The sequence below is a fragment of the Coregonus lavaretus genome (assembly GCF_964263955.1).
Source record: "Coregonus lavaretus genome assembly, chromosome: 15".
NCBI lineage: Eukaryota > Metazoa > Chordata > Actinopteri > Salmoniformes > Salmonidae > Coregonus > Coregonus lavaretus.
The window spans coordinates 14,158,835-14,222,859 of record NC_140002.1 but is presented as its reverse complement, the minus strand read 5'-3'; the positions used below and the strand labels follow the sequence as shown (position 1 = coordinate 14,222,859).

The 64,025-nt window shown below is 41.7% G+C and overlaps 1 protein-coding gene across 2 annotated transcripts; it reads right to left on the bottom strand.

The window, feature by feature from the left end:
* Nucleotides 1-24,415: 24,415 nt before the first annotated feature.
* On the bottom strand, nucleotides 24,416-50,522 carry LOC311142163 (exocyst complex component 3-like protein 2). 2 transcript variants are annotated; one of them, XM_084177755.1, is made up of 13 exons: nucleotides 50,445-50,522; nucleotides 49,142-49,639; nucleotides 43,844-44,064; nucleotides 42,418-43,147; nucleotides 32,489-32,603; nucleotides 31,550-31,660; nucleotides 31,274-31,374; nucleotides 31,060-31,170; nucleotides 28,324-28,459; nucleotides 27,946-28,068; nucleotides 27,645-27,800; nucleotides 27,149-27,270; nucleotides 24,416-25,012 (listed from the first exon to the last, which is right to left on the bottom strand). In XM_084177755.1, the coding sequence occupies exons 2-13, from the start codon at nucleotides 49,612-49,614 to the stop codon at nucleotides 24,700-24,702; spliced, it is 2,712 nt and encodes a 903-aa protein (XP_084033881.1). In that variant the 5' UTR covers nucleotides 49,615-49,639; nucleotides 50,445-50,522; the 3' UTR covers nucleotides 24,416-24,699. The 2 variants fall into 2 exon arrangements, with proteins under 2 accessions (XP_084033881.1, XP_084033880.1); XM_084177754.1 differs by having other exon boundaries at nucleotides 50,433-50,498.
* Nucleotides 50,523-64,025: the final 13,503 nt, after the last annotated feature.

Here is a 64,025-nt window from a genome sequence, read left to right as displayed (position 1 = left end):
CTATTTGTAATACATTTGCACAAAATTCTAATTTCGTTTTGTCATTATGGGGTATTGTTTTTAGATTGATGAGGATTTTTATTTATTTAATCCATTTGAGAATAAGGCTGTAATGTAACAAAATGTGGAAAAAGTCAAGAGGTCTGAATGCTTTCCAAATGCACTGCATAGGGACAATTACTTGGGTCAATTTGGTGTTGTGTTACGAGGCATTGTAAAACTGCCGATCTCTCTCACTTTGTCCGGATTATGAATTGCCCTCAAATCAGAATATATCTTGTGTGGGCAAAAATGTTAACTCGAGTCTTTATTAAGAAGGTAAAGATATTCATTATTTATTTATTTACATTTTCCTTCTTCTGTATGTTCTCATATTGATTTTGATCCATTTTCACAATGAATATTTATTTTTGTGCATGTCATGACACATATTTTAAAAACACAGGCATGGAACCAAAACGTTTTTTTACCTGATTTAATCTTACAGCAAACAACTGCATAAGACTTCAATGTCAGATTAGATTTTATCAAGGTTATTTTAGGATGCCTCCTGAACAAATGTGTACATCCGCTTCTCTGCTTCTGGTCAAGGGTAATCATTTATAGTGGACATCGATACTGACACCAACAGGGTGAGTGGTCCACCAAAGCCATATGGCCCCTGGTCAAACATAGTGCACTATACAGTGAGGGAAAAAAGTATTTGATCCCCTGCTGATTTTGTACGTTTGCCCACTGACAAAGAAATGATCAGTCTATAATTTTAATGGTAGGTTTATTTGAACAGTGAGAGACAGAATAACAACCAAAAAATCCAGAAAAACGCATGTCAAAAATGTTATAAATTGATTTGCATTTTAATGAGGGAAATAAGTATTTGACCCCTCTGCAAAACATGACTTAGTACTTGGTGGCAAAACCCTTGTTGGCAATCACAGAGGTCAGACATTTCTTGTAGTTGGCCACCAGGTTTGTACACATCTCAGGAGGGATTTTGTCCCACTCCTCTTTGCAGATCTTCTCCAAGTCATTAAGGTTTCGAGGCTGATGTTTGGCAACTCGAACCTTCAGCTCCCTCCACAGATTTTCTATGGGATTAAGGTCTGGAGACTGGCTAGGCCACTCCAGGACCTTAATGTGCTTCTTCTTGAGCCACTCCTTTGTTGCCTTGGCCGTGTGTTTTGGGTCATTGTCATGCTGGAATACCCATCCACAACCCATTTTCAATATCCTGGCTGAGGGAAGGAGGTTCTCACCCAAGATTTGACGGTACATGGCCCGGTCCATCGTCCCTTTGATGCGGTGAAGTTGTCCTGTCCCCTTAGCAGAAAAACACCCCCAAAGCATAATGTTTCCACCTCCATGTTTGACGGTGGGGATGGTGTTCTTGGGGTCATAGGCAGCATTCCTCCTACTCCAAACACGGCGAGTTGAGTTGATGCCAAAGAGCTCCATTTTGGTCTCATCTGACCACAACACTTTTACCCAGTTTTCCTCTGAATCATTCAGATGTTCATTGGCAAACTTCATACGGGCATGTATATGTGCTTTCTTGAGCAGGGGGACCTTGCGGGCGCTGCAGGATTTCAGTCCTTCACGGCGTAGTGTGTTACCAATTGTTTTCTTGGTGACTATGGTCCCAGCTGCCTTGAGATCATTAACAAGATCCTCCCGTGTAGTTCTGGGCTGATTCCTCACCGTTCTCATGATCATTGCAACTCCACGAGGTGAGATCTTGCATGGAGCCCCAGGCCGAGGGAGATTGACAGTTCTTTTGTGTTTCTTCCATTTGCGAATAACCGCACCAACTGCTTGCCGATGGTCTAGTAGCCCATTCCAGCCTTGTGTAGGTCTACAATCCTGTCCCTGACATCCTTGGACAGCTCTTTGGTCTTGGCCATGGTGGAGAGTTTGGAATCTGATTGATTGCTTCTGTGGACAGGTGTCTTTTATACAGGTAACACACTGAGATTAGGAGCACTCCCTTTAAGAGTGTGCTCCTAATCTCAGCTCGGCACCTGGGAGCCAGAAATCTTTCTGATTGAGAGGGGGTCAAATACGTATTTCCCTCATTAAAATGCAAATCAATTTATAACATTTTTGACATGCGTTTTTCTGGATTTTTTTGTTGTTATTCTGTCTCTCACTGTTCAAATAAACCTACCATTAAAATTATAGACTGATCATGTCTTTGTCAGTGGGCAAACTTACAAAATCAGCAGGGGATCAAATACTTTTTTCCCTCACTGTATAAGGAATACCCAGCTAGCGCATAACGTTCAGAGAACCATACCTTTCTTAGAGCTTGGTGAGAGCGTGGTTGTCCTATGGATCTTTTGCATACAACCTTCCCAAAACTTTCTGGGAATAGTGCAGGATAGTTGTTTGACTTTGGAACATTCTCAAGGCATTTAAGCAACTTGACAAAATATTTATTGGTATTTCCTTACTTTAACAGAAATGTTCCTAAAAGTTCAAACATGGTTATATTTAATTAAATGTTTGGTAATGTTCTAGGAACGTTCTCCATTGGGAATGTTCTCAAATAGTTCAGAGAACGTTAAGAAACAACATTCTTCTGTGTGAATTTCAATACTTCAGCATAACGTTTCCTACAGGTTTCCTCATGGTTCTATTTAAAGTAATGTTCTCAAATTGTTCTGAGAACGTTAAGAAACAATGTTGACCGGCTCTGTGCGCATGTTGATTTTGTCTATCCCCACCAGATGCATTCATGGCATGCAGGTTAAAATACCAAAACCAACTGTGAACCAATTATATTAATTTGGGGACAGGTCGAAACACACATGAAACATTCATGGACATTTAGCTAGCTTGCTGTTGCTAGCTAATTTGTCCTGGGAGATAAACATTGGGTTGTTATTTTACCTGAAATGCATATGGTCCTTTTTTTTTGCTGGATCTTTGTAGAATTTTGACCCATTTTGAGTCACACAAAATCGTGTGCTCTGTACTCCGACAATTAATCGAAAGATAAAAGGGGAAACCTAGTTCGTTTTTAGTTCGTTTTCTTTGATTAATCTCTCCTAGTGCGTTCTTCTTCATCTGTGGATTTTATAGCCTCTGGACCCATTCTAGACAAAACTGAAATGTGTGTTGCTTTTAATAACCATTTTGCTTCAGCTGGCCACCTATTTGATAGGATAATCTTGGAAAATTAATCTCATCCCACTAGAGGGCCCTTTAGTCACCTCAGAACATATTATACAGAATGATGCACTAACATACTTTATTTTCATATCAACACTTTAATGTCTATGATGTACTAAGTGCTTTGCTAAATATTGATGTTAAAAAATCCATAGGGGCTGATTCACATGATCTCTTCTTACTGCAGCTCTCTGCCCCACTTATTGCAGAACCACTGACCTATATTTTTTATTTTACAATTGTTTCTGGTGTTATCCCTAAGATCTGGAAAGCGGCACATATCTCGCCTCTACATAAAGGAGGAGATCCTTCTGACTTAAATAACTCCTGTCCAATTTCCAAAGTTTTAGAATCCCTGACTAACCTTCAGCTAAGAACTTTTTGAACTTCTCACTCTATTCTTAATGTGCACCAATCCGGTTTTAGACCTGGACATAGCACAGCTTCAGCTGCTACGCTTGTTTTAGATGATGTGATAAATTGCTTGGATCATAAAAATCTAGTTTCCTGGATATTACAAAAGGTGTACCGCAGGGGTCGGTACTGGGACCTGTTCTCTTTACTATTTATATAAATAATATTGGTCAGTTAACTTGTAATATCTGTATGCAGACGACACTGTTATGTATGCCATTGCCACAACTGTTGACCACATTTTACATTTACATTTTAGTCATTTAGCAGACGCTCTTAACCAGAGCGACTTACAGGAGCAATTAGGGTTAAGTGCCTTGCTCAAGGGCACATTAACGTCATTTAGCAGACGCTCTTAGCCAGAGCGACTCACAAATTGGTGCGTTCACCCTATAGCCAGTGGGATAACCACTTTACAATTTGGGGGGGGGGGGGGGTTAGAAGGAATACTTTAGCCTATCCCAGGTATTCCTTAAAGAGGTGGGGTTTCAAATGTCTCCGGAAGGTGGTGAGTGACTCCGCTGTCCTGGCGTCGTGAGGGAGCTTGTTCCACCATTGGGGTGCCAGAGCAGCGAACAGTTTTGACTGGGCTGAGGGGGAGCTGTGCTTCCGCAGAGGAAGGGGAGCCAGCAGGCCAGAGGTGGATGAACGCAATGTCCTCGTTTGGGTGTAGGGACTGATCAGAGCCTGAAGGTACAGGGGTGCCGTTCCCCTCACTGCTCCAAAGGCAAGCACCATGGTCTTGTAGCGGATGCGAGCTTCAATTGGAAGCCAGTGGAGTGTGCGGAGGAGGGGGGTGACGTGAGAGAACTTGGGAAGGTTGAACACCAGACGGGCTGCGGCATTCTGGATGAGTTGTAGGGGTTTAATGGCACAGGCAGGGAGCCCAGCCAACAGCGAGTTGCAGTAGTCCAGACGGGAGATGACAAGTGCCTGGACCAGGACCTGCGCCGCTTCCTGTGTAAGGCAGGGTCGCACTCTCCGAATGTTGTAGAGCATGAACCTGCAGGAGCGGGTCACCGCCTTGATGTTGGCGGAGAACGACAGGGTGTTGTCCAGGGTCACGCCTAGGCTCTTCGCACTCTGGGAGGAGGACACAGCGGAGTTGTCTACCGTGATGGCGAGATCATGGAACGGGCAGTCCTTCCCGGGGAGGAAGAGCAGCTCCGTCTTGCCAGGGTTCAGCTTGAGGTGGTGATCCGTCATCCATACTGATATGTCTGCCAGACATGCAGAGATGCGATTCGCCACCTGGTGATCAGAAGGGGGAAAGGAGAAGATTAGTTGTGTATCGTCAGCGTAGCAATGATAGGAAAGGCCATGTGAGGATATGACAGAGCCAAGTGACTTGGTGTATAGGGAGAAAAGGAGAGGGCCCAAAACCGATCCCTGGGGGACACCAGTGGTGAGAGCACGTGGTGCGGAGACAGCTTCCCGCCACGCCACTTGGTAGGAGCGACCGGTCAGGTAGGACGCAATCCAGGAGTGAGCCGCGCCGGAGATGCCCATTTCGGAGAGGGTGGAGAGGAGGATCTGATGGTTCACAGTATCAAAGGCAGCAGACAGATCTAGAAGGACAAGAGCAGAGGAGAGAGAGTTAGCTTTAGCAGTGCGGAGAGTCTCTGTGACACAGAGAAGAGCAGTCTCAGTTGAATGACCAGTCCTGAAACCTGATTGGTTTGGATCAAGAAGGTCATTCTGAGAGAGATAGCAAGAGAGTTGGCTAAAGACGGCACGCTCAATAGTTTTGGAAAGAAAAGAAAGAAGGGATACTGGTCTGTAGTTGTTGACATCAGTGGGGTCGAGTGTTGGTTTTTTGAGAAGGGGAGTAACTCTCGCTCTCTTGAAGACGGAAGGGACATGGCCAGCGGTCAAGGATGAGTTGATCAGCGAGGTGAGGTAGGGGAGAAGGTCACCGGAGATGGTCTGGAGAAGGGAGGAGGGGATGGGGTCAAGCGGGCAGGTTGTTGGGCGGCCTGCAGTCACAAGTCGCAGGATCTTATCTGGAGAGAGAGGGGAGAAAGAAGTCAAAGCATAGGGTAGGGCAGTGTGAGCAGGACCAGCAGTGTCATTAGGCTTAACAAACAAGGATCGGATGTCGTCAACCTTCTTTTCAAAGTGGTTGACGAAGTCATCCACAGAGAGAGAGGAGGGGGGGAGGGGGGGGGGGAGGATTCAGGAGGGAGGAAAATGTGGCAAAGAGCTTCCTAGGGTTAGAGGCAGATGCTTGGAATTTAGAGTGGTAGAAGGTGGCCTTAGCAGCAGAAACAGATGAAGAAAATGTAGAGAGGAGGGAGTGAAAAGATGCCAGGTCGGCAGGGAATTTAGTTTTCTTCCATTTCCGCTCCGCTGCCCGGAGCTCTGTTCTGTGAGCTCGCAATGAGTCATCAAGCCACGGAGCTGGAGGGGAGGACCGAGCCGGCCGTGAGGATAGGGGACACAGAGAGTCAAAGGATGCAGAAAGGGAGGAGAGGAGGGTTGAGGAGGCAGAATCAGGAGATTGGAGGGAGAAGGATTGAGCAGAGGGAAGAGATGATAGGATGGAAGAGGAGAGAGTAGTGGGAGAGAGAGAGCGAAGGTTGCGGCGGCGCATTACCATCTGTGTAGGGGCAGAGTGAGTAGTGTGGGAGGAGAGTGAGAGAGAAAAGGAAACAAAGTAGTGGTCGGAGACTTGGAGGGGAGTTGCAGTGAGATTAGTAGAGGAGCAGCATCTAGTGAAGATGAGGTCAAGCGTATTGCCTGCCTTGTGAGTAGGGGGGGACGGTGAGAGGGTGAGGTCAAAAGAGGAGAGGAGTGGAAAGAAGGAGGCAGAGAGAAATGAGTCAAATGTGGACATAGGGAGGTTGAAATCCCCCAAAACTGTGAGGGGTGAGCCATCCTCAGGGAAGGAACTTATCAAGGCGTCAAGCTCATTGATGAACTCTCCAAGGGAACCTGCAATCTGACCTTGTTACCTTACAGAAAGCCCTGGTTGGTTTAAAACGTGTACTTAATGCAGGGAAGACTAAATACATGTTGTTCTCTACAAATATCTGGGAAATTGGATTGACAAAGACTTAATGTTTAAAAAACATTCAGATGAGCTAGTTAAAAAGCTACGATTTAAAGTGGGCTTCTTTTTTAGAAATAGATCTTGCCTCTCCCTAAATAACAGGAAGCAGATTGTACAGTCAACTTTCCTGCCAGTTCTTGACAATGAGACACCATTTATCGGAATGCAGCAGCGACTACTCTTAAACCTTTGGATGCCATATACCATAGCGCCCTTCGCTTTATCACTGGTGACAGTTTTAATACACATCACTGCATCCTGTATCAATAGGTTGGCTGGTCCTCACTAAAGTCCTGTAAGTCATTTCATTACTCCCTCTTTGTTTACAAAGCTCTACTGCACAAGCTTCCAACATACCTCACTTCGTTGTTGAAGTATAAAGATATGAGTTACAAAACACGTTCGCAGGGGTTTCTCGGGTCTCCACCGAATTGGGTAGATCCGCTTTTAGTTTTGATGCGCCCTAATGCTGGAACAATCTGCAGATTTAGTTGAAATTGGATGTTCTGGTCCCGCTCAGGCAATTTAGGGTATTGATTGAAGACCTGGTAGCTGAGAGATGTAGATGTTATCTATGATTGTATTTTTGATGTTTGTTTATATTTTGTGTATTTGCTGTTGCTTTATTCCATAAAATGTGTAAATTGTAAAATGCAGGGGTACCTTGTAAATGAGACCTTGGTCTCAATTGGACTCGTTGTTGAAATAAAGGTAAAATAAAATAAATATGGCAGTTGGCAACCAACTTTTTGGTGCATTACACCACCAACTGGACTGGAGTGTGGACCTTGTTCATCTTTCAATCACCCACGTAGGTTAGTGTGCTCCTAAAAATGAATAAGTAAATGGTAGAGGCGGGACTTGCAGCGCATCAAGAGTCTAAAATAGAACTAAGTTCTATTTTAGCACCTGGCAAGCAGTTTGGATTAAATTATTGAATAACATGTACAGTGAGGGAAAAAAAGTATTTGATCCCCTGCTGATTTTGTACGTTTGCCCACTGACAAAGACATGATCAGTCTATAATTTTAATGGTAGGTTTATTTGAACAGTGAGAGACAGAATAACAACAAAACAATCCAGAAAAACGCATGTCAAAAATGTTATAAATTGATTTGCATTTTAATGAGGGAAATAAGTATTTGACCCCCTCTAAATCAGAAAGATTTCTGGCTCTCAGGTGTCTTTTATACAGGTAACGAGCTGAGATTAGGAGCACACTCTTAAAGGGAGTGCTCCTAATCTCAGCTTGTTACCTGTATAAAAAACACCTGTCCACAGAAGCAATCAATCAATCAGATTCCAAACTCTCCACCATGGCCAAGAACAAAGAGCTCTCCAAGGATGTCAGGGACAGGATTGTAGACCTACACAAGGCTGGAATGGGCTACAAGACCACCGCGAAGCAGCTTGGTGAGAAGGTGACAACAGTTGGTGCGATTATTCGCAAATGGAAGAAACACAAAATAACTGTCAATCTCCCTCGGCCTGGGGCTCCATGCAAGATCTCACCTCGTGGAGTTGCAATGATCATGAGAACGGTGAGGAATCAGCCCAGAACTACACGGGAGGATCTTGTCAATGATCTCAAGGCAGCTGGGACCATAGTCACCAAGAAAACAATTGGTAACATACTACGCCGTGAAGGACTGAAATCCTGCAGCGCCCGCAAGGTCCCCCTGATCAAGAAAGCACATATACAGGCCCGTCTGAAGTTTGCCAATTAACATCTGAATGATTCAGAGGAGAACTGGGTGAAAGTGTTGTGGTCAGATGAGACCAAAATGGAGCTCTTTGGCATCAACTCAACTCGCCGTGTTTGGAGGAGGAGGAATGCTGCCTATGACCCCAAGAACACCATCCCCACCGTCAAACATGGAGCTGGAAACATTATGCTTTGGGGGTGTTTTTCTGCTAAGGGGACAGGACAACTTCACCGCATCAAAGGGACGATGGACGGGGCCATGTACCGTCAAATCTTGGGTAAGAACCTCCTTCCCTCAGCCAGGGCATTGAAAATGGGTCGTGGATGGGTATTCCAACATGACAATGACCCAAAACACACAGCCAAGGCAACAAAGGAGTGGCTCAAGAAGAAGCACATTAAGGTCCTGGAGTGGCCCAGCCAGTCTCCAGACCTTAATCCAACAGAAAATCTGTGGAGGGAGCTGAAGGTTCGGGTTGCCAAACGTCAGCCTCGAAACCTTAATGACTTGGAGAAGATCTGCAAAGAGGAGTGGGACAAAATCCCTCCTGAGATGTGTGCAAACCTGATGGCCAACTACAAGAAACGTCTAACCTCTGTGATTGCCAACAAGGGTTTTGCCACCAAGTACTAAGTCATATTTTGCAGAGGGGTCAAATACTTATTTCCCTCATTAAAATGCAAATCAATTTATAACATTTTTGACATGCGTTTTTCTGGATTTTTTTGTTGTTATTCTGTCTCTCACTGTTCAAATAAACCTAACATTAAAATTACAGACTGATCATTAATATGCCATTTAGCAGACGCTTTTATCCAAAGCGACTTACAGTCATGCGTGCATAGATTTTTGTGTATGGGTGGTCCCGGGGATCGAACCCACTACCTTGGCGTTACAAGCGCCGTGCTCTACCTGCTGAGCTACAGAGGACCACATCATGTCATTGTCAGTGGGAAAATGTACAAAATCAGCAGGGGATCAAATACTTTTTTCCCTCACTGTATGTGTACATTTTATTTTGCAACACTAGCACACAACGCAGGCGGTTTGGTCAGCATGTAAGAATGTTATTGAAAAAGATATACATTCCGTTCTCAGTGTCAACAAAACGCTCTCTATCCTCTATCTTGTTAAGTGTGTTCAGGTGCGTTGGCCACACCTTATTGGCCACACCTGATCTTAATGAGTGCTTGTTTCCTTTGAAATGTGGTCTGTTTTAATAGACAAAAATGAGCAGCTTTGTATGAGTTTAAAAAACATGGCATTCTACTTCCATCCTGGTGGCGCAGTGGACTAATATGGATAAAAAACAGAAAATCATAGGTTCAAATCGCACTGATACCGTCCAACAATTTAAAATAAAGTGTTTGCATGATTAATGCCTAAGCAAATTAATGTCCATGTGTCCTATCTGTGCTTGGAGTTCAAAACAGTTAACCTAAGCTAGCAGTGTTACTAAAAGTCTTATTGAAACATTCAGTTATTTAAAAAAACTCAAAATAACCTATAATTTCCATTCTCAGAACGTTAATAAAACCTCCCAGGAAAACTTTCAGGGAACCATAGTAAAATGTTCTCAGAACCGCCCTGCAAGCAAAAAATGTACGTTCCCACAACAGGTGAAATATTCACTTCCGTTCTCAGAATGTTTAAAAAACGTTCAATTTCACAGATCAGGAAACGTATTGCTTCATTCCCAGAATCAATGGGAAACCAGAAACGTACGTTCCCACAACTACCAAGGAACCAAATGTGCTAGCTGGGTAGGGTGCCATTTGGGACGCACAATGAGTCTTATTCTTAGTTCACAGGGTGCGGAACCATACGTCTCCTACGGGGCTTAATAAAGACTCACCTGATGGATTCACTGTGATAACAAATCAGGATATCCCATCAGGTTTGACGAAGTGCTGCATTGTTTTGATTAAAGTGGGTAGACATCCTGACAGTCGTGGAGCAGGCGTATACAGTATATGTGGGAGAGGACATGGGGTTCTATTGAGTCTTCCTCTCTGTCTGCATGTGCCGTGGTGTGTTATGGCGGGCTGCGTTGTGATGGGAGTTTATAGGGATGATGTTATGCAATCTGTAGGCAGTCGAAGCCACGCCCCTGCCCTACTGGGACGTCACCCACTAAGAGAGAAAAAGAGAGGGGACACAACCCTGAAGTGCACCCAGACCAGAAGCTTGTATTTATAATCAATGTGAATAGAGGGCTGCTGTGCTCCAGACTGGGCCAATCTGGAATGAACCAGACCTGGGAACAGCCCCTTCTCTCCCACCCTCCTCAATACAACCAGGGCACTCCAGAGTAAACAAACAAAAACAAAAAAACTAGCGGAACCAAACCATGAAAAATGTCATCGATTGAGCGGAAAAAGAGAGGGGGAGGCGGTTGAGGCTGCTTTGTTCCGAAAACAAACAGTGGATTGTTGGTGATTAACGTCCAATGTGTTTTCCAGTGCTGGCCTGTATTAATTAGGAGGAAGCTGGGTAGTGCTTCCCAGGGACTTCATTGTAATGTTCTGTTGCTGTTTCGCCATTAAAGGGCCTGATCAGGGGCAACCTCCGTGTACATTAGCTCGTTTGGCTCCTGCCCCTACCTGCCTGCCTCTGCCAGAAAGGTTGGTCCTTGCCTGGAATACGCACAGGTGGCATCTGTGTCCGTAGTCTTCTAAGTATTTTAAAGGATGTCTGATGATGCCATTATATATCCATATGAATTAGAGTCAGCCAGCCAAGCTCAACATTTAAAGCAATGCCAAACTTCAATTGATTTACTTCCTGTCCTTCAATGGGTTCACAAGACTTGCCTAAATGGACAAAACAATGTGCTTTTCTAAGCCAAATAGCCTAGTCTCACAGGGTTCTGTACACTTTGGATGTTTCAACAGGGTTAGCATAGAAGTTAATATGGCTACAGCTAAAAGGTTAGCCCCAATCAATGGGGACTGGCTAAGTTGAAGCTTTGATCAAAGCTTAAAATCTTTTAATTGTGAGCGAAAGTCTTGCCAAATATTTATCTTAGGTCAATATAGGAGGACATTTCCTGTTCTAAACGTATCCTTGCACTGACGCTGCAATCGCAAGCTCAGTATTAGTAACTTGTTTGGTTATCTTCCGCATCCTGACTATTTAAAATGTTTAGGTTACTTTTCGCACTTCGTTTGTGCGTTTACAAGAGGAAAATGTCACCTATAGTTTTTACTTAGCATAGTGACAGGAGGCAAGACGCAAGAACCATTGGCAGAAAGATACAGTGACAGTTAGGCTAAAATTCAATAGTAGTGTATTTTATGTTTTTCTACCAAGTATTTCTATCACTTTGTTTAGGCCTGTATTGCAGGTGTATTCCACGTGATGGCTGACTTACCTCAGAAACAACTTCCTATCGCATCCCTGGCCTGGGGAGACTATGTGGCAAACCTGACACACAAACAGAGAGACTGTGAATGGGGGAGAGAGAGAAGGAAAGAGAAAAGGGAGGATTAGGAAATGATTGAAGAAAACCCCAGTCAGAGGGAGAGTGAGGAGAGACATGGCAGACATGACAGAAAAAGTGAGTTGACAGGGGAGAGAAGAATGCTCTGGATGTGTTGGATAGCCACCCAGCTAGCAAATTTGGATCCTTGGAAGTTGTGGGAACGTACATTTTTTGTTTCCCATTGGTTCTGGGAATGAAGCTATACGTTTCCTGAAAGGTTTTTAAACGTTCTGAGAACGTAAGTGAACATTTCGCCTGTTCTGGGAACGTAGATTTTTAGGTTGCAGGGCGGTTCTGAGAACATTTTACTATAGTTCCCTGAAAGTTTTCCTGAACATCAACAACTGCCTCACATGAAACATCGTTACTTATTGCACCACAAAAGTCAGAGCAAGGGAAACAACTACTTCAAGGTCTCAGAGCGAGTGACATCACCGATTGAAATGCTCTTAGTCTTATACTCACCCCCCCCCTTTGACCACCTCCTGCTCCACAGCAACCCCAGCAGCAATTGAGTGATCCGGGGGATCAATGTAACAGTCTTGCTTCCGTTCCCCTACTTCAAGGTCTCTGAGCGAGTGAAGTCACCGATTGAAACGCTACTAGCGCGCACCGCTAACTAGCTAGCCATTTCTAATCATAGGGAATAATCATAGGGAATAAAGTCTGTAGACTAGCCTTTCCTCTTTGTTGCAGATAACAGAGCAGCCTGGCAACAGGGACAGATGACCATGCTGACAGATTACCATCCGGTAACTTTCCCAAAATTCTAACCTTTTCCAGAATTACTGGTTGGAGGATTCCTGCTTATTCTCTCCTGAGTCCAGGAATCTTCCAGACAGGATTTTGGTAGAGTTACCGGAATTGTGCAGCCTACCCTGGGAGCTCAGTGGCCTTGTGGTTAGCGTGTCTGTGCTAAGGTTGGGAGTTCAATCCCCGGCCGAGTCATACCAAAGACTGTAAAAATGGGACTCTACTTGGCATTCTAAGGAGATGGATTGGGGGTAAGGACTTGTGATAGACTAGTGTTCCTGTCCAGGGGGTGTACCTGTTTATCAAGCTGCTACAGAAACAGGCTTGTTTTTACTTACCCTGGTAGCTCTGCTGCAACCCTACAGGACCAGGCAGTCTAATGCACATGAGTCATGAACACTCACAGTAGGGAAGTGGGATACTGCGCTATTGGTCAGCATTGAAAAACCAGGATGTTTAAGTGGTGAATGTGAATCATCTTATCTGCATATTACATTTGCTGCCATGTGTTCTAAGTTCCCCATGGAAAATGGTAGGAAAGTTACACATAGACATGTAGTGAGTAGTGACAAGCTTTTAGAGATACAGGCCAATATAGGGAGTGTGTGAAGCAAGCACACAGCACAGAACCCATACAGAGGTCGCATGACTTTGTTTTGAACAGCCCATGAGCGTTTATCAAACATAAAGATCCGCCGTGGCTGAACCGACGCGCCGACCAGTGAAAAGGAAGTTCCCTCCTAGTGAGTGGTGTAAACTTGGCTCCAATAAAAGCATCCGTTTGCCACCTTGGTGGCGGACAACAGGAAGGCTTTGTTTACCGCAAAACATCCCCTCAGTTGACTCTGGAGGTACAACCATTCCGTTTCTCTCTGCAGCTATGCCCATACTGGAGCCACAGTGGAGCCCAAATGGACACAGCAGCCATAACACGCATACAGAGAGACAAACAACAGAGGTGTATATATACTGTAGGTGCTAAAATATATACCCTGCGTCAGACACTATATCAGTTTGTCAGACTGCCCTTTGGTTTGTATTGTTCACCACTGCTGTTTTGAAGATGTTCAGCATTCCTCCCTTGGGCAGGGGACCACCTTTCCGTCATCAAACAGATGCTTCTAAGCACAGGACATTTAGTGTTTTAAAGGGGCAATCTGCAGTTGCTACATACATATTTGGACTTATAAATTACTAATATGTATCCATTGATTCTTGAAGAATATAACTTATAAATGTATCATGAGCTTAGTTAAACTGTCGTACCCCATCAGAACCGAAAATATAAGCCTATTTTACTCCAATGTTTGTAAACAAGATAAACATAAACAAACTCTGTATAGCCTCAAAACATGGTTAAAGCTATAATGTTGGTATCATGGATGGTCAGTCCTTGCATCTTAAGCTCTGTCTATGAATTTGAGAGTGGCTACATTTCTCCAGCCCCATCCCTCAGCTTTTCACCGGGAAAATGGCTTTGATATTGTTTCAACTGGGATTGCCCCTTTAAAGATGAGTTTTGTCCCATGTGTGGCTAAATATACAGTAGGTACTTCTATATATGGTCAAGAGTGTGCAAAGCTGTCATCAAGGCAAAGTGTGGCTATTTGAAGAATCTCAAATATAAAATATATTTTGATTTGTTTAACACTTTTTTGGTTACTACACTACCAGTCAAAAGTTTTAGAACACCTACTCATTCAAGGGTTTTTCTTTATTTTTACTATTTTCTACGTTGTAGAATAATAGTGAAGACATCACAACTATGAAAGAACACATATGAAATCATGTAGTAACCAAAAAAGTGTAAAACAAATTTATATTTTAAATAGCCACCCTTTGCCTTGATGACAGCTTTGCACACTCTTGGCATTCTCTCAACCAGCCTCATGAGGTAGTCACCTGGAATGCATTTCAATTAACAGGTGTGCCTTCTTAAAAGTGGAATTTATTTCCTTCTTAATGCGTTTGAGCCAATCAGTTGGGTTGTGACAAGGTATACAGAAGATAGCCCTATTTGGTAAAAGACCAAGTCCATATTATGGCAAGAACAGCTCAAATAAGCAAAGAGAAACGACAGTCCATCATTACTTTAAGACATGAAGGTCAGTCAATATGGAAAATATCAAGAACTTTGAACGTTTTTTCCAGTGTAGTCGCAAAAACCATCAAGCGCTATGATGAAACTGGCTCTTATGTGGACCGCCACAGGAATGGAAGACCCAGAGTTACCTCTGCTGCAGAGGATAAGTTCATTAGAGTTACCAGCCTCAGAAATTGCAGACCAAATAAATGCTTCACAGAGTTCAAAGAGCAGACACATCTCAACATCAACTGTTCAGAGGAGACTGTGTGAATCAGGCCTTCATGGTCGAATTGCTGCAAAGAAACCACTACTAAAGGACACCAATAAAAATAAGAGACTTGCTTGGGCCAAGAAACAAGAGCAATGGACATTAGACCGGTGGAAATTTGTCCTTTGGTCTGGTGTCTTTGTGAGATGCGGTGTGGGTGAACGGATGATCTCTGCATGTGTATTTCCCACCATAAAGCATGAAGGAGGAGGTGTTATGGTGTGGGGGTGCTTTGCTGGTGACGCTGTCTGTGATTTATTTAGAATTCAAGGCACACTTAACCAGCATGGCTACCACAGCATTCTGCAGCGATACGCCATCCTATCTGGTTTGGGCATAGTGGGACTGATGGAGTGCTGCATCAGATGACCTGGCCTCCACAATCCCCCGACCTCAACCAAATTGAGATGGTATGGGATGAGTTGGACCGCAGAGTGAAGGAAAAGCAGCCAACAAGTGCTCAGCATATGTGGGAACTCCTTCAAGACTGTTGGAAAAGCATTCCAGTTGAAGCTGGTTGAGAGAATGCCAAGACTGTGCAAAGCTGTCATCAAGGCAAAGGGTGGCTATTTGAAGAATCTCAAATATAACATATATTTTGATTTGTTGAACACTTTTTTGGTTACTACATGATTCCATATGTGTTATTTCAGAGTTTTGATGTCTTCACTATTATTCTACAATGTAGAAAATCGTAAAAATAAAGAAAAACCGTTGAATGAGTAGGTGTTCTAAAACTTTTGACCGGTAGTGTATATGATTCCATATGTGTTATTTCATAGTTTTGATATCTTCACTATCATTCGACAATGTAGAAAATAGTAAAAATAAAGAAAAACCCTTGAATGAGTAGGTGTGTCCAAACTTTTGACTGGTACTGAACATATATACAAAACATTAAGAACACGTGCTCTTTCCATGACAGGCTGACCAGGTGAATACAGGTGAAATCTATGATCTCTTATTGATGTCACTTGCTAAATCCACTTCAATCAGTGTAGATGAAGGGGAGGAGACAGGTTAAATAATTATTTTTAAGCCTTGAGACAATTGCAGCCCAAATAAATGGGATGTAGCTCAGTTGGTAGAGCATGGTGTTTGCAACGCCAGGGTTGTGGGTTCGATTCCCACGGGGGGGCAGTATGACATATTTTTTTAAATAATGTATGCACTCACTAACTGTAAGTCACTCTGGATAAAACCGTCTGCTAAATGACTAAAATGTAAATGTAAATTGAGACAGATTGTGTATGTGTGCCATTCAGAGGGTGAATGGGCAAGACAAAATATTTCAGTGCCTTTGAAAGTGGTATGGTAGTAGGTGCCAGGCGCACCGGTTTGATTTAAGAACTGCAATGCTGCTGGGTTTTTTATGCTCAACAGTTTTACCATGTGTATCAAGAATGGTCCACCACCCAAAGGACATCCAGCCAACTTGACACAGCTGTGGGAAGCATTGGAGTCAACATGGGCCAGCATCCCTGTGGAACGCTTTCGACACGTTTTAGAGTCCATGCCCCGACGTGGTGCAACTCAACTCAATATTAGGAAGGTGTTCCTAATGTTTGGTATACTCAGTGTATATATACTGTGTATATATACAGTGTATGTGTATATATATATATATATATATATATATATTACCATGCATACGTGTTTATTAAATAACAATACAAAGATACAGTGCCTTCAGAAAGTATTCATACCCCTTGACTTATTCCATGTTTTGTTGTGTTACAGCCTGAATTCAAAATTGATTAAATATAAAAAAAATCTCACCCATTTACACACATTGTCCGATAATGACAAAGTGAAAACATGTTTTTAGAAACTTCAGCAAATGTATTGAAAATGAAATACAAAAACATCTAATTTACATAAGTATTCCCACCACTGAGTCTATACACCTGAACTTACACTGCAAAACAGGTACAAACCACTGACTCGGAACGAAATGTGTGTAAATGAACCTAGGGAAGCTAATCACAACACTAGCATTAGGGCTAATCAAAATCCAAGAAATAGCCTGAGGGAAAGAAGAAACTTTGCTAACTCCACGTTTGATATGCCAGATACTACATTGATTGGGGATGACATAACCAAGCATATCAGAATGGCAAAGACTGAAAATCTAACCATGGCTGACACATCGGTCAGAGAGCTAACAGAAATGTTGCCAGTTATTCTCTCTACACATCCAAGCAACATGCAGATTATTATCCACACTGGGTCTTTTGACATTCTACAAAGGAATACTGGCTCTGAGATCCTGAAAAATGATTTTTCTATGCTACTGAAGAAAATAAACAACTTTCAACAACATGTTTTCCTCTCAGGGCCCATTCCAACCTTGGGGAAAGGAATTGAATATTTTAGCAGACTCCTTGGGCTGAATACATGGCTGACATCGGCATGCCTCAATCATGGGATAAGGTTTATTGACAATTTCAATATTTTTTGGAACTGTAAAGACCGCTTTAGACCTGATGGGGTTCATCCAAACATCATGGGATGCCGGCTGCTTGGTGCCAACATACGTCATGCTCTTGGAATGCCATTCACAAACAAGATCAGCATGAAGGACAGTACTCATAGGCAGAGTATCCACCCCCCCTCTCTTGTCCCTTTAACTAAAATCACCCAGTGCTTTCAGAAGTTGTCCTTGTCCCAAACAGGGGCACAACAACTCCCCCCCCCCCCCCCCCCCCCCCCCCCCCCACCAATCAGGGAGCTAGTTCTAACCAAAGAGAGCAGAGCTCATCTTTCCCTTTGTCCCATTCCTCCCCTCCGTGTAAAACGAATGCTTAGACAACTGCCACATCGTCAATAACCTTGTTCTTTATTTCCACAGAGCACAGAATATACTCGGTGATGTGTTTCGGGTCCCTGCTATTGTGAAAATAGCAATGCCGACTGTTTTGAGTACAAGCTAGGACCCAGAATCTCTATTCCTGTGTTGATTAGAAATAGAAGGAATCGTGAGCATGCACCCTGTAAAGTAAACTTGTATAATCTGTTAACTGTAACACGTCAACCTACTAGTCCAGGAACCCCTATTATATCTATTAATCTGGCTTTACTTAATATCAGATCTCTATCCTACAACCTAGATTTTATGTTTCTCACTGAAACGTGGCTAACAGAAGACTGTGGCTATATGAATACGTGTCGAAATGATAGGAAAGGAGGAGGAGTGGCTGCCCTATTCAAAGATACATTCCAGTGCAAAGAAAATACACTAGGTAATTTTATTTATTTTGAATACCTCTGTTTTACATTGAAGGGTACCCCCAACATTTTGTTTTTAACCATTTACAGACCTCCACAATATTCTGCGAATTTTATTGATGATTTTGCTGAACTACTCTCTGTTATATCAGTTGATTATAACTTGTTTATTATTACATGGATTTTAACAAACAAATAGATAATAGTACAGATAATAATGCCAAATAACTTTTTGCACTACTTGACACTTTTGATCTCACTCAACATGTGAAAGAGCGCACACACACTCAAGGCCACATTTTAGATCTGGTTATCTCTAAAGGTCTCGATATTTCCTCTGTCATGGTTAAAGACATGGCCCTGTCTGATCATTTCTGTGTCTTTTTTTAATCACTTATCACCCCAAATGTTCCAGTAAACTCTGTTTCTGTTAAGAAAAAGTATATTAATGAGAGTACCAATGCTCAGTTTATGGAAGCCATAGCTATCTCTCCAATAATAAGTGCTGAGTCAGTTGATGTACTCCTGGATAATTTGAATGCCAAAATATTGAATGTCATGGATCGTGTTGCACCGGTAAAGGTAAAGAAAACTATGAGCAAACAGAAAACACCATGGAGAACCACCATGATGGTAAGCGCCCTGAAAAGAGAATGTAGGAAAGCGTAACGTAAGTGGAGGAAAACTAAACTTCAAATTCACTATGACATCTATAAACAAAGCCTCGGTAGCTTCAACAATGAGTTACGCAGGGCCAGACAGCAACATTTATCGGGAATGATCAACAAGAATATCAACAATACCCGCACTCTATTTGTCATGGTCGACAAGCTTACAAATCCAATAAAGCAGATACCATCAGAACTCATGTCCACTGTGAAATGTAATGAATTTGCATGTTTCTTTAGTGAAAAAAGTATAAGTATAAGACGGACCATCAAAACTGCTCAGTCTAAAAAGGACTCTGTACCGTCACCACGACCACCAAGACATAATTTGGTTATTATGTTGCATTTTAATACAATTGATCAAAAATCCCTAGAAGAAACAGTTCGACATCTAAAAGCTTCCACTTGCTGTCTCGACACACTGCCATCAGACTTTTTTAAAAGCAATTTATAACTCTATAACAATGGATCTACAACAAATAGTTAATAGCTCTCTGCAATCAGGCATTTTCCCAACGTCTCTAAAAACAGCTGCCATTAAGCCCCTATTAAAAAAGAGAACACTGGATGCATCTATAATGAACAACTATAGACCTGTATCAAATCTCCCTTTTATAGCCAAGATCATTGAGAAGGTTGTCTTCAATCAACTCAGCAATTTTGTGACCTCATGCGGTCTCTTAGACAAATTTCAGTCAGGTTTCCGACCTCACCACAGTACTGAAACGGCCCTGATTAAAGTTTGAAATGATATACGGCTGAATACTGATTCTGATAAAGTAACAGTTCTGGTTCTATTAGATCTCAGTGCAGCATTTGACACTGTCGATCATGGAACACTTATAGATAGGCTGGAAAAGTGGGTACGACTCTCTGGGACAGTCCTTGATTGGTTCAGATCTTATCTAGATGGCCAGAGTTACTTTGTCACCATTGGTAATCATGAATCTGATAGGGTGGCTATGACATGCGGAGTTCCACAGGGATCAGTTCTCGGACCGATTCTGTTCAATCTCTATATGCTACCTCTGGGCCAAATTTTACAGAACAACAACATTAACTACCACAGCTATGCTGATGATACTCAAATATATATGGCTCTCGAACCGTATGACAACAGCTCAATAGACTCTCTGTGTCACTGTATAGAGCACATAAATACCTGAATGAACCAAAATTGTCTACAATTAAACCAAGATAAAACTGAGATTATTGTGTTTGGCAACAAAAATAAAAGAACAAGTATTAGTAAAGAGCTGGATTCTCGGGTCCTTAAAACCAGCGATCAAGTGTGTAATCTTAGTGTTCTGATAGACTCAGACCTCACATTTAACAGTCATATCAAAGCGGTCACCAAAACAGCATTCTATCATCTAAAAAATATAGCCAGAATCAAAGGCTTGGTGTCCCAAATAGATCAAGAGAAGCTCATCCATGCTTTTATCTCTAGTAGGGTTGACTACTGTAATGGCCTCTTAACAGGACTCCCGAAAAAGACTGTAAAACAGCTGCAGCTCATTCAGAATGCAGCTGATAGAACGTTAACCAGGACCAAGAGAACGGAGCACATCACTCCGGTTCTTAAATCTTTACATTGGCTTCCAGTCAGTTACAGAATTGATTTCAAAGTGGTACTTTTAGTTTATAAATCTTTGAATGGTTTAGGACCCAAGTACATGTCTGATATGTTTGAATAATATAAACCGAGCAGGGCTCTTAGATCCATGAACACAGGTCAGCTAGTACAGCCCAGAGCCCAAACTAAACATGGAGAAGCTGCGTTTAGCACTTATGCTGTACACAACTGGAATAAACTACCAGAAGATCTTAGATGTGCCCCAAACGTATCCATTTTTAAATCCAGGTTAAAAACACTTCTCTTTTCACGTGCCTACGACTGAGCACTTAAACTTAACCACATTGTTTAGCCTTATAGCTTCCTATGTTTTTAAACTTTATGTTTTTTAATTTTTTTTATTGTATTTTCATTATTATGATGTTTTCATTATTTTTGATAAACATCTTTGTAAGCACATTGAATTGCTTCGATGTATGAATTGTGCTATATAAATAAATGTGCTTGCTTGCTATACATGTTAGAATCACCTTTGGCAGCGATTACAGCCGTGTGTCTTTCTGGGTAAGTCTCCTAGAGCTTTGCACACCTGGATTGTACAATATTTGCACATAATTATTAAAAAAATTATTCAAGCTCTGTCAAGTTTGTTGTTGAACATAGCTAGACAGCCATTTTCAAGTCTTGCCATATATTTTCAAGCTGATTTAAGTCAAAACTGTAAATAGGCCGCTCAAGATCATTCAATGTCGTCTTGGTAAGCAACTGTCTCCCGGTGTCTGTAGGAAAGCAGACTGAACCAGGTTTTCCTCTAGGATTTTTCCTGTGTTTAGCTCTATTCTGTTTCTTTTTATAAAAACAAAAACTCCCTAGTCCTTGCCGATGACAAACATACCCATAACATGATGCAGCCACCATCATGCTTGAAAATGGGATGTAGCTCAGTTGGTAGAGCATGGCGTTTGCAACGCCAGGGTTGTGGGTTCGATTCCCACGGGGGGCCAGTATGAAAAAATAAAAAAATTATGTATGCACTCACTGTAAGTCGCTCTGGATAAGAGCGTCTGCTAAATGACTAAAATGTAAAATGTAAAATATGAAGAGTGGTACTCAGTGATGTGTTGAGTTGGATTTGCCCCAAACATAACGCTTTGTATTCAGGACATAACGTTTATTTCTTTGCCACATTTTTTGGAGTTTTACTTTAGTGCCTCATTGCAAACAGGATGCATGTTTTGGAATATTTTTTATCTGTACAGGCTTCCTTCATTTCACTCTGTCCTTTAGGTTAGTATTGTGCAGTAACTACAATGTTGTTGATTCATCCTCAGTTTTCTCCTATCACAGCCGTTAAACTCTGTAACTGTTTTAAAGTCACCATCAGCCTCATGGTGAAATCCCTGAGTGGTTTCCTTCCTCTCCGGCAACTGAGTTAGAAAGAACCCCTGTAGCTTTGTAGTGACTGGGTGTATTGATACACCATCCAAAGTGTAATTAATAACTTATTTTACCAATCTACCAATAGGTGCTCTTCTTTGCGAGGCATTGGAAAGCCTCCCTGGTTTTTGTGGTTGAATCTGTGTTTGAAATTCACTGCTCGACTGCGGGACCTTACAGATAATTGTATGTGTGGGGTACAAAGATGATGTAGTCATTCAAAAATCATGTTAAACATTATTGCACACAGAGTGAGTCCATGCAACTTATTATGTGAATTAAGCAAATCTTTACTCCTGAATTTATTTAGGCTTACCATAACAAAGGGGTTGAATACTTATTGACTCAAGACATTTCAGCTTTTCATTTTTTATTCATATGTGACAAATTCTAAAAACATAATTCCACTTTGACATTATGGTGTATTGTGTGTAGGCCAGTGATACAAAATCTCAATTTAATCCATTTTAAATTCAGGCTGTAACACAACAAAATGTGGAAAAAGTTGAAGGGTTTGAATACTTTCTGAAGACACTGTAGGTAAAGACCAGAGAAAAGCTGTGCAGTATCCAAGACACCTACTAGGTTAAATGACCCATAGAATAAAGAGTTATTGAACAACATATCTATCCATAGATCATATATTGCATTGGAATCTACAAAGCAGTAAATTCCACAATAATTTGGTGGAATATGAAGATAACAGTTTGAATAGTTTTGGTAGCGCTTTACCTTTAAGACATACTTCGGAACTTTGGCAACTACTAAGTATTTTTTAAACCTCCTGCTTTGGGCTGGATGTGTCAATGTGTAGTTCATACATACATAATCTATGAGTAGAATTACTGTCTTACCTCAATTAGCCACGACATCCATGGCCGCTGGAGGATGTTTAGTGGTGGGGCTGCTGAGATAATGTTTTTCTCTCCGCTCTGTTGAGGACTATTTTTGTCCACTCAGACAGGAGTAATAAAGGTCCAGTGAACAAATGTTTTATTATTTTTACATATTTGTTAAAATTCTGACTTATCAGAATGGCGGCAACCCGGTTACCGAGATTTACCACCCAAAACCACTCCCTTTTCCCGGGATAAATAACTGCGAGAAACCGGTAAATTATAATACATTATTTATATGAACAGCATGACGTAAAATGGAATGTAACTGTTAAATGATATGTGATGTCTAAATCTGGCTTCTCTACGGCCTTCTCTCTGAGTGATGAATCACCAACGCTCAGGGTGGGGACAGACAGCCCATCTCAGTATGGAGCACAGTTCACAATGCATGTAGACCTATCATCTCATCATGGTAAAAACATTTATTGTGACAGGCAGGTAAGCCTCCATTTGCTGCAGCATAGAATATGCAACAGTAATATAAAGACCGAATGCGTGTCTATTTTACACATCTCCATCTGGCTTTTGGGGTCACATAATTTTTTTCTGGTAAAGATATATATTTTTTTCAATTGCAGATGCATGTATATGCTGTATAATGCCTTTGAATAACACTTCCGGTTTTGGCAGGAAATAGCGAGTTACCCGGGAGAAAAGTGATTTATTCTCTATTTTATTTTATTTTACCTTTATTTAACTAGGCAAGTCAGTTAAGAACAAATTCTTATTTACAATGACGGCCTACACCGGCCAAACCCGGACGACGCTGGGCCAATTGTGCGCCGCCCTATGGGACTCCCAATCACGGCCGGTTGTGATACAGCCTGGAATCGAACCAGGGGGTCTGTAGTGACGCCTCAAGCACTGAGATGCAGTGCCTGGAATATTTGTAAAATACCAGGAAAATATTAAACCCTAGTGCTGCAGCACCCTCAGCACCCGTATTTCTCACGGCTATGATGACATCCCTAGTTTGAAAGTGACTGTTTTTCTGGAAGCTGTGCTACGCCATTTCCCCTAGCAATTTGAGTTCTAGACAATGAGCTCCAGCCCCTTTCCATTTGAGTGACAGCTAGCAAGATGCAGAGCGAGAGTGAGAGAGAGACAGAGCGAGAGAGAGAGAGAGAGAGAGAGAGAGAGCAATGACGTGGTGCACATATCTGCACATATGTGACTTAGTACACCATTTTTGGGGACCACTTTTGGCTCATGAGTGCTACTTTCAGAACTACTGGCTAAAAAGTAGACGAAAGTACCAGAGAATCTATTTAATTGGTAACACTTTACATTAAGGTGTACGTAAAATTATTTACTAAAGGTTTATAAGTAGTTTATAAACCATTCGTTTTTAGTTTATAGACAGTTATAAACAGTTAACACATTGGTTAAAATTGTGCAGTCATGTAAGCTATCTTTAAACAGTTTATTAACAACTTATAAATGTATATAATTATACCTTAATGTAAAGTGTTACCCAATAAAGTTTACAAAATGATTCTAAACATGAAGAAATATCTGAGCTCGAAGTACAGTAGATGGGCTTGTATGTGCGGTACCTGAGGTCAAGTTATTTTTATCGCATTCCATTCAAATGTCTGTAAATGAGTGGGAAGATCATTTACAGATTAATTAAAAACATTTATTTTTCATGTTTCTTTGGAGACTTTGCATTTCTTATCAGTAGTAGTAAGTTTCACAGTAGTTTGTGATTCTGCCCCATTGTAGTAGTCACAGCACATACAGTAATATGACAGAATTTAAGATTGAGTACTCGTCAAATTTTCATCATCAACAAACCACTACCTCTCTTATTTACAGCAGAAATCCAAACAATTAGATCATAAAGCTCCATCAGTATCAATTAGGCATAGAAATGCACACATGGAAACAGAATTACAGGTGAGCCTCTATTCTACCAAACACTCTATGTGCATCAACTCATATGATTTCCTTGAAGTCAATCATCATCCATATCCTCTGTCATGGGTTCCGGTGGGAGCGTGGTTCTGTTCCTGGGGCTTCTCTTGCGGTGTCGTCGAAGCCGGGCCTCGGAGAACCAGTTGGCGAGGGTCATGGTGACACGGATGAGGCCCAGGTTGATGCAGTGTACCTCGGAGGTGACAGGGATGTCCGAGAAGAGGGCGTGATCCCTACATAGTAGGGTAGAGCTGTCTCTGCTCTCAAAGTCTCGGACCACGTTCAGGATCTCCTGGCGCTCCGCCTGACGTATCATCCCCCGCACGTTTAGCAGGGTGGAGATGTGCTTCTTCCTGCGGGAGGATGAGGGAGAGAGAGAGAGGAAAGAGAGGGAGGGAAGACAGAGCCCGGTGTTGGTGTGTTTCGGTGGTTTCAGGCAGCTTCATGATTCAATCATGTTGTAGAGCAAAGGACCATGACTTATTATGTTCAGTTGATCTATTGATAAAAAAGTAATTATATTTCACCCCAACTGGACATATGGGGGAGTCTCAGTGGTGGACGGCAGACTTTGATCTCTGAAAATACAAGCGGTGAGTAAGAAAACAAAAGAGTGCTGCTTGCAGGGACTCCTTGTGCCTGAGTGAGTTAACATGTGTCCAGGTCGTCTTGACCTGCTCCTGCTCCCTCCTTTGATTCCAGAGCGTGGCACCAGACTGTGTCCCGCAGGGTGGCAGGAACAGGAAGTACTCTGCAGCAGCTTCCCGTCTGGCTGGCCACGGGTCATGCGTCACACATTGGTTACGCTGCCAGCTAGCCAGCCATCAGCTGACCCCACGAAACACACAAACAACAAGGGGCCTGGGACCTTGTGGGACCCTCCAGCCTCTGTCACTCAAAACAGCCCCTTTGTCCTCTCCAAGAATAAACCCTTTACACTCATGGGAATTGGCCTATATGGATAGGGCTAAATTGAAATGTTTCTTACAGAAGAAATATGAAGCATGGTAGCAATTGAAAGGGAACAGTTTGGAGAGTTTGGGAAAATTATTAGGACAAAAGGTGAGGACGCAACAGTTCACCTACACAAGACTGAATCCAAACATTACACTGTTGATTTTATGTGCATTTTACATTTACTGTACTTTTCGTCGCATTTGTTGATAACGATATCTGACAATACTCTGGATACATTCAGTAATATGATAAGAATATTCCTGGAAAATGTGGGGTAGGTGCAACATAAGACAAAACAAATTACAAGGGTTTGAGTGAGAGGACTAACTGGTGTCTCTAAGTGGCCACACACCTCTCCGAAGTGTGCAAAGTTCCTAAGTCATTTCAATGCACTTATGACTCAAAGTAGAGTCTTCAACTATAAGGTGCTTTTTTTTTGCTCTCCTAGCTGTGCCGTTGAGGAACTAGAGCGAGCACAAATGTAGTTGTTTTGTTTGGAACACAACCCTGCATCCCCGCCATCACACAATTACTGTTGTTGTTGTTTATGCTATCCAAGAACGGTCCATTATAAATTGCAATCTGGGCCAGGTGGGCATCATTTGAAAGCTTGTTCTTTTGCCAACATGACTAGCTAGGTTATAAAATACGATATTACAGTGTTAGGCTTTCACAATGCAATTCAGGGAAACATAATTTTGGTGCGTGATCCGTGCTACTTTTCTTCACAATAGACAAACATATCTACTCATTCTGTTCAGAACAAACCAGGGTATGACGCCATGTCATCCTGTAACTGTACATCAAACATAATGATCATAAACGTTGACGCTGTATATGACATTACTTTTATGATATGGAAATATGAAGTGCACATTTGGAATCACGGGTGTTTGGCTTGCTTGTATGATATCAAAGCGGTATTTATTATAATCCTCAACATCTCATCTTTCAAAATACATAGAGTCCTCTTAATTTACAGCATTTCCCTCACTCAGACAACAGAACATTTGCAAAAGTTGCCCAATTAGTGGGAGGGATGCGGGCAACTTCTTGTTGTGCAAGGTGATCAAGTTCAGAACGGCTGTCAGTCAAAACTCATACAGCGTTGTTAAGCGCAGAGCCAGAGCTCTGACGTCATGTATAGCTTGTTACTTTACAGCCACTGCGTTCCAATTTAGCCATTTATCAGTGCCCAAATTTGCCATTTTCAACCAGTATACAGGTAGGAGTGTAAAGGGTTAATAATGGTATGTTCCCATGCTTATTTCCCTTGTTTTGACCCATTGTGTCAAAAGAAAGTCTATACATGGAATTAAATTTGGCTACCTTTATCCACACGTCAAAAACAGCACTTTGTGAAACTGCACCGTGGCATGTAGGTTCTGGGAACTGTGGCATAGAGTATATAGGAAATGGCAACCAATTAATGACACTTGCCAAATTTGTTCACTGTATACCATTATTTTCCAACTCTGGACTTTCAAAACATTGCGCTATACTGTATTCTCCAAAATTATGAAAACCCTTACCGTATGTCTGGAAACTCTTTCACAAGAACAGCAACCTCCATCTGGATGGATGGAGTGTCCTCCAGGAGAATGATATCAGCCAGGTGAGCGAGAACACTGTCCAGCCAAGAGGATCCTGACTCCTGAGAGTGGAAATATTATATAAGATAAGTAATCATAAAAATGTGTAAAACAATTGACATGGACAAGTTGCATAAGTACAAAGGTCAATCATCTCAGTTGTCCATCAGCCATCAACAGATAGGCTCAATCCATAATTTTCTGACACAAAAGCTCTGTGTGGACATACCCATAGACATTAACACCAACATCATGCACCAAAATCATCCATCAAGATTTGTAGTCCTACATTCTTAGAATAAAAGGTACTATCTAGGACCATAAAGGGTTATTTGGGTTTACAAAACAGTTGTTGGGAGTGTTAAGCTAAATCATCTTATCGTGTTCAGATAGTTCTTTGTGGTCATTACGACCGTAAATCAGAGGGATGACTGACCAGGTCTTTAAAGAGCCCTTTGATCTGCTTGGCCTCGTCCTGCAGTCGGAACGCCATCCTCTTCCTCATCTTCGATGATGTGCAGATGACCCGTCCTCGCATGATCGCACGCACATACTCCACCAGAACCCGCCTGTGTACCTCCTCCACCAGTATCTGTCAATCAAACAGTCAACCACTCAAACATTCAGTCCCTCAATCGCAACATAACTGTTGATAAACTAAACATATTGGGATAGAAAGGGCAAATATTTATCGCAACATGTTATCATGTGTTAGGTATGTGGTCATTGGTGGATACCTGATAAGGTGGGCAGTCCATTCTTCTGAACTTCTTAAAGTGTTGTTTGACGCTTGCTTCGATGGCCTCAAAGGCCTCAGTGTTGTTTAGCCACTTCCTCTTCACCAGCTTGTCAAAGAACGGCTGGAACAGAAATACACAGCTTTGACTCACATGAAGTTGACTCACATTATGCTCCTATTGCAAAATGCACATCTGTGTTAACGTTAGAGCATGTGTGTTTGTGTTTGATCAGTCATGTATGAGTGTGGAATTGGCAAGTTGTGTATTGGGGAAGGACTGTTTAGATACATTTATGTTTTATGTCGATAAATTGTAAGGAAACATTTATTTGCGCCCTAACAAAGGAAGATACATTTTAAAAGCACATTGCCTCACCCTGATGTGCTCAAATAGTCTTTCCGTCAGAACTCTCACTGATTGGTTAACAATCCTGTCCAGGGAGGAGTTAGCTCTCTGTGTGGACTCCTCACTGCTCTGTGGGTCACACTGCCTGCAACGCTGTACAAAGGATCTACACAAAAAGTGGAATGCAAACACTGTTGGTGAGTTCAGGTAGTGTCAGAATGATCTGAAACTCGTATTTCTGACATGGAAAAAACATTGAACCATTTACAACCTTAATAATGTGGATAACCTCGTTTGACCATGTTGTCTCTTTGTCAACAACAGTTGGTGCGTGATCAATAATATTAAGGAAGTCTCAAGGTTCTGCTTGCCTGAGTTAGAATACCTCATGATAAGCTGTATACCACACTATTTACCAAGAGAGCTTTCATCTATATTTTCCGTAGCTGTCTATTTACCACCACAGACCGATTCTGGCACTAAGACCTCACCCAACGAGCTGTATAGGGCCAGAAGCAAACAAGAAAATGCTCATCCAGATGCGGTGCTCCTAATGGCTGGGGACTTGCAGGGAAACTGAAATCCGTTTTACCTCATTTCTACCAGCATGTCTCAGGCAAAAAAACACACAGAGGCGCATGCAAAGCTCTCCCTCGCCCTGCATTTGTCAAATCTGACCATAACGCCATCCTCTTCATTCCTGCTTACAAGCAAAAACTCAAACAGGAAGTACCAGTGATGTGCTCAATATGGAAGTGATCCGATGAAGCGGACGCTAAGCTACAGGACTGTTTCACTAGCACAGATTAGAATATGTTCCGGGATTCATCCGATGGCATTGAGGAGTTTACCACATCAGTCACCGGCTTCAATAGTCCCCACAGTGACGTTACATGCATACCTTAACCAAAAGCCATGGATTACAGGCAACATCTGCACTGAGCTAAAGGCTAGAGCTCCTGCTTTCAAGGAGCAGGACACAAATCCGAATGCTTATAAGAAATCCCCCTACAGCCTCCGACAAACCATCAAACTGGCAAAGTGTCAATACAGGACAAAGATCGAATCCTACTACACCGGCTCTGACCCTCATCTGATGTGGCTGCAGGGACAGACGGATTACCAGGATGCGTACTCAGAGCATGCGCTGACCAGCTGGCAAGCGTCTTCACAGACACTTTCAACCTCTCCCTGACCCAGTCTGTAATACCCATATGTTTCAAGCAGACCACCATAGTCCACATGCCCAAGAACGCCAAGGTAACCTGTCTAAATGACTCGCCGCATAACACTCACATCTGTAGCCATGAAATGCTTTGAAAGTGTGGTCATGGCTCACATCAACACCATCATCCCAGATACCCTGGACCCACTCCAATTCGCATACCGCCCCAACAGATCCACAGGTGATGCAATCTCTATTGCACTCCACACTGCCCTTTCCCACCTGGACAAAAATAACACCTATGTGAGAATGCTGTTCATTGACTACATAGTGCCCTCCAAGCTCATCACTAAACTAAGGACCCTGGGATAAAACACCTCCCTCTGCAATTGGATACTGGACTTTCTGACAAGGTTAGGCAAAAACATCTGCCACACTGACCCTCAACACAGGGTCCTCCTGTCATTAGCCCCCACCTGTACTCCCTGTTCACCCACGACTGTGTGGCCGCACACGACTCCAACACCATCATTAAGTTCGCCGACAACACGACGGTGGTGGGCCTGATCACCGACTACGATGAGACAGCCTAGAGGGAGGAAGTAAGAGACATGGCAGTGTGGTGCCAGGACAACAACCTCTCCCTCAACGACAGCAAGGCAAATGAGCTGATCGTGGACTACAGGAAACAGAGGGCAGAGCACGTCAAGTTCCTCTGATAATGACCTATCATGGTCCAAACACACCAACACAGTCGTGAAAAGGGCACGACAATGCCTCTTCCCCCTCAGGAGGGTGAAGAGATTTGGCATTGGCCCTCAGATCCTCGAAAAGTTCTACAGCTGCACCATTGAGAGCATCTTGACTGGCTGATTCACCACTTGGTATGGCAACTAATCAGCACCCGACAGCAAGGCGCTACAGAGGGTAGTGCGTATGGCCCAGTACATCACTGGGGCCGAGCTCCCTGTCATCCAGGAACTCTATACCATGCGGTGTCAGAGGAAGGCCCTAAAAATTACAGTTACAGTTAATCAAATGGCTACCCAGACTTTCTGCTTTTCACCCCTACCTACATGTGCATAGTACTTCAATCAATCACCTAACCAAACCTATATGTACATATTACCTCAATCATTCACCCCAACTACCTCGTACCCCAGTACACTGACTCGGTACCGTTACTCCTTGTATATGTTCTAAAATGTAAAATGTATATAGCCTTGTTATTGTTATTTTCTTGTGTTATTTTCTTGTGTTACAATTTTTTTTTTTTTATCTATTTGCTAATTGTCTTACTTTTTAACTACATTGTTGGGAAAGGGCTTGTAAGTAAGCATTTCATGGTAAAGTCTACACTTGTTGTACTCGGCGCATGTGATAATTAAAATGTAACTTGTCAACTTTAGCAAGATAGCAAACTAACTAAATTGTGAGCAATGTTAGCTAGCTAACTGGATTAACTCGCTAACTCCTTGATCGTTCTCTTGTCTCATTTACCACTTCACCAACTGGAATATACAAGTTTCTGATGAGCATTTGAATGGAGCATCAGTTAACACAGTTGCCACAGGAGATTACTTCTCTGTCTTGGTATCTACCTGAGAGGCGGGCAGCAGTTGACCAGAGCGATGGTCCTGGAAACGTATCCATCACCCCGGTCCCCAAACTCAGCCTGGGTCTCATGGAACATCTCCACCTTTCTCTGGAAACTGGACACAGTAACATTATAAAATTAAATCCATATATTGATTCACATGGAGGTTGTTGATTGAACTCATTGTCCATGTCTTTATAAGCACATCTTCTCCTCACCTGTATAGGAAGTCAGACAGTCCATTGAGATTGCAACGGGCCACCCTGGCCCCCAGAAACTGGCTTACAGCTGTGGATCTGTCCAGGTCGACCTTCAGTCTCTGTAACAACCACACACAGACACTGATCAGAGCAGGAACTTCAAAATCCAACCATCCGAAATAGGTCACTCCTATATTAATGGGAGATTTACAAATGTCTTAGAGTTGTTTGCCACAATGTCCAATGGTGACCTACATATCTACTGTAGGTCACCTGAGTGATAATGTGACAGACCTGGATGACAGAGCGGGCCAGATTGGACTGGTACTCTTCTATATGCAGCGTTTGGGCCCACCGTCTCTCCTCCTCATCCAGAACCTGAGTGAGCTCTGTGGACACCTTCTCCTGCAATAAACAACAGAACACACACAACCATAAAGTCCATTGCCTACCCAAGAGACAAGTATGGGCAGTTTCATTACTACTAGATTAGCGCCAGAACCATTACCTCGGTAAATGGGAATTATTTCCCCTGACAGTGTTCAGTATTAAATGGGCAATTCCACCACTTTTCAACCTAATTTTCATTATCTCCATCACAGTACCAGTCTCTACATATGTGAAAATGGCGCATGTCTATGTATTGTAGAAAGATATATGAAGTAAAAAAGTTCTACCCGATGACATCATCAAAAGTCAAAACATTTTAAAAACAATGATTTTCAAACACTATGTGATTTGCGGTGACTTGGGGTGCAAGAAAATGTCCTCCAAATAAAATGAAATAAAATTGTATTTGTCACATGGGCCGAATACAACGGGTGTAGACTTAACCGTGAAATGCTTGCTTATGAGCCCTTCCCAACAATGCAGAGTTAAAATGTATAATAAAAAGAAAAATAGTAACACAAGAGGAATAAAATGCACAAGAATGGAGCTATATACAGGGAGTACCAGTACCAGATCAATGTGCAGGGGTATGAGGTATTTGAGGTAGATATGTACATGAAGGCAGGGTAAAGTGACTAGAAACACGTTTTGAAAATCACAGTTTTTCTTACTTTTAATCCTACCCCTGTGATGTAACAGAGAAGCATTTTTTAGTACCTTTCTTCTTATCTTTTTAACCACAGATCAAAGAGATGCGACATTTTCACACATGTAGACACTAGTATAGTGCTGGAGATAATGAATATGAGGTTGAATTGCACTTTAAAAGCAGTGTGATTTTACCCTGACAGTGTTCAGGCAGTCCTGTTCCAGTTGGTCCACTGTGTCTTGGTGCAGTAGGGGTTCCAGAGGGGAGTAGTTAATCGGGGTTTTCATGCCAACGGTGCCCAGGACGTCTCTTAAAAATACGATAGGGAGAGTGAGGAAGAGAAAATATGTGTCACTATCCAGTCAAGTCTCACATTTCAGATCTGATCGAATACCTGTAAAAATCTATGTTAATATTCACTTACATGGACTTCTTGATGTTCTTATCTTATATAAAAATTGTTTGTCCCCATAGGAGAACCCTTTCTGGTTCCAGGTAGAACCCTTTGGTGGTGAAACAGGTTCTACTAAGAATGTATAACATTGTATTAGTGAAAGGGTTCCACTGGAACCAAAAATGGTTAATGGGCGCATGAGTTGTAAGGCTAACGTAGCCGACTGTAGACGGATGTCGACAAGAGAAGTCAGGGGAGGTGCATCTGCGACAGCCGAAAATGTCGAACACTGTTGTGGTTTTCCTACAGCAAGGCTTAGATGAACATGGCAGTATCAACATAGTTGCCATTGTTTATGAACGTTTTTCTTTATAATGTCAAAATAAGCATGTATAACCCCCAGATCACACACTCACAAACTGAAATCATGTGTGTACATTGTACAATCAATTGGTGAGAGAGAGGTCTCAAATATCACATTCATTTCTGAACTCTTGTCCAAAGGACCTGTACATCCATGAATGTGTTTCTATTGTAGTATCTGAAAGTCTATGATTTTGCTGACGTTTGCAAATGGTGTGATAGATGAACTTTACTCTGCTTTGCTGAAACATCTGGAAAGCATTACTACATAGGCTTCTTGGAATAGAGGACATTTGGAGATATGTGGAGGCCAGGGATTGGTCTATCAAAAACCAGCCATCTTATGTTACATAGGATATAAATACCATGTTTTGAACAAAGGACGGGGGAATAACATATTAGAGATTGGGTCAGTTGTTCTCCGGATTTCTGCAGGAGTCTGTAAATTGATACTGTAATCTTTGATGTAATAAACCATTATAATCAAGGACAGTGTCAGCGGATTTCTTGTCATCACAGCATATCAGCATTGTTGTCTTGACACCACAGAATGGCGACAAGGATTTGGGACGTGTTGCGTCTTTTCTCAGCATTCCATTCATGGGCTACGAAGTGACTCCCGCTCAAGAGGCATGCAGATACGGTGAGCTATCTCACAACTTTGGGCGCTGGTCAGTTTGTGTGCTGTGTGTGTGCGTTGAGGAGATGTACCGTCAAAGGACTTGTGTGTGCGCTTTGCTGTTATTTGCTGTGTGATGAGAATCCGTTCTAAATTTCTAAATTTGTTTGCGTTGGGAACAACGCAAACAGGGGGGAGTGTCTATAGGAATTGTTAACACTGGGCACACAGATATTTGGCTTGAATAAAATTAAAAGGAGTGTCCAGGAATAGCATGAAAGAATAAGGCCAGGAAATAAGGAAAAAGTATACTTTTAGGACGTCGCTGATTTAAGGAAGCCCTCAAACGAGGCGATCATTAAGATGGGCCATAAATCCTAGGAGAGTCACTAGGTTGACTTTCGGGTCAGTTCTGGGAACTGTGAGTTTGTGGAAGATACATTTAATTGTACATTACCTCTCGACATATAGTTGACGAGGTATGTGTTCGAAGTAACCTCTCATTGAATATCTGCAACTCGAGGTAGCAGAAATTTAGGAAGGAACAATGAGAAATAAGGAGCGACGGTAGCATGCTTAGTGTATTGTATGAACGGATGCATTCTTGTTGAATTGTGTGAGTGAGAGAGCCTATGTGTGTGTGTAAATGGGGAGGTCTCTGCTGTGTGTCGACTAAGGCTATGACAACAGGGGTTTTAGTTTTTTGTTAGGAAATATGTTAGTTAAGCTTAAAACCTTATATGAGTCTCCATTAGCGAGAACGTTTAATAATTGTTAAAAAATTATGAGCCCCTGGGAGGACGATTATTTGTAATGGATAAGAAAATAACTATATATCTGCAGATTAGAATAAGTGAAGATAAGAAACTTCGAAGTAGGATTTGTGTTCTATGTTCTGTGTTGGTTTGTGAGTTTTGTTAAGTGTTACTGTTTGTCTGTGTTGGAAATAACGGAGGGACAGCTGGTCTGTCTGCTTTCTGTTGTTTAGCTTGGAGAGAGCTGCTTGGGAGAACTCCTCTCGCTTTGAAATCGCACTGGTGAATGAGCTGCGCATGCATGGGATTTTATGAGTTTAGAGTTACGTAGAGCAAATATGCCACTCCCCTGCCTGCACTGAGCTGCTGTGACACGCAGACTTAGTGCTGCAGGGATGTGAAAAGGGAGGAGACTTTGAATACACACGGATAAAGTATTCTGTTTGATAAGTGGCTGTTGCTTGACTATGAAACTATTTGATTGAGATCTATTGAATTTATAAATGAGAGATATGTTGACAGATTAAAAATAATAATTAAATAAATAAATAAAATAAAATGTTATTGCGCTATTTATAATATTCCTGAGTTCAGCTGTTTGCTTATTTCTTAGCACGAATGTGAACATAGGTATGCATGAAATACTAAATTGTTGTCTGTTTCCTTTGTTCTCCTGTCATGTGAGAGACAAGAAGGAGGAGACAGAGAGAGAGAGAGAGAGAGAGGAGGTGCTGACCAGTGCGTCACGCGACAGTGTGTGCTGCTCCGGATCCAGTCCAATCAAGGCCAGTACTGTTCTGTTCACAAACTTACTTTCCCATACAGGATATTGTGTGTACCTAGCATATTTCATGTTGTGACAATTTAACAGGGACTTGGCAACAGACTGATCAATTGATGTAATTAAGAATTGCACATTGGAGTTTTTTGTGCATGGGTTGGTTTGATTAGAGTTGTGTTGGAAATCCAGCACTGACATTACTCTGTAAAATTAAGGTAATTGGGTGCTTATTAAGCAATTGGTTTGTGGGTGCTGTAGTGTTGCTGGATTACAGGTCTTTCTTTTTTGGATTGCTCTGAAGTTGACTAGTTTCCTTTACTTTTCCTGATCGGATGTGGTAAGATTGCCACTAATCAATAATTTGGTAAAATAAAAATTAAATAAAAAAGATTTAATAAATTAATTTATATATATTATATATATATATAATAAAATATATATCTTGATAAATTAATTAATTGATTAATTAATTAATTAATTAATTAATTAAATTTTTTTAAAAAGATTGGAGGGATTGATAAACAACATAGCTAAAAGTTTTTGGGGTTTACAAATGTATTATTTAAAATAGTAATAATAAAATAATTCACAATAAAGGAATATAAAAGAGTTGTTACAATGGGGAAAAAGGACATCAAAACTACAAAAGTAATTACTCCTGTTGATGTAGTACAAAATAGTAATCCTCTAGTTAATGGTATTGCAAGGTTATCTGGAAAATGGAATAAACGTTGGCCTGACATTGAACAACCATGGCCAGTGGAAGGGACTCTTAAACCAGACGTCATCAACATAATAAAAGTGCTTGTGTCGACTTATAAGGCAGATCAAAAGAAGGGGGAAAAAGGGGAACAACGTAAAGAAAAGAGACAAAGAGAGCTGGGTGTTCTTAAGCTGTTTGAAAATGAAGGACAAAAACTGATAAAAAAAGTAGAGTTGAAGGACGTCTATCCTCAGCTTCCAGTGATCATTCAGGAGGGTGATTATTGCATTAGAGATGAAGATGAACAAATAATAGAGAGAGGACAAGCAGAAACGACCATAAAGATGAATCCAAACTCCAAAAGTAAGAAGAAAACGAGATGTCTGGAAACTAAGGGTGGAGTGAGGTTCAGGAGGATGGAACTTGAAGATGATGATGATGATGATCAGAGTGATTCAGAAGAGAATCATGGGTGGATATGACCCTGTGATCAGACAGAGGTTGGCCAGAGTGGAAAGAAGGGGTGATGGAAGTTGGAAGAAGAAGAATACAAGAGATTCGAGTTCTGATGAAAGTGAAGATGGAGACAGCGATGAAGATTTGGAGATTAAAGGTGCTTCATATTCAAGAGGATTTTATCCTACAATGACTAGCACAGAAGAAATAGAAAAAGATATAGATCGATGCATATCATGCTTGGATAAGGCAAATAATTTAGAAGAAGTAAGAGAACTGGAAGAACAACTCAAGAAGCTGAAGATACAGAAGAAAAAACTGCTGAAAAAAGGATCCCAAGGATTGGAGAAGAGGTATACATTGAGGCCAAGACAAGGGAGCACAAGTAAGAAGATGATGCCAGTGATAATTCGAGGACAGAACCTGGAGTATAAGCCTTTGTAGAATACTGATATGTCAGATATACTTGAGAAGCTGCCTACTCTTCAAGATGGAGCATATCCTTGGATTTCAAAGTTGGAAGAAATTACGGTGGGAACACAGTCTGCCATAGGAGACATTAAGAGACTTTTGGCTAATCTCCTTGGGATTCCAGGTATGGAAGACATTTTTCAGAGAGCTGGACTTAATCGATATATGGGGACTGCGGTGAATGACCTGATTTGTTAGCTGCAAGTAGAAATAGGCTGTGGAGAGCACTGAAAGATACGTTTCCAACAAATGTGCATCCTGACAACATTCTGATTGACTCACTAGGACAACAAGAAAATCCGAGAGCCTATGTGTCAAGAGTTCATCAAGTGTGGAGAAATATTACCGGAAATGATCCCGATGTGAGTCAAATTGAGCAGTCAATTTTGAGAGCTAAACTACAGATGGGACTGCCCTCACCAGTAAGGAGCAAACTGGCAGAGGTGGTTGGACTTGGAAGCATGACAAAAGGTGTTTATACAGATCATATAGCCCATCAAGTGGATATGTACCGGAAAAAGGAACACAACCAGAAAGAACAGGACCAAGAAACTCTCAGAAAACTCAATGAAATACAACTGGTGGAGAATAAGAAGGAGAAGAAACAAGCTTTGGTTATGCAGAATCAGTGTGCACCAAATCAACAATCACTGCCACAGCTTCAACCGAACCAGTTCCAACCGCAATTGTACCAGCCACCAATAGCAGTACCAGTTGTTTCATATCCACAGCCAGTTTCTGGACAGACACAGAATTGGAGAGGAAGAGGACGAGAAGGCTTAGGAAGAGGAAGAAGATTTAAGCCATAGTTCCAGCAATCTTCAGAAGTGTGTTATAATTGTGGACAGGTTGGTCACTTTGCCCGTGAGTGTAATGGGCCAGGAGGAAATACCAGAGGAAATTTCAGAGGAAGATACAGGGGCCAGTCAAGATCATCTGGAGGACCGGTGAACCCTTATAGGGGCCCGGAGCAAGGATTCTAGAGGTGCCCAGAAGATCCGAAAGGGGGGTGTCAGCTGGTAGCATCAGGACCGGAAAAAGATCCAACAATTGAGGTGAAAGTAAACAAACGACCATTGGAAGTGATGGCGGATAGCGGAGCTGCTTTTACCTGTGTTCGGCCTGAAGATGCTACACATCTCCCTATGTCCAATCAACTAATTAGGACAATCGGATTTGAGGGAGTGAAACAGCTGATTCCTCTTACGGAACCATGAGCTCTGCTATGAAAATCAGAAAATTACAATACCCATACTGGTATCGGAACATATACCTATCGCATTGTTGGGAAGAGATGCATTGTGTAAATTGAACTGTACAATAAAATGTACACCAGACGGCTGTCTGGTAGAAGTGCCAAAGGAAAAGGTTTACCAATTGTTGATGACGACAGAGATGGATTCTTCTTCAGTATTCTGGATTGGAAATCTCAGTGAAGATTTTTTGAAGCAGGCTAAGATATGGGAGAAATTCATTGTGGCAAATATGCCAGATGCGAGGCTTCCGGAATATCCATTTCATTGTACGCTCAAGTATTTCAAGAATGCTGCCCAATCGAACTCAGAGGAATGGTTGAGTCATCAACCAAAGAAAGTTCAACTCAGCTCATGTTGCATAATTTTAGGACCACAAGCAGCAGCTATGAAGATAAACACAGACGATTATCTGGATAAAGAATTTGAGATTGAGAAGAGTGTGCCACATATGACCTTGTTGGTTTCTGAAGGCTATGAGCAGAAGCAAATAGGAGAAATGATGACAGAAGCAGAGAAAGCTGTTTTCGTACCAATGAAAGAGAATTTGGCGATTTGGAGGAGTGAAGATCAGCGATTTCTCAAAATCATGATTTCGGCTCAAGGACAAGGAGAGCCACAAGCTGTACGGATGACACATTAATCTATTTGCAGTGCGAAGATTGATTCAGACCCTATGAAAGAGGAGATGTTGCAACAAGTTCCAGAATGTTTGTGGTCTCAACACAGTACTGATATTGGACTTGTGAAATCAGCCCAACCGGTGAAAGTTGAACTTCGACCAGGAGCAAGACCTCCTTGGAAGAATCAGTATCCATTGAAAGATGAAGCAATCCAAGGGATTGAACCACAAATTGAAGGACTTTCGAAAACAGGTGTTTTGAAAAAAATAAAAAGAATCATCAGAGTAACAATCCTTTGTGGTCTTTGGAGAAACCATGAGGGGTTGATAGTAGCACCTCTAGACCTATTAGGTCTGATGATTCAGGAAGCACATGGGTTAGCTCATGTTGCAAGGGGGGAGGTTAGGAGAAAGATCACAAAGGAGTATGGTTTTTGGGCACCATATTTGCTTTAACAGGTTGACTATGTCATAGGCAGGTGCACAATCTGTCTGAAAAATAATGTTCGCAGGGGTGTGACTGTTCTTCCTGGTCACATTCCTACACAGAGAGGTCCTATGCGTGAGTTGGTTATCGACTTTGTTGATGTGATAAAATCAGTTAATGGGAAAAGATACATGTTGGTGGTTGTAGATAGATTTTCACGATGGCTGGAGGCCTGTCCAACTAAGCGAAAAGATGCTCAGTCGGTTGCTAGGTTCTTGTGTAAAGAAGTCATAAGCAGGTGGGGACTTCCCGATCAAATATCCTCAAATTAGTGGGAGAGAGTTTTGTGGATAAATCAGTGAAAGGGTTTTTGAAAAAATTGGGGAAAAGTCAGAAAAAAAATTAGAAAAAAATTAGTTATGAAAACGAGGGTTGAAATAACTATAGGAAATTTTGAACATCTGATTGTGGGATAATCATATTATTGTGATATTTAGTATTTTCTTATGAATCAAAGGGGTGAAATGGAATGTGATTCATTTTATATATCATTTTTATATTATTGTTGATATTGATGTTTTAATTTGCATGTGTTGCTTTGAAAAAGATACTGGTTGGTGTTTTCTTTTCTTCCAGAAGTATATGGGGAATGTGTAGAGTGGGATTCAAATACTCAAACATGGACAATATGAATGGACTGGAGGAAGTAGAACAAGGACGGTGTGGAAATGTTCAGATTCCATCATCGACGTTGCATTGAAAGTCGACACTGTGGAGGAGCTGCAGTGTAGTGGACTACATTCCAGTGTTATATTCTTTCTGTATTAATTATTGAAGAATGATGTTTTCTGTTGTTGGATGCATGTGGGGACCTCAGATGTTTTTGTTTATTTCGTTGAAGCTTAGGGATATTGGGTCTAGGCAGGGACAGAGAGAATCCACAGGAGGGTCCGATGGGTCGACCAGCCTGAATGTGGACATTTTTGATTGTATTTTGTTTTCTGAGGTTTTCATGTGTATTCAATTGAATCATAGCTTAAAATGCATTGATAAAGATTTATGAATTGATCTGGAGTACTTAGGTGGTCGCCTGGGGCAGAGGGGCCGTGAGAGAATTTTCCTGTCTTGATTGATTGATGGATATTTGGAATGAAAGCTGTCAGACAGGTTTTTCGCTCTTACACTCCATAACAATTTATTTACACTCCATAACAATTTATTTACATTGCATAACAATTTATTTACACTCCATAACAATTTATTTACACTCCATACAAAAATGTGTCTATATAAAAATGTGTTTACTCTCCATACATTTTGGTTTATTGCTAAAGTTACTCAAGAACAAAAATAGTTATTTGTCATAATCCTATTATTTTTGTTTTCAAGACTTAATTAGTCTCGAAGGGGGGAAATATGTAGTATCTGAAAGTCTATGATTTTGCTGACGTTTGCAAATGGTGTGATAGATGAACTTTACTCTGCTTTGCTGAAACATCTGGAAAGCATTACTACATAGGCTTCTTGGAATAGAGGACATTTGGAGATATGTGGAGGCCAGGGATTGGTCTATCAAAAACCACCCATCTTATGTTACATAGGATATAAATACCATGTTTTGAACAATGGACGGGGGAATAACATATTAGAGATTGGGTCAGTTGTTCTCCAGATTTCTGCAGGAGTCTGTAAATTGATACTGTAATCTTTGATGTAATAAACAATTATAATCAAGGACAGTGTCAGCGGATTTCTTGTCATCACAGCATATCAGCATCGTTGTCTTGACACCACACTATGATTTGTAACAATTTTTGATGTATGTAATGTGAAGTATTATTCAGTATTATTCATTCATTATTCTACTATTTCATGTATTTTTATTCATTTGTTTTTGTTTATCTCATGATTGATTGTACATATGCTATCAGATTGCAGGGTGGGCGGCAGGTAGCTTAGTGGGTAAGAGCGTTGTGCCAGTAACCAAAAGGTTGCTGGTTCTAATCCCCGAGCCGACTAGGTGAAAAATCTGTCGATGTGCCCTTGAGCAAGGCACTTAACCCTAATTGCTCCTGTAAGTCGCTCTGGATAAGAGCGTCTGCTAAATGACTTAAATGTAAATGTAAATGTTAAATATATGAATAGAAATAATGAAAACGTAATGCGAAAATAAATATTACATTCATTTGTATATATCCAATGTATACCAAAGGAATCAGAGTAAAGTTGGTCCCTGTTTCAGTCAAGTCTTTGGTCACTTTCACGTGAGTCAAACAAAAACACCCTAATGATTGGTTGACAATGGATCCTACCACAATGCAGGTGATGGCTGCAGGATGAAGTTCGTGAAGAGAAACTGCAGAAACGTGCACTTGACTGCAGTCAAAACATCATAACCTTTGATCACATGGTTTTTGTAAAGTTCATGCAGTCGACATGTAGGCACAAGTCTGAAAATGTTTATCCCCATAATGCAACACACGTTGAAAGGCAGTGACCAACGATGGTCACCGACTTGCAGTGGTGGAAAAAGTACCCAATTGTCATACTTGAGTAAAAGTAAAGATATGTTAATAGAAAATGACTCAAGTAAAAGTGAAAGTCACCCAGTAAAATACAACTTGAGTAAAAGTCTAAAAGTATTTGGTTTTAAATATACTTAAGTATCAAAAGTAAATGTAATTGATAAAATTTACTTAAGTATCAAAAGTAAATGTACAAGTATAACTCATTTCAAATTCCTTATATTAAGCAAACCAGACGGCACCATTTTCTTTTTTTTTTATTTATTTACGGATAGCCAGGGGCACACTCAAACATTCAGACATAATTTACAAACAAAGCATTTGTGTTTAGTGAGTCCACCAGATCAGAGGCAGTAGATGACCAGGGATGTTTCTCTGAATTGTGCGTGAATTGGACCATTTTCCTGTCCTGCTAAGCATTCAAAATGTAACGAGTACTTTTAGGTGTCAGGGAAAATGTATGGAGTAAAAAGTACAGTATTTTCTTTAGGAATGAAGTATAAGTAAAAGTTGTCAAAAATTAAAATAGTAAAGTACAGATACCAAAAAAAACTACTTAAGTAGTACTTGAAAGTATTTTTACTTAAGTCCTTTAAACCACTGCCGACTTGACAAAACTGATCCACTCGAACGCACCCATTTTCATAGGGTTTTCCTATGGGGACAATTAAATAACCCTTTATGGTTCTAGGTAGTACCTTCTTTTCTAAGAGTGTATACATTTAATGTTGTTATGTTATGAGTTGACACTGACCTGTTGTAGATGTTGTAGAACCAGTCCAGCATAGAGTAGACGTCAGTGATCTGAAGCTGGGAGCTGGTAATGATTTTCAGGCGTCGGGCCACCGCCCGGTGGTAGCTCTGTACATACACCTGGAAGGCCTGGAACTCCTCCGGGTAGACCGACACCACGTTCCTCCGTGCTGCATCCAGGTCGTCCACCATGCGTCCCTTTAACCTCTCCAGGTAAGAGGCTAGCTGCCCCGCCTGAGTGTCCACCTGCTGGGGCAGGCTCCAGTCTGCCGCCTCCGCCACCGCCTGCCGCCATTTCAGCTTGAGCTGACGGGGTCGTTGGCTATGATGGGGCAGGAGGCCCTCCCTTAGGGGCTGGGTCTGGGTCTCCTCTCTCTGGGCCTGGGCAGTGTCAGCCTGCTCCTCCTGCTGAATGACCAGCACCACTAGTCCCAGGTTGGGCCCGGCCGTGGGCTGGCGGAGGGATTCCCTCACCACGTCCCACATCTCCTTCTGCAGGGCCTCATACAGCAGCTCCACATCCTTAGCCTTGCGCCTGCTGGCGTTCCGTGAAGCATTGGGGCTGGAAGGGTTGTCGAAGGACCCGGGAGGGGTCACTCCGGGAGGCGTCAACGGAGGAGTGGGGGGGTGGGGCAGGAAGGCCAGCAGCTCGCACTCGTGCTCCAACTCCTGGATGTGTGTGTCGGCCAGGAGGAGGTCCCTCTGATTGACCAGCTGTAGGATCTCCAGCACTGAGGGAAGGAGAGATAGAGGAATCCCTTTCATACTGTTTAGTCTATTGGTTTGTACAGAGTATTACCGTGTGGGTAGGAACGGGTAGGGTAAGTGAGGAGAAAAAGTACATGTTTTCATCAGGCTATATTGTGTGTAAAATATCAACATTGACATATTGAAGGGTGCTGATACTGTATGTGTGATATTAAGTGTCTCTCGACCTGGCCTTTTGGATTGTTGTGGGCATGCTATGTACTACACTGTCCTTTGACTGTCCCTTGTCTGCTTTGCTCCCTACGGAGCTCTGCGAACAGTAGCTCTGGATGAAGTTTTATCTGAAGGGATCAGCAGTGGGAGGAAGTGCGGTCATTTCCTGCTTTCACAGTCTGGTGCTGATTGAACCCGATGACTGAGGGGATCTGGGGACTGCTCACAGCTCATCAGAGAGCAGCGTGGGATTGGGGGAGGAAGTGCTGCAGGAGCTGACCAGGAAGTTCCTAAGGTTCCGACTTAATAGACTGAAGTGAGGTGGGACTCGTAATGTGAACACTGAAACGTAAAACACTGACTGACATGCCACGGACAGAGGTAACCTGCACTGACCCTTACATGATTCAGAGGTTTCAGATTATGTGCCCTGTGATTGGCTGGACGAGCAGAACACATACCAGATCTTCCCTCTTGATTGGTTTGTTTTGGAGTGCCTTGTATACCTGAGAGTGGTTCCCTGGGTTTGACCACTGGCTCTTCCTCCTCCAGCTCCTCCTCGGCCTCCTGGGAGTTGTGGTCCGACAGGGACTCCCTCTTCAGTTTGCCAAGGCTGACCATCCTGAGGAAGGAGGACCGGCGGCGAGACTCGGCCTCACTGTCGACGCCCAGGTCCCCGCAGGGCAGGCTTTCTCTACGCTGTGTCTGCTTCCGCCGCCCTGCAAATCTACAAGCAGAAGAGAACCATCAGGAGAGGATAGGAACTATATTATGTCTCGTTACACTGTCAACCTCAGAGTATGGCATTGAAGAGGGAGAAGAGCCAAGTGTGGATTCCCAGAGTCAGAGATATTATGTGGAAATGAAGGTTCCATCTCAAAAATAAAGGGGATGGGATACATAAGTGTTATCAAATACTGTAAGGTTCAATGCTAACAGGTGACTACCATATCCAGACTAGACATCATATGCTATAAATAAGCAGTTATTTAAATGCTTGAGAGGTGATTGTAGCTCTCGGCCAGGGATGGGCAACTGGGGGCCGCAGCCCCCCTTTTGAAGGCCTTCAGATCAATTTCCCAGGAACTCAGTCAGGGTCTCAACTTACTGTTGCGAGTTAGAATAGTACAACACAAGGTGCAATTTCGACATTTGGTTGTGCATCAGCAGTTTTTCTCGTTATGTCAGTCACTGATAGTCAGTCAATTGGCCCATGTCAGCTAACAACTTTGGGAGGAGGTATGGATGTGGCTACGCAGACCTGCGAGAAACTGATGAGTTCAGATTCTTGTGGCCCCCACCCCCATCAAAGTTGCCCATTCCTGCTCTAAGCAATCCAGATTGGAATTTTTGATGGCTGGCTTTCCCTGGCTGCAGCAGTTAAAGTGAAAAAAATGTCCCGGTTATAAATAGTGCCATTCACTCAGTGCTTAGGTACACAAGATAGCATTAGCAAAAAAAGCAGTTCCATACATAACTCATGGTGAATTTTTACATTACATAACCAATTAGGAAATGATTATGCTATATGCTGTGAGCATTTCCGTCATTTCGTTACAGCTTCATAGGGAGTCACAGTGCTACCCGGTAACAGGAAAATCTGATTAGTGGGATTGGATTGCCAAGCAAATCAGTAATTAATGGAACACAATCAAAGCTCTTTGGTCTCTACAAAATAGTTTCTAACTTAGTCATATAGTGCCTATAGAAAGTCTACACCCCCTTGAACTTTTTTCACATTTTGCTACCTTCAAATGTTATCTAAAAATGGATTACATTTGTTTTTTTTATGGGTATGCTTGTCATTGGCAGGGACTGGGGAGTCTGTCAGGATCAAAATAAATAGCAAAGCCCAGGTAAAAAGTTAGAGGAAAACCCGCCTCAGTCTTTTGAAAACCCAACCCTGGGATAGTCTTATTTTTCAGAGAGACAATTACACAAATGTTTATGCCAAAACACACTAGAATAGCTTTCCAAGAGGTGTTGAGTGCTCCTGAGTGGTTTAGTCACAGTCCTGACTTAAAATTGCTTGAAAATCAGAAACAAGGTTTCAATATTGCTGTTCATCAATGATTCCCAACCAAACTAAATGAGCTTGAGCAATATTGGCAAAACAATGGATATATGCTGCCCTAAGAGCTGTGCAAAGTTGGTAGAATCTTGTTCCAAATGATTCACAGCTGTAATGGCTGCCAAAAGTTGCTTCCACCAACTATTAACTCTGGGGTGTGCAGACAATCAAGACATCTTTGTAAAAAAAAAGATATATAATAATAATTTGGAAAAATGTCTAACTTTCTTTGACTTTGAAAATGTGGACTAGGTTGTGTAGATCTGCAGGGGGAAAAAATCTAATTTAATCCCTTTTTGATTACAGTTGAAGGCAGCAAAACGTGAAAAAAGGTCCAAGGGGGTGTAGACTTTCTATAGGCACATACAGTGAGGGAAAAAAGTATTTGATCCCCTGCTGATTTTGTACGTTTGTCCACTGACAAATAAATGATCAGTCTATAATTTTAATGGTAGGTTTATTTGAACAGTGAGAGACAGAATAACAACAAAAAAATCCAGAAAAAATGTTATAAATTGATTTGCATTTTAATGAGGGAAATAAGTATTTGACCCCCTCTCAATCAGAAAGATTTCTGGCTCCCAGGTGTCTTTTATACAGGTAACGAGCTGAGATTAGGAGCACACTCTTAAAGGGAGTGCTCCTAATCTCAGCTTGTTACCTGTGAAAAAAGACACCTGTCCACAGAAGCAATCAATCAATCAGATTCCAAACTCTCCACCATGGCCAAGACCAAAGAGCTCTCCAAAGATGTCAGGGACAAGATTGTAGACCTACACAAGGCTGGAATGGGCTACAAGACCATCGCCAAGCAGCTTGGTGAGAAGGTGAAAACAGTTGGTGCGATTATTCGCAAATGGAAGAAACACAAAATAACTGTCAATCTCCCTCGGCCTGGGGCTCCATGCAAGATCTCACCTCGTGGAGTTGCAATGATCATGAGAACGGTGAGGAATCAGCCCAGAACTACACGGGAGGATCTTGTCAATGATCTCAAGGCAGCTGGGACCATAGTCACCAAGAAAACAATTGGTAACACACTACGCCGTGAAGGACTGAAATCCTGCAGCGCCCGCAAGGTCCCCCTGCTCAAGAAAGCACATATACAGTGAGCTCCATAATTCATTGGACAGTGACCATGTTTTTGTTATTTTGGTTCTGTACTCTAGCACTTTGAGTTTGAAAGGATACAATGACAATGAGGGTGGAGTGTAGACTGTCAGCTTTAATTTGAGGGTATTTTCATACATATCGGATGAACCGTTTAGAAATTATAGAAGCTTTTGTACCTTTTTCGGGCATCAAAAAACATTGGACAGTTTAACATAATGTAGAATAAAGTAATCATTGTTAATATTTGGTCGCATATCCTTTGCATGCAATGACTGCTTGAAGTCTGCGATGCATTGACATCACCAGACGCTGGGTATCTTCCCTGGTGATGCTCTGCCAGGCCTGTACTGCAGCCATCTTCAGTTCCTGCTTATTTTGGGGACTTATTGCCTTCAGTCTCCTCTTCAGCATGTAAAATGCATGTTCAATTGGATTCAGATCCGGTGATTGACTCGGCCAGTTAAGGATTTTCCACTTTTTGGCCATCAAAAACCCATTTGTTGCTCTAGCAGTATGTTTAGGGTCATTGTCTTGTTGCATGATGAAGTGCCGTCCAATGAGTTTGGAGGCATTTGGTTTTATCTGAGCAGATAAAATATTTCTGTTTCATTGTTCTACTTCTGTCTGCAGTCACATCATCGATAAAGACAAGTGAGCCTGTTCCACTGGCAGCCATACAGGCCCGAGCCATAACACCCCCTCCACGGATGAGGTGGTATGCTTTGGATCATGGGAATTTCTTTTTTTTCTCCACACTTTCCTCTTTCCATCCCTCTGGTACATGTTAATCTTTGTCACATCTGTCCACAATACTTTTTTTCAGAACTCTTGGGGCTCTTTTAGGTGCTTTTTAGCAAACTGTAATCTCGCCTTTCTGTTCTTCAGGCTTATCAGTGGTTTGCATCTTGTAGTGTACCCTCTGTAGTCCTGCTGGTGTAGTCTTCTACGTATGGTAGACTTTGACACATCTACACCTGCATCCAGGAGAGTGTTTTTGATCTGTTGGGCTGTTGTCAGGGGGGTTTTCTTCACCATAGAGAGTATTCTCCGGTCATCCACTACAGTGGTCTTCCTCAGTCTACCGGGTCTTTTGACATAATTGAGTTCACCGGTTGTTTTTTTCTTGTTAATGATGAACCAAACTGTTGACTTGGGCATGGCCAGGATTTTTGCAATGTTCCTGATTGATTGATTTTCATTTCTGAGCCTTATGACGGCCAGCTTCATTTGCATCGACACTGCTGTCTTCCTCATGTTGTCACACCCCAACAACAACCTCCAAAGGCAATAGCAAAGTCTAGAATCAATACTATTCATCAACAGCTCTCCTGCATTCACTAACGACACAAATTAATACACCTGCCTAATGACACACATCTGTGAAGCCAATTTAACAAATACTTGTAGTACCTTAAAATGGGGGACCATGTACAAAAGGTGCTGTCATTTCTAAATGATTCATCCGATATGTATGAAAATACCATTAAATTAAAGCTGACAGTCTGCACCTCACCCTCATTGTCATTGTATCCTTTCAAACTCAAAGTGCTAGAGTACAGAACTAAAATAACAAAAAAATGGTTACTGTCCAATGAATTATGGAGCTCACTGTACATGCCCGTCTGAAGTATGCCAATGAACATCTGACTGATTCAGAGGAGAACTGGGTAAAAGTGTTGTGGTCAGATGAGACCAAAATGGAGCTCTTTGGCATCAACTCAACTTGCCCTGTTTGGAGGAGGAGGAATGCTGCCTATGACCCCAAGAACACCATCCCCACCGTCAAACATGGAGGTGGAAACATTATGCTTTGGGGGTGTTTTTCTGCTAAGGGGACAGGACAACTTCACCGCATCAAAGGGACGATGGACGGGGCCATGTACCGTCAAATCTTGGGTGAGAACCTCCTTCCCTCAGCCAGGGCATTGAAAATGGGCCGTGGATGGGTATTCCAGCATGACAATGACCCAAAACACACGGCCAAGGCAACAAAGGAGTGGCTCAAGAAGAAGCACATTAAGGTCCTGGAGTGGCCTAGCCAGTCTCCAGACCTTAATCCCATAGAAAATCTGTGGAGGGAGCTGAAGGTTCGAGTTGCCAAACGTCAGCCTCGAAACCTTAATGACTTGGAGAAGATCTGCAAAGAGGAGTGGGACAAAATCCCTCCTGAGATGTGTGCAAACCTGGTGGCCTACTACAAGAAACGTCTGACCTCTGTGATTGCCAACAAGGGTTTTGCCACCAAGTACTAAGTCATATTTTGCAGAGGGGTCAAATACTTATTTCCCTCATTAAAATGCAAATCAATTTATAACACTTTTGACATGTGTTTTTCTGGATTTTTTGTTGTTGTTATTCTGTCTCTCACTATTCAAATAAACCTACCATTACAATTATAGACTGATCATTTCTTTGTCAGTGGGCAAACGTACAAAATCAGCAGGGGATCAAATACTTTTTTCCCTCACTGTATAGAGATTACATTTATGTTAATCTGTGGCTCTGGGCCCGTATTTATAAAGTGTTTCAGAGTGGAAATGGTCCTCCCTGTCCATGCTATCTTTTTCATTTTGATCTAAATGGCATCTGATCTTAGATCAGCATGCCTCCTCCCCCTTACCGGAGCAGGGTCATGATATCCTCTGAGCTCCTGCGGAGGCCCTTCCTCTTCTCTTTCTCTGGCGGGGGCGAGTGGGGGTCCGTGGGACTTCGCAGGGATGGGCTGGTCCCCCACACGCTGCACCCCGACATACGCAGCCCCTTCCCCAGCTTCCCCAGGGTCTTCAGGGGCGAAGAGCCGCATAACCGCTCCAGAGTCCCCCTCAGGGGCCTTCCTCCTCCTCCTTTAGGGGCCCCGGGGCCGTGCCTCTCCATGTTCACCTCATTCTCCTCCTCTTCCCCATCACGCGACAACCTGCACTGGAGGGGTTTTGCTCCCCGGCCCCCCAAAATGGGGGGGTCGCCCTCATTCCTCTCCTCCTCCAGGTCCACCTCCTCGAAGGGACTCAGGTCCAAGTTTAACCTGGGCAGGATGAGTTCACTGTTCCCATGGTTATTCCTGGTCCTCCCTGGAAGGTTCTTAAGGATAGGCATGATGCTTGCGCTCAGGGATCAAATACTGCAAGGACACAAGGCGACTTAGTTAGAACAGAGAAAGAGATCACAGATCATTTGAACAAGCTAGTTAGGCTAGCAATACCAAGAGCTCAATAGGAGTGTGGGATGGAAATGGTTGAACAGAAAATGTCAGCTAAAACCAGAATGAATGAGAGAGTAATGTTGTAATTGAGGACCTACAGAATATTCTAATAGCATAAGAACCGTTGCAATGATACTATTCTGTATAAGCTTTACTCAGAGATTAAATACAAACACAGGCGATTACCCAGCAGCTTTCTCAAGTTACTGACAGTACAACGTGTTAACCTATACATTACATAATGACACTTGCAATAGAACGAGAAACATCTGTACAGTACATTGCGTTCATCCACCTCTGGCCTGCTGGCTCCCCTTCCTCTGCGGAAGCATAGCTCCCGCTCAGCCCAGTCAAAACTGTTCGCTGCTCTGGCACCCCAATGGTGGAACAAGCTCCCTCACGACGCCAGGACAGCGGAGTCACTCACCACCTTCCGGAGACATTTGAAACCCCACCTCTTTAAGGAATACCTGGGATAGGATAAAGTGTTCCTTCTAACCCCCCCCCCCCCCCCCCCCCCCAATTGTAAAGTGGTTATCCCACTGGCTATAGGGTGAACGCACCAATTTGCGAGTCGCTCTGGCTAAGAGCGTCTGCTAAATGACGTTAATGTGCCCTTGAGCAAGGCACTTAACCCTAATTGCTCCTGTAAGTCGCTCTGGATAAGAGCGTCTGCTAAATGACTAAAATGTAAATGTAAATGTAAATGTACATTCACAACCACCTGTTTAACCCATGTACGTGAAATCTTCAATTGTTTTAGGTTCCTGTATGTCTGTAGAGAGCATTGGTTCAATGTTACATATAGTTCTCAGAATGAATGTTTGTTTGAACTCACTTGCCCTCCACCTACGTATGAGGACAGACAAATAGGTGACTATGTGTCGAAGTCCTGCTGAAACTGAGGCTGTACTAAGGACACCGTAGGCCACCACACATGCTTTGTACTGTAGCGCCTAAGTTGGGCATGGTTACATTCATACAGTGCATTCGGAAAGTATTCAGACCCCTTCACTTTTTCCACATTTTGTTACGTTACAGCCTTATTTTAAAATTGATTAAATAATTTTTTCCCTCATCAATCTACACACAATAGAAATACCTTATTTACATAAGTATTCAGACCCTTTGCTATGAGACTCGAAATTGAGCTCAGGTGCATCCTGTTTCCATTGATCATTCTTGAGATGTTTCTACAACTTCATTGGAGTCCACCTGTGCTAAATTCAATTGATTGGATATGATTTGTAAAGGTACACACCTGTCTATATAAGGTCCCACAGTTGACAGTGCATGTCAGAGAAAAAACCGAGCCATGAGGTCGAAGGAATTGTCCATAGAGCTCCGAGACAGGATTGTGTCGAGGCACAGATCTGGGGAAGGGTACCAAAACATTTCTGCAGCATTGAAGGTCCCCAAGAATACATTTGGAACCACCAAGACTGAGTAATCGGGAGAGAAGTGCCTCGGTCAGGGCGGTGACCAAGAACCCGATGGTCACTCTGACAGAGCTCCAGAGTTCCTCCGTGGAGATTGGAGAACCTTCCAGGAGGACAACCATCTCTGCAGCACTCCAACAATCAGGCCTTTATGTTAGTGGCCAGACGGAAGCCACTCCTCAGTAAAAGGCACATGACAGCCCGCTTAGAGTTTGCCAAAAAGCACCTAAAGAACTTTCAGACCATGAGAAACAAGATTCTCTGGTCTGATGAAAGCAAGATTGAACTATTTGGCCTCAATGCCAAGCATCACATCTGGAGGAAACCTGGCACCATCCCTATGGTGAAGTATGGTGGTGGCAGCATCATGCTGTGGAGATGATTTTCAGCTGCAGGGACTGGGAGACTAGTCAGGATCGAGGGAAAGATGAACGGAGCAAAGTACAGAGACATCCTTGATGAAAACCTGCTCCAGAGCGCTCAGGACCTCAGACTGGAGTGAAGGTTCACCTTCCAACAGGACAATGACCCTAAGCACACAGCCAAGACAACGCAGGAGTGGCTTCGGGACAAGTCTCTGAATGTCCTTGAGTGGCCCAGCCAGAGCCCGGACATGAACCCGATTGAACATCTCTGGAGAGACCTGAAAATAGCTGTGCAGCAACGCTCCCCATCCAACCTGACAGAGCTTGAGAGGATCTGCAGAGAAGAATGGGAGAAACTCACCAAACACAGGTGTTTCCAAGCTTGTAGCGTCATAGCCAAGAAGACTCGAGGCTGTAATCGCTGCCAAAGGTGCTTCAACAAAGTACTGAGTAAAGGGTCTGAATACTTATATAAATGTGATTTTTCAGTTTATGTTTTTTTATACATTTGCTAAAATTTCTAAAAACATGTTTTTGCTTTGTCATTATGGGGTATTGTGTGTAGATTGACGAGGGAAAAAAATAATTTAATCAATTTTAGAATAAGGCTGTAACGTAACAAAATGTGGGAAAAGTGCAGGGGTCTGAATACTTTCCGTATGCACTGGTATACTAGAAATTAAATTAATAGAAATAGAAATGATTAATAGTTATTTCAGAATTACAATAACTATTTGGACATGTTTATTTGGAGGATTCCAAAATATCATTTTCAATTTTCTGTGACAATGCTCAGTTCAAATCTAAACCGTAGGGTACTAGGGAGTAACTAGCCCCCCTCCTCAGAACAATGTCTAATTACTGACACAAAAAAGCAATGTTTGGGGAAAAAAAATTATGTGGATGAAGGTCATGCTTAGGCAAATAAATTATAAAGGTAAATAAATAGCTACAGTTTACACTTTTTTAGTTATTTCATGAAATGTTGTTTTTAGAAAAGGGGCGTTTTTTTTCTTAAAGTACCGGGGTAACTGGCCCACCCCTATGGGGTAACTGGCCCCCGGTGGTGCCAGTTACCCCGGTAGAAGATTATGGCATAGGGTTTCACACAAGTGTGTTAAAATCCATTTAATCAGTTTTATTTTGAAATTCTTTATTAAGTAATACTAAAAAGCTTAGTCTAGTTGTCTTATTTTAATTATTTAATAAAATATTGGGGGGTGGGGGGGGGGTGTTGTACATGTCACCGTTAATATCCGCACTATGAGGAGATTTAATGTAAAGTCCCTTTTTTTTATCTCACCTGCACATACATTTTCTTTGTTGTTCCTTTTCCATACAATCCATTATGTACAATTGCACTAAATATTATTTGAATAATGCAAGATTTTAAATCCCAGCAGTCTTTAAAATGACATTCAGGAGCAAAGGGCTTTCAATAGTTGTTTTTAATATTGGAATATAATATTGGAATGGAATATAACTAATAACATTTAATAACAATAACTTAACTAATTAACTCAGTGAAACATTGATTTGACAACTCTCTTATGCTCTGCTATTGCACGATTCTATTTGTACATAGGTCACAAATAAAGCTATCCCCATTAAAATTGGAGCACAACTCATGAGCCCACCTCCTGCACTGCTCACACCTAATCCAGTCCCCCCACCTGTGACTGAAAACAGGGGGAGAGATGCCAATTGAAAAGCTCTCTTAAAAACGTAGCTAGTTATCCAGCAATATGACATAAAATGCTGTGTAAAATAGCTTAAAGGCTATAAAGTAACATTAACTGTAAAGTTATCAGTCACTAGTGGAAACATTTACAACTGCAATTAAGTTACGTTATATTTTTTATGTATTTTACCTCAGATGATCTGGTAGTAAGGTTGCTAGCTAGCACTCCTAGCAGCTTATGCTAACTAGCTAGCTGGCTAGCATTTACTGCTACTGAAGTTGCTAGCTAGCAAGTTAGCATAAACTAGCGCAAACTGGGCTAGTCATTGTCTAAATGATAGGTAGAAACACATTCATAACCATAAAGGGGTAACTAGCCCCCAGGGGCCAGTTACTCCCTAGTAGGGGAGTAACATATTACTACTTTACTCAAAATGTATCTACATTTTTCTCTCTAAACAAGTGGATTATTTATCTCAAGTGGATTATTTATCTCTTAATATTCCTACTGGTATATTAAAAAAACTATTATAGATCTAACTTCATTGGAATATATCTACAAGGAGGGGGGGCAGTTACCCCAGGGGGCTAGTTACCACCTAGTATCCTAATGGTTTTTAGTAAATATGAATGTGTTTCGAAGGAATTGCTCCTGTAAGTCGCTCTGGTTAAGAGCGTCTGCTAAATGACTAAAATGTAAATGTAAAATGAAGGAACGCTGTGTATATTTGTCTGACAATAGCCACGTGTTAAACCACCCACTAACATCTCAGTTCAGAACCAAATAAACATGTATGGATGTTGGATTGTGTTGAGGCCAATGTTCAGCTGGTGCAGACACATAGAACAACAACACTATGAGCAGGAGGTTCATTTCTAAACAAACACTGAACATTCCGCTCCCAAACGGCTTAGAAATTAACAGGAAATAAAAGTGGTGTCTGTCTGTGGCTGGCAACATTATTTTGTTTCACTAAAGCACTTAAGTATTTAAACAACTTGATATAAGATTGGTCTTGAATCACTTAAAATTCCTCCCTAAATTGATTGGGTCAAGTGGTTTTAGTGCCTGGCTGCCTGGGACACTAGTTTGCTGACACTGCATGTAATTACACTAAGTACTGTAGCCTACTAACCCAAATACCAACATGTTTCAAGCAGACCACCATAGTCCCTGTGCCCAAGAACACCAGGTAACCTGCCTAAATGACTACCGACCCCTAGCACTCACGTCTGTAGCCATGAAGTGCTTTGAAAGGCTGGTCATGGCTCACATTCAACACTATTATCCCAGAAACCCTAGACCCACTCCAATTTGAAAACCGCCCCAACAGATCCACAGATGACGCAATCTCTATTGCACTCCACACTGCCCTTTCCCACCTGGACAAAAGGAACACCTACGTGAGAATGCTATTCATTGACTACAGCTCAGCATTCAACACCATAGTGCTGTCAAAGTTCATCACTAAGCTAAGGACCCTGGGACTAAACACCTCCCTCTGCAACTAGATCCTGGACTTCCTGACGGGCCACCCCCAGGTGGTATGGGTAAGTAACAACATATCTGCCACGCTGATCCTCAACACTGGGGCCCCTCAAGGGTGCGTGCTCAGTCCCCTCCTGTACTCCCTGATCACCCACGACTGCATGGCCAAGCACGACTCCAACACCATAATTAAGTGTGCCGACGACACAACAGTGGTAGGCCTGATCACCGAACACGATGAGACAGTCTATAGGGAGGAGGTCAGAGACCTGGCAGTGTGGTGCCAGGATAACAACCTCTCCCTCAACGTGATCAAGACAAAGTTGATGATCGTGGACTACAGGAAAAGGAGGGCCGAGCACGCACGCATTCTCATCGACAAGGCTGTAGTGGAGCAGGTTGAGAGCTTCAAGTTCCTTGATGTCCACATCAACGAACTGTCATGGTCCAAACACACCAAGGCAGTTGTGAAGAGGGCACAACAACGTCTATTCCCCCTCAGGAGACTGAAAGGATTTGGCATGGGTCCTCAGATCCTCAAAAGGTTCTACAGTTGCACCATCGAGAGAATCCTGACTGGTTGCATCCCCGTCTGGTATGGCAACTGCTCAGCCTCCGGCCGCAAGGCAATATAGAGGGTAGTGTGTTCGGCCCAGTACATCACTGGGGCCAAGCTTCCTGCCATCCAGGACCTCTATACAAGGCGGAGTAAGAGGAAGGCCCTAAAAATTGCCAAAGACTCCAGCCACCCTAGTTATTGACTGTTCTCTCTGCTACCGCACGGCAAGCGGTACCAGAGCGCCAAGTCTAGGTCTGAAAGGCTTCTTAACAGCTTCTACCCCCAAGCCATAAGACTCCTGAACAGCTAACCAAATGGCTACCTGGACTATTTGCATTTTTACACTGCTGCTACTATCTGTTTATTATCTACGCATAGTCACTTTACCTCTACCTACATGTACATATTACCTCAATTACCTCGACTAACCTGTGTCATTGATTCTGTACCAGTACCACCTGTATATAGCCTTGTTACTGTTATTTTATTGTTGCTATTTAATAATTTTTTTATTTTTCTATTTACTTCTTTTAATTTGTAAATTTTTTTATTGTTTACTTCAGTTTATTTAGTAAATACTTTCTTAATTGTTATTTTTTCTTAACTGCATTGTTGGTTAAGGGCTTGTATTCGGCACATGTGACAAATAACATTTGATTTGATTTGATTTGAACAATGTGTCCTCATACACTACTGTATAATGCACAGGTATAGGTATTATAGCTACACTTATTATAAAGTGGAACACAGAGGTTTTCTCCAGAAATAACCATGCAAATACATAGTAACTAGTTGTTCTTAAAGTCCTGGTAAATGGAAACATTAAAGGTACAGTTGAAGTCTGAAGTTTAGGTTGGAGTAATTAAAACTCCACACATTTCTTGTTAACAAACTATAGTTTTGGCAAGTCGGTTAGGACATCTACTTTGTGCATGACACAAGTAATTTTTCCAACAATTGTTTACAGACAGATTATTTCACTTATAATTCACTGTATCACAATTCCAGTGGGTCAGAAGTTTACATACACTAAATTGACTGTGCCTTTAAACTGCTTGGAAAATTCCAGAAAATGATGTCATGGCTTTAGATGCTTCTGATCGGCTAATTGACATCATTTGAGTCAATTGGAGGTGTACCTGTGGATGTATTTCAAGGCCTACCTTCAAACTCAGTGCCTCTTTGCTTGACATCATGGGAAAATCAAAAGAAATCAGCAAAGACCTCAGAAAATAAATGGTAGACCTCCACAAGTCTGGTTCATCCTTGGGAGCAATTTCCAAACGCCTGAAGGTACCATGTTCATCTGTACAAACAATAGTATGCAAGTATAAACACAATGAGACCATGCAGCCGTCATACCGCTCAGGAAGGAGACGCGTTCTGTCTCCTAGAGATGAACGTACTTTGGTGCGAAAAGTGCAAATCAATCCCAGAACAACAGCAAAGGACCTTGTGAAGATGCTGGAGGAAACAGGTACAAAAGTATCTATATCCACAGTAAAACTAGTCCTATATCGACATAACCTGAAAGGCCGCTCAGCAAGGAAGAAGCCACTGCTCCAAAACCGCCATAAAAAAGCCAGACTACGGTTTGCAACTGCACATGGGGACAAAGATCGTACTTTTTGGAGAAATGTCCTCTGGTCTGATGAAACAAAAATAGAACTGTTTGGCCATAATGACCATCGTTATGTTTGGAGGAAAAGGGGGTAGCTTGCAAGCCGAGGAACACCATCCCAACTGTGAAGCACGGGGGTGGCAGCATCATGCTGTGGGGGTTCTTTGCTGCAGGAGGGACTGGTGCACTTCACAAAATAGATGGCATCATGAGGAAGGAAAATTATGTGGATATATTGAAGCAACATCTCAAGACATCAGTCAGGAAGTTAAAACTTGGTTGCAAATGGGTCTTCCAAATGGACAATGACCCCAAGCATATTTCTAAAGTTGTGGCAAAATGGCTTAAGGACAACAAAGTCAAGGTATTAGAGTGGCCATCACAAAGCCCTGACCTCAATCCTATAGAAAATGTGTGGGCAGAACTGAAAAAGCGTGTGCGAGCAAGGAGGCCTACAAACCTGACTCAGTTACACCAGCTCTGTCAGGAGGAATGGGCCAAAATTCACCCAACTTATTGTGGAAAGCTTATGGAAGGCTACCCGAAACGTTTGACCCAAGTTAAAGAATTTAAAGGCAATGCTACCAAATACTAATTGAGTGTATGTAAACTTCTGACCTACTGGGAATGTGATGAAATAAATAAAAGGTGAAATAAATAATTCTCTCTACTATTATTCTGACATTTCACATTCTTAAAATAAAGTGGTGATCCTAACTGACCTAAGACAAGGAATTTTTACTACGATTAAATGTCAGGAATTGTGAAAAACTGAGTTTAAAAGTATTTGGCTAAGGTGTATGTAAACTTCCGACTTCAACTGTACATGAAATAATTGAATTACTAGCCCTGTCCAGAAATACATCATATTGATTATAAAACTTTTGTTCTCAATTTTTGTTCCTTAGAAACCTTCTCACCGTCTGAAAAGGCCTATGTTTAAATTCTCAATTATGACCCTGTATGTACCAAATCCTATAATTTAGTTACCAAATTGTATTACCAAATAGTACAAAGTATTACCTTGTTATTTTCAAGTACCTTTGGCATAGACCATAGATGATTGTAAACAAACATCTACCTGTTTCTGAAGAACAGCAAAACAATCCACAGTGGCACATACTTAATTTTTTCCTTCCTTGTACCAAGGTGGACTATATGAGCTATAATCTAAAGGACTTCCTGAAGATACAAGATAATACTTATGACAGACAGACTGCAGTAGGGATCCTTCTCAATCAAATGTTTTGATATCTCATGAACTCAGATTGTATTTTAACATAGTATTTTAGAGCAAACCAGAACACACCATCACAATGGTAATGCAAAGCTATATGCATGATTGTATAGGCTTTAAAGATTTAGATAAAGGACGGCAAGAGGCACAGCAATCAGAGGTACACCATAATAAGATAAATATCTTAATTCCTCTTACCTTGAGTAATTAGTGCACAGTGTCTCAGTGGAATGTCATCCCGGTGTTGTATCTCCACTGTGGCTCAGGAGAGCACTGTGCTCACCCGCCTTCCTGACTGGTTGTATTGTAGCTGAAGATGATGCTTTTTCCTGAGGAAGCGTGTGTGTGTGTGTGTGTGTGTGTGTGTGTGTGTGTGTGTGTGTGTGTGTGTGTGTGTGTGTGTGTGTGATGTATTAATATCTGTCTGAGCGTCAGTTGATAAATATGTGTGGTGCTTTTACATTCTGAGTTGACCTGAGTAACAGAGAGTATCTCCAACGGCTTCCAAGCAAATTTCCTCTATAAAGCATTTAAACAATCGCCTGCACTGCTTTGACATGCGGTCAGTCTAACATATACAATATGCCGAAAAATGTCAAAACTGTTTGTAATATAGATCTCGAAGAGAGCATGTGAACAGATAATGGGCTGGTGTGTTTGATATCTTACATGACAAATCAAAAGTATTTTGAGGCCCACAGCATGTCAGGAATCAGACATCTAGAACTGATATTTAGTTCATATTCAAAGATAGTAGTTACATTTCTTAAGATGGTTGCTTTGCTTAGAAACCGTTACAGTGGAGAGAAGTTAACTTTAGTGCCTACTTACAGTTTAGGATATGTCTACTGCCAGAATAGCTTTTCAATGGGATCTATCCATAGGGGGAGCCTGGGCAACTGAAATGTCTGACCTTTTTCAACATTTTAGTCATTTAGCAGACGCTCTTATCTAGAGCGACTTACAGGAGCAATTAGGGTTAAGTGCCTTGCTCAAGGGCACAGACAGATTTTTAACCTAGTCGGCTCGGGGTTTAGAACCAGCAACCTTTCGGTTACTGGCACAACGCTCTTAACCACTAAGCTACCTGCCGCCCCGGCCGCCCACAGTCTGACTGTGAACATCTGTACGAAAACCAAATTAAGGGAGACATAGATATGATTAAAATACAACTGTTGATGCAATATGGAAAAAAAAAATGGGTGGAGGAGATTAATCATGAACCTAAATTGAAAACCTTTTGTTTGATTAAGGGTGAATTCTTGTGTGAAATATATTATGTATAACTTACCTAAAAGCAAGAGATCGCTATGTGCACAGGTAAGATCAGGGATATTGCCTCTGCGTATTGAAACAGGTCGGTATAGTGGTGAATGGAAGAGGAAAGACTATGTAACTATTGTGACCTCAAAGAAAGAGAATGAAACTCATTTTTATCCTCTACTGCTCTTTCTACCACGATATACGCTTGCTCTTATTCCAGAAAGCTCACCAGATATACCCTGGCATTATGTGGCTGAGCGATGAGGAGAAACTAAAATGTTTTTTTGTCAATTGTGTATTTCTGTTTGAGGAATATTTAGATAAAGCCTGGAATAAAAGAAAAAGGGCTACCTATAATTAAATTGTAAAAATATTTAGCTTATACAGTTGAAGTCGGAAGTTAACATAGACTTAGGTTGGAGTCATTAAAACTTGTTTTTCAACCACTCCACAAATTTCTTGTTAACCAACTATAGTTTTGGCAAGTCGGTTCGGACATCTACTTTGTGCATGACACAAGTAATTTTTCCAACAATTGTTTACAGACAGATTATTTCACTTATAATTCACTGTATCACAATTCCAGTGGGTCAGAAGTTTACATACACTAAGTTGACTGTGCCTTTAAACAGCTTGGAAAATTCCAGAAAATTATGTCATGGCTTTAGAAGCTTCTGATAGGCTAATTGACATCATTTGAGTCAATTGTATTTCAAGGCCTACCTCCAAACACAGTGCCTCTTTGCTTGACATCATGGGAAAATCAAAATAAATCAGCCAGGACCTCAGAAAAATGTTTTGTAGACCTCCACAAGTCTGGTTCATCCTTGGGAGCAATTTCCAAATGCTTGAAGGTACCACGTTCATCTGTACAAACAATAGTACGCACCTATAAACACCATGGGACCACGCAGCCGTCATACCGCTCAGGAAGGAGACACGTTCTGTCTCCTAGAGATGAACGTACTTTGGTACGAAAAGTGCAAATCAATCCCAGAACAACAGCAAAGGACCTTGTGAAGATGCTGGAGGAAACAGGTACAAAAGTATCTATATCCACAATAAAACGAGTCCTATGTCGATATAACCTGAAAGGCCGCTCAGCAAGGAAGAAGCCACTGCTCCTAAATCGCCATAAAAAAGCATGAAACAAAAATAGAACTATTTGGCCATAATGACCATCGTTATGTTTGGAGGAAAAAGGGTGTTGCTTGCAAGCTGAAGAACACCATCCAAACCGTGAAGCACGGGGGTGGCAGCATCATGCTGTGGGGGTGCTTTGCTGCAGGAGGGACTGGTACACTTCACAAAATAGATGGCATCATGAGGAAGGAAAATTATGTGTATATATTGAAGCAACATCTCAAGACATCAGTCAGGAAGTTAAAGCTTGGTCGCAAATGGGTCTTCCAAATGGACAATGACTCCAAGCATACTTCCAAAGTTGTGGCAAAATGGCTTAAGGACAACAAAGTCAAGGTATTGGAGTGGCCATCACAAAGCCTTGACCTCATCCTATAGAAAAGTTGTGGAAAGAACTGAAAAAGTGTGTGCGAGCAAGGAGGCCTACAAACCTGATTCAGTTACACCAGCTTTGTCAGGAGGAATGGGCCAAAATTCACCCAACTTATTCTGGGAAGCTTGTGGAAGGCTACGCGAAACGTTTGACCCAAGTTAAACAATTTAAAGGCAATGCTACCAAATACTAATTGAGTGTATGTAAACTTCTGACCCACTGGGAATGTGATGAAATAAATAAAAGCTTAAATAAATCACTCTCTACTATTATTCTGACATTTCACATTCTTAAAATAAAGTGGTGATCCTAACTGACCTAAAACAGGGAATTTAACTAGGATTAAATGTCAGGAATTGTGAAAAACTTAGTTTAAATGTATTTGGCTAAGGTGTATGTAAACTTCCAACTTCAACTGTATGTGGTAAATGGCACGTGTGTATATAGATTGTGTATAGGCTTGTCTCCCATATGAATCTTCTCTTTGTACCAGACTGGGTTCAAATGCCTTCTGTTTCTTTTTTTCATTATTTATTTATCTGTATATGTTATGTATGTATGTGTATATATACAGTATGTATGTATATTATTTTACTGCTCTAGCGATATAATTATTGTTTGGATAACTCTATTTACTATTATGTATTGATTTTTACCTTACATTTTTCACTCTTTATGTGATGCACATTGCAGAGAACACCGGAAGAATTATCATTTAATTATCACAGTGAATTATTGTAATGTTTGTTTATGTCAATTAATCCCATAAGGGATGGGTTGCCAATTGGCGATTTGACACGAAAATAAAATTTCACTCATTCATACAGTTTAACATTTCAACACTATTAGATTCCATGCAAACTTCAAAAGCAGTGACTTCGAACTCTTGGACCACCAGGGATCCATTTTGTCCTCCTGTGCCCTCTAGTGGTGGAATTGTGGACAATCGATCATTTCCTTATTAACCAACACAAGGGGGGATGTATTGGGAAGGTGATGTCTGTTGTGTGTATTAGTTGAGGATGTTGATATAATCTGGCTATGACTTTCTTAATTGCCCCTGATTGGGTAAATATAGTTATATTGAACTGAAGAACACAGCTGTCTCAACCCAGTGTCTAACAATCATACAAAGACAATATTTGAACTGCCTGTTAAGTCAACGTCCTGGATCTTGTTTTTAGCGTTAATATCCAAACATATTAAATTCAGGTGTCCGACTTCCTCTTTCATAGAATTATCATCTGTAGAGTCTCAGATCTCCAGGCCTGTATTCATAAACTGTCCAAGAGTAGGAGTGTTGATCTAGGATCATGTCCCTCTGTCCATGTAATCTTATTCATTATGATCTAAAAGGCTAAACTGATCCAAACTGCTACTCAGATGCTTTATGAATACAGGGCTGGGACCAGGCTAGGCATGCTGTTCTTTTAAAACCTTGTCTAAGCTGCCTATCTACAGCGTCTTTGTGAATAACAACGACAATATTGGTCCTATAGTGATAGACGTTTTATTTACCTCCATTTTTATATTTTAAAATCACTCAAAAATAATGTTGGCAGTGCAAACCAAGAGGACAAACTGGTAAAAACGAAATGCATTAGTGAAGGTATTTGATGACCATTCATCTCACTGTAGTGACTTAAGTGTATATTCACTGCATAATATTTAGGCAAAAAACGAGGAACAGGTAAACAAACTCCACTGTTATAATTATAGTAGCTAGGTAACAGGAATTACTTCAGTGTTACTCAGAAGGATACCTCAGAGACAGGGCTGGATTAATAAATCATAGGCCCCGGGGGAGGTAGCTAGTATGTACATATAGGTAGGGGTATAGTGACTAGGCAACAGGATAGATGATACACGCAGCAGCATGTGTGTGTGTGTGTCTCGTCAGTATGCATGTGTGCTCATGTTATATGTGTGTGGGCGTATGTAGTGTGTGTTGGGCTGTTAGTGTAAGTATGTATGAGTACAGGAGGGGACTAAGCACACACCCTTGAGGGGCCCCTTTGTTGATGGTCATCATGGCAGATGTGTTGTTGCCGCCTGGGGGCCGCCCATCAGGATGTCCAGAATCCAGTTTCAGAGACATTACATTAGCAGAATATTTTTTAATACCACACAAATGACCAAAATGAGTGGCTACTCTGACACTGACAAACTGAGATCAATAAAAACAATCTGGTCTTGAATTCAAACAATAGCCCAGGCCAATGAAGCGACACACAGATTGTACAATATTAGGAGGACATGTACACTACCAGTCAAAGGTTTGGACACACCTACTCATTAAAGGGTTTTTCTTAATTTTAACTATTTTTTACACTGTAGAATAATAGTGAAGACATCAAAACTATGAAATAACACATATGGAATAATGTAGTAACCAAAAAAAGTGTTAAACAAATCAAAATATATTTTATATTTGAGATTCTTCAAAGTAGCCACCCTTTGCCTTGATGACAGCTTTGCACACTCTTGGCATTCTCTCAACCAGCTTCATGAGGTAGTCACCTGGAATGCATTTCAATTAACAGGTGTGCCTTCTTAAAAGTCAATTTGTGGAATTTCTTTCCTTCTTAACGCGTTTGAGCCAATCAGTTGTGTTGTGACAAGGTAGGGGGGTAATACTTTTTTGGTTACTACATGATTCCATATATATTATTTCGCAGTTTTGATGTCTTCACTATTATTCTACAATGTAGAAAATTGTAAAAAATAAAATAAAGAAAAACCCTTGAATGAGTAGGTGTGTCCAAACTTTTGACTGGTACTGTATATATATAGTTGAAGTCGGAAGTTTACATACACCTTAGCCAAATATATTTAAACTCAGTTTTTCACAATTCTTGACATTTAATCCTAGTAAAAATTCCCTGTCTTAGGTCAGTTAGGATCACCACTTTATATTCAGAATGTGAAATGTCAGAATAATAGTAGAGAGAATGATTTATTTCAGCTTTTATTTCTTTCATCACATTCCCAGTGGGTCAGAAGTTTACATACACTCAATTAGTATTTGGTAGCATTGCCTTTAAATTGTTTCACTTGGGTCAAACATTTCAGGTAGCCTTCCACAAGCTTCCCACAATAAGTTGGGTGAATTTTGGCCCATTCCTCCTGACAGAG

Excerpts from the sequence above, each read along its gene's own strand:
- LOC311142163 (XM_084177755.1), bottom strand. The coding sequence starts at position 49,614 with ATGCCTATCCTTAAGAACCTTCCAGGGAGGACCAGGAATAACCATGGG. Across the intron at positions 43,148-43,843 it reads ACCCAGGGAACCACTCTCAG|TGCTGGAGATCCTACAGCTG; the intron begins GTATACAAGGCA and ends TCCTTCCCTCAG. Across the intron at positions 27,801-27,945 it reads TGGACTGCCCACCTTATCAG|ATACTGGTGGAGGAGGTACA; the intron begins GTATCCACCAAT and ends TTTGATTGACAG.